This window comes from Arachis hypogaea, chromosome 15, assembly GCF_003086295.3.
Source record: "Arachis hypogaea cultivar Tifrunner chromosome 15, arahy.Tifrunner.gnm2.J5K5, whole genome shotgun sequence".
NCBI lineage: Eukaryota > Viridiplantae > Streptophyta > Magnoliopsida > Fabales > Fabaceae > Arachis > Arachis hypogaea.
The window spans coordinates 64618315-64679262 of NC_092050.1; the positions used below are offsets into that span (position 1 = coordinate 64618315).

At 38.7% G+C, this 60948-nt stretch overlaps 4 non-coding genes across 4 annotated transcripts; all 4 read left to right on the forward strand.

Annotated features, from left to right (window-relative positions):
* The first annotated feature begins 1541 nt into the window (after positions 1-1541).
* On the forward strand, positions 1542-1649 carry LOC112753029 (small nucleolar RNA R71). Its single transcript, XR_003177431.1, has one exon. It is a non-coding gene; the product is annotated as a small nucleolar RNA R71 (small nucleolar RNA).
* Positions 1650-31407: 29758 nt separating this feature from the next.
* Positions 31408-31515, forward strand: LOC112753764 (small nucleolar RNA R71). Its single transcript, XR_003178132.1, has one exon. It is a non-coding gene; the product is annotated as a small nucleolar RNA R71 (small nucleolar RNA).
* Positions 31516-39316: 7801 nt separating this feature from the next.
* Positions 39317-39424, forward strand: LOC112752338 (small nucleolar RNA R71). Its single transcript, XR_003176780.1, has one exon. It is a non-coding gene; the product is annotated as a small nucleolar RNA R71 (small nucleolar RNA).
* An 8377-nt stretch (positions 39425-47801) lies between these two features.
* LOC112753850 (small nucleolar RNA R71) lies at positions 47802-47908 on the forward strand. The gene has a single exon (XR_003178214.1). It is a non-coding gene; the product is annotated as a small nucleolar RNA R71 (small nucleolar RNA).
* Positions 47909-60948: the final 13040 nt, after the last annotated feature.

Genomic DNA, 60948 nt, shown 5'->3' on the forward strand with positions numbered 1-60948 from the left:
AGAGGGGGGAATGGTTCGGCCATTATGGGTGGGTTTGGGTGGGAAAGTGGTTTGAATTTAAATGGTGAGGTAGGTAGGGTTTTGTGAAGGATGGATGTGAGTGGTGAAGAGAATGGTGGGATTTGATAGGTGATGGGTGTTTGGGGAAGAGGTATTGAGGTGATTGGTGAATGGGTGAAGAAGAGAGAGAGAGGTGGGGTAGGTGGGGATCCTGTGGAGTCCACAGATCCTGAGGTGTCAAGGATATCTCATCCCTGCACCAAGTGGCATGCAAAAATGCCCCTTTCTGCCAATCCTGGCATTAAACGCCAGGCTGCTGCCCATTTTTGGCGTTTAATGCCAGCTTCTTGCCCATTCCTGGCGTTAAACGCCCAGAATGGTGCCAGACTGGGCGTTTAACACCCATTCTGCTACCCTTACTAGCGTTTAAATGCCAGTAAGTTTCTCCTCTAGGGTGTTCTATTTTTAATACTATTTTTCCTTTTGTTTTTGCTTTTTCAATTGTTTTTGTGACTTCACATGATCATCAACCTAAGAAAACATGAAATAACAAAAGAAAATAGAAATTTAACATAGAACAGTAAAGATTGGGTTGCCTCCCAACAAGCGCTTCTTTAATGTCAATAGCTTGACAGTGGGCTCTCTTGGAGCCTCACAGATGTTTAGAGCAATGTTGGAACCTCCCAACACCAAACTTAGAGTTTGACTGTGGGGGCTCTGTCTGACTCTGTATTGAGAGAAGCTCTTTATGCTTCCTCTCCAGGTTCGGCCATGTGAGACGTGTTTATGGCCTTGCACTCTCTCTTTGGATTCTCTTCTGTATTGCTTGGGAGAGTATTAGGAGGGAGTTCAGTAATTTTCTTACTCAGCTGACCCACTTGTGCCTCCAAATTTCTAATGGAGGACCTTGTTTCAGTCATGAAACTTTGAGTGGTTTTGATTAGATCAGAGACAATGGTTGCTAAGTCAGAGTGGCTTTGCTTAGAATTCTCTGTCTGTTGCTGAGAAGATGATGAAAAAGGCTTGCTATTGCTAAACCTGTTTCTTCCACCATTATTGTTGTTGAAACCTTGTTGAGGCCTCTGTTGATCCTTCCATGAGAGATTTGGATAATTTCTCTATGAAGGATTGTAGGTGTTTCCATAGGGTTCTCCCATGTAATTCACCTCTTCTATTGCTGGGTTCTCAGGATCATAAGCTTCTTCTTCAGAGGAAGCTTCCTTAGTACTGCCTGTTGCTGCTTGCATTCCAGACAGACTCTGAGAAATTATATTGACTTGTTGGGTCCATATTTTATTCTGAGCCAATATGGCATTCAGAGTATCAATCTCAAGAACTCCCTTCTTCTGAGTTGTCCCATTATTCACAGGATTCCTTTCAGAAGTGTACATGAATTGGTTATTTGCAACCATTTCAATGAGTTCCTGAGCTTCTGCATGCGTCTTCTTCAGATGAAGAGATCCTCCAGCAGAGCTATCCAATGACATCTTGGATAGTTCAGACAGACCATCATAGAATATACCTATGATGCTCCATTCTGAAAGCATGTCAGAAGGGCACCTTCTGATCAATTGCTTGTATCTTTCCCAAGCTTCATAGAGGGATTCACCTTCCTTTTGTCTGAAGGTTTGGACTTCCACTCTAAGCTTACTCAGTTTTTGAGGTGGAAAGAACTTTGCCAAGAAGGCATTGACTAGCTTTTCCCAAGAGTTCAGGCTTTCTTTAGGTTGTGAGTCCAACCATGTCCTAGCTCTGTCTCTTACAGCAAAGGGAAAAAGCATAAGCTTGTAGACCTCGGGATCAACCCCATTGGTCTTGACAGTGTCACAGATTTACAAGAATTCAGCTAAGAACTGATGAGGATCTTCCAATGGAAGTCCATGAAACTTGCAATTCTGTTGCATTAGAGAAACTAATTGAGGCTTAAGCTCAAATTTGTTTGCTCCAATGGTAGGGATTGAGATGCTTCTCCCATAGAAGTCGAGAGTAGGTGCAGTAAAGTCACCAAGCACCTTTCTTGTATTGTTGGCATTGTTGTTTTCGGCTGCCATGGCTTCTTCTTCCTTGAAAAGCTCTGTTAGGCCCTTTAGAGAGAATTGTGCTTTAGCTTCTCTTAGCTTTCTCTTCAAGGTCCTTTCAGGTTTAGGATCAGCTTGAACAAGTATGCCTTTGTCCTTGCTCCTGATCATATGAAAAGAAAGGAGAAGAAAATATGGAATCCTCTATGTCTCACTATAGAGATTCCTTGAGGTGTCAGAGGAAAAGAAGAATAGAAGGAGCAGGTAGAGAAGAGAGAATTCAAACTTATCAAGGGAGATAGAGTTTGAATTGCACCTTGAGGAGGAGTGTTAGTCCCTTAAATAGAAGGATGTGAGAAGAGGGGAAGAATTTTCAAAAATTAATTAAAAAGATTTTGAAATAATAAAAAGAAATTTGAAAATTTGATTGAGATTTTCGAAAATTAAGATTAGGAAAGAAATTAAGTGATTTTTGAAAAAGATTTTGAAATTAGAAATAAAAAAGATATGATTGAGAGTTAATTTTGAAAAAGATGTGATTGAAAAGATATGATTGAGAAGATATGATTGAAAATCAATTTTAAAAGGAAAGTTTTAAAATTAAAGTTGATTACTTGACTAACAAGAAATTAAAAGATATGATTCTTAAAATTTAAAATTTGATCCTTTCTTAATAGGCAAGTAACAACTTGAAAATTTTGAAGTAAATCATTAATAGTAGCAAGGATTTTCGAAAATAATAAAAAATGGAAAGAAATTGATTTTGAAGAGATATGATTGAAAAGATATGATTTGAAAAAGATTTGATTTTGAAAAATTATGAAAATTTGAAAAAGATTTGAATTAAAAACAAAATCTTCCCTCTAGTGTCATCCTGGCATTAAACGCCCAGAATGGTATCCATTCTAGCGTTTAACGCCCAAAGTGCTACCTTTTTGGGCGTTAAACGCCCAGCCAGGTACCCTGGCTGGCGTTTAAACGCCAGTTTTCCTTCTTCACTGGGAGTTTTGAACGCCCAGCTTTTTCTGTTTGATTCCTCTGCTAAATGTTCTGAATCTTCAATTCTCTGTATTATTGACTTGAAAAGACATAGTTTTGAAAATTTTTTTGAATTTTTTCAATGATGAGAAACAATCAAAATACAACTAATCTTAGGAAACTCAAATCAAAGAAACAATGCATGTAGGACACCAAACTTAAAAATTTTCATATAAGAGACACTAACAAATTGAGAATGCATAAGAGAAACAACAAAACACATAAAACAAGAGAATTTAAAGATCAGAGCAATGAAATCATCAAGAACAACTTGAAGATTAATGAAGAACATAATGCATGTAATTTTCGAAAATTATAGGTATGCAATTTACACCAAACTTAAAATTAGATACTAGACTCAAACAAGAAACATAAAATATTTTTGATTTTTATGATTTTATAAATTTTTTTGTGATTTTTTGAAAATTGAGTGGAGAAGAAAATAAAGGGGTTCATAATTTTTAATAAGAGTTTCAGGAATCATTGCAATGCTAGTCTAAGACTCCGGTCCAGGAATTAGACATGGCTTACTAGCCAGCCAAGCTTTCAATGAAAGCTCTGGTCCAAAATACTAGACATGGCCAATGGCCAGCCAAGCTTTAGCAGATCATTGCTAACAACAGCAGAATTGATAGAAATCAACAAGCTCTAGTGATGATAAGTTGAAACCTCGGTCCAATAAGATTAGACATGGCTTCACAGCCAGCCAGACTTCAACAAATCATCATAAAACTCTAGAATTTATTCTTAAAAACTCTGAAGAACAAAATAGAAAATTTTTGTATTTTTTAAAAAAAATTTTCAAAAATAAAAAATAAAAAGTAAAATTACCTAATCTAAGCAACAAGATGAACCGTCAGTTGTCCAAACTCGAACAATCCCCGGCAACGGCGCCAAAAACTTGGTGCACGAAATTGTGATCATCAACAATGGTGCCAAAGACTTGGAGCTCTCAAACGTGAATCACACTTTGTCACAATTCCGCACAACTAACCAGCAAGTACACTGGGTTGTCCAAGTAATACCTTACGTGAGTAAGGGTCGATCCCACGGAGACTGTCGGCTTGAAGCAAGCTATGGTTATCTTGTAAATCTCAGTCAGGCGGATTCAAATGGTTATGGAGGATTAATAATTAAAAGATAAATAAAACATAAAATAAAGATAGAGATACTTATGTAATTCTTTGGTTGGAATTTCAGATAAGCGTATGAAGATGCTTTGTTCCTCCTGAACCTCTGCTTTCCTATTGCCTTCTTCCAATCATTCATACTCCTTTCCATGGCAAGCTTTATGTTGGGCATCACCGTTGTCAATGGCTACTTCCCGTCCTATCAGTGAAAATGTTCCAAATGCGCTGTCACCGCACGGCTAATCATCTGTCGGTTCTCGATCATGTTGGAATAGGATCCATTGATCCTTTTGCGTCTGCCACACGCCCAACACTCGCGAGTTTGAAGCTCATCACAGTCATCCCTTCTCAGATCCTACTCGGAATACCACAGACAAGGTTTAGACTTTTCGGATCTCAGGAATGGCCGCCAATAATTCTATCCTATACCACGAAGGTTCCAATCTTAGACTAGAAACCCAAGAGATACACATTCAAGCTTGTTTGCATGTAGAACGGAAGTGGTTGTCAGTCATGCATTCATAGGTGAGAATGGTGATGAGTGTCACATAATCATCACATTCATCATGTTCTTGGGTACGAATGAATATCTTGGAGAAGAAATAGACTTGAGTTGAATAGAAAAACAATAGTACTTGTATTAATTCATGAAGAACAGCAGAGCTCCACACCTTAATCTATGGTGTGTAGAAACTCCACCGTTGAAAATACAAAAGTGATAATGGAGGTCATTGGCTTCGGCCCCAGGGAGGGAACCAGAAGAACCAAGATGAAAATACAATAGTAAAAGGTCCTATTTATAAAGAACTAGTAGCCTAGGGTTTACAGAAATAAGTAATTAATGCAGAAATCTTCTTCCGGGCCCACTTGGTGTGTGCTTGGGCTGAGCATTGAAGCTTTCATGTGTAGAGACTATTCTTGGAGTTAAACGCCAGCTTTTGTGCCAATTTGGGCGTTTAACTCCAGCTTTTGTGCCAGTTCTGGAGTTAAACGCCAGAATTCTTGAGTTGACATGGAACGCCAGTTTGGGCCATCAAATCTCAGGCAAAGTATGAACTATTATATATTGCTAGAAAGCCCAGGATGTCTACTTTCCAACACAATTGAGAGCGCGCCAATTGGGCTTTTATAGCTCCAGAAAATCCACTTTGAGTGCAGGGAGGTCAGAATCCAACAGCATCTGCAGTCCTTTTTCAGCCTCTGAATCAGATTTTTGCTCAGGTCCCTCAATTTCAGCCAGAAAATACCTGAAATCACATAAAAACACACAAACTCATAGTAAAGTCCAGAAAAGTGAATTTTATTTAAAAACTAATAAAAATATAATAAAAACTGACTAAAATATACTAAAAACATACTAAAAACAGTGCCAAAAAGCGTATAAATTATCCGCTCATCAGTCATATGGTGGTCTGGAGGAGTTGTTCACATAGTTGGCTTGCTCCCATTCACATTCAACTTCTGGGGTGTTCTCTTCTTGCATAGGTGCTTGGGCTTGGATGGCTGAGACTTGATTCTTCTCTATTTGCTTGGTTAGAGCTGCTAGTTAAGCTGTGATCACTTTGTTTTGAGCCAACAGAGCATCCATAGGGTTGAGCTCCATTATTACCCTTCTTGGGTTTCTATCGGAGGCATAGAAATATTCATTGTTGGACACTATTTCTATAACATCTATAGCCTCTTCAGTTGTCTTCTTCTTGTTGAGAGAGACTCCAGAAGAGTGGTCTAAGGCCTTCTTTGACTCTTGTGAAAAACCTTCATAGAAAATGTGTAACTGTACCCATTCATTGAACATGTCAGGAGGGCACTGACGTTGTGATTTTTTGCCAGTAAAGAATTTCGTAAAAATATTCGCATTGTAGATATAGTCTCTAAACCGACAGAAATTCCTTCGTACAAATATTTTGGTTGTCACAAGTAACAAACCCCTTAAAAATTGATAACCGAAGTATTCAAACCTCGGGTTGTCTTCTCAAGGAACTGCAGGAAAGTATGTTCTTATTATTGGTTATGGAGATTGTAGAATTAGGGGTTTTAAGAATGAGGGATAAATATGACAGTTGATTTAAATAGCAATTAAAATAAATAAACAAATACTGTAAAGCAAACTTTTGGCAAGGTATGAGAAATTGGAATTCCAGGCTTAGTTATTCTTATCAACAACAATGAAAGTCGAATCTTAATTCCACTTAATCAACCTTTACTAAAGCAAAGGAAAGTCAAGGGATTAATTGGCTTGATCTTCGAATCCTATTTATTTCCTAAGAAAAGGTTGGGATTATTGAAGTTTAATTCAATTAGCAAAGATAACAGTTATCAATTATGTTGAGATAAGATAACTCCTGAGTTACTGCTTTCTTAACCAAAACCAAAAGAGGAAAAAGTAAAATTGCTGGAATAAAAATGCCTTCAGATGTAAAGCAACAATAACATAAATTAAAGAAACCAATCATGAATTGAAATACCTCAAATAACATTAATAAGTGAAATTGTAATCTAACATGAAGAGTTCATACACTAAATTGGAAGAATAAATAAAAATAAAGAACCTGGGATTGAGAGTTACTCCTAAAACTAAGAGAAGTCCTAAATCCTAATCCTAAGAGAGAGAGAGAGGAGAGAACCTCTCTCAAAACTAGATCTAAAACATGAGAAGTGGAAATTGGTGAGCTCTCCTTGAATGGATGCATTCCTTCACTTCATAACCTCTGGTCTATGCCTTCTGGACTTGGATTTGGGCCAAAAAGGGCTTCAGAATCCGCTATGAGCGTTTTCTGCAATTTCTGGTGTGTAGCCTCTGTCACGCGTCCGCGTGGGTCACGTGGTCGCGTCATTCGGAGCTTTTCCTTGCCACGCGGTCACGTCAGTCATGCGGCCGCGTCGCTGCTGATTCGCGCTTGGCACGCGATCGTGTCGTCCATGCGATCGCGTGGATATCAGTTTCTTCAAGGACTCCATTTTGTGCTTTCCTTCCATTTTTGTATGTTTCCTTTCCATCCTTTGAGTCATTCCTGCCTTAGAAGATCTGAAACTACTCAACACACTAATCACGGCATCGAATGGAAATAAAGGTAATTGAAATAATTAATTTTAAAGCATAGGAAACATGTTTTTCACATACATCACATAATAAGGAAGGAAAAGTAAAACCATGCAATTAACATGAATAAGTGGGTGAAGGATTGAATAAATCACTCAAACTAAGCACAAAATACATCATAAAATATGGGTTTATCAACCTCCCCACACTTAAACAATAGCATGTCCTCATGCTAATTCCAAGGTAATGAGTAAGGTTAAAGTGATGGAATGTCATGCAATGCAATCTAATCTAAATGCAACTACCTAAATGAATGATGCATCATGCAATTCTAATTTATTCACTCATATATAAAGCTTACAGGTAGTTAAATTAATTCACATTCTCAAGGAGTCATATATATATATAGCGAAGCCTTAGATAATCAATAAGCACTTTTACAGTTGAGATAGGAGAGAAAAAGCATTTTATGAACTTGCAAGACAATTAGATAATTCAAACAGAGATAAATGTTAATGAGCTATTGAACCTTCACTGGATTTGTGTTTACTCTCTAGCCACTCAGTGTTTATTGGGTTAATCACTCTATTCCTCTTTTTATTCTTCCTTTCTATAACTTTGTTCTTCATCTAACCAATCAACAATTATAGAATACAGTCATACCAAAAATCATGAGGTCTTTAATTAAGGTTGTAATGGGGCCAAGGTAAAGGTAAGGATATATGTATAAGGCTAAGTGAGCTAAATAGTGAATCCTTAATTAGACTAAGATCTCACCTAACATACATACTTAGTAAGACAAAACTTCTTTACCTATTTTCCCATATTTTCCCACTTGATGTTACATGCTCATGTTTCAATTCTTATTTTTATTTTTATTTTTTTTATCCTATGTGCATTGCTTTTATTTTGCATTTGGGGAATTCTTTTTGTATCCCCTTTATTAAATACTGAAAAATAACTTTTTTTTTAAATGCACATGGTAATTTAATCACTTTGATTTCTCATGAGCATGCATCCCAAAATTTCTTATTTTGAGTTATTTTTATCCTTTTCAATTTTTCTACCTCTTGTTTTTATCATCCATGTTCCCAATAGGTTTCCCACCTTTTAAACTATTCATAATTTTCTATCTTAAGCTAACCAAGGATTCAACTTGGGATTTTATTTTGTTTTTCTGCTTAAGGCTAGTAGTGTGGCTAAATAGAAAAAAAGGGGTTTAAAGGCTCAAGGGGACTAACAAGGGTGATGTGCAAGGTAGGTTATTTTTGGGATAAATAAGGTAAAATCAAATAATGGCCTCAATCATTCTTTTGGTATGTATCTATATTCTATATTCTATAATTGGACATATAGATTAAAACAAAGTAAAGAATACCATAATATAAAAGAAGGGCGGAACACACAGGAATAAAAATTATGGTTTGAATGTAACCATACAATTAAGCTCAAAACTCACAGGCTATGTGTTCTCTAGCTTAAAAATCATTTATCACTTATGTATGTCATGCAGGTTTAGTTAAAAATTCTCATTATTCTCAATGTAAAAATTATATTGAATGGCTTTAAAGTTCTAGTGTTTCTCCTTGATGAAGTGTTGTTAACTTAACTACATGATGTAATGCTATATATACAAGGTTTATGGATTTAAATCTGTTATGTTCAAGTTCCTAGCTTACTTCCTTTTTATATTTTCAATTTAAACTAAGCTATCTTATGAAAAAAAGGGTAAACTATACTGAATAATCCACTAATAAGTTAGAATTGAAAACTAAACTAAATAACTAAGATATGAACTAAAGTGCAAGATGCAGAAATAGAGTAAAAATATATAAAAGTAATGTATAAGTACTCAGAAAATAAAAATAAAAAATAAAAAGAAAAATACAGAAAAATATCTAAAATAAAAGAAAAAGAGTCTGTAGTGGTTCACCAAAATAATACGCTAGAGATGGCGACCTCCCCACACTTAAAATGAAGCATCGTTCCTGATGCTCACTCACGCAGGGTGTGAAGGGGTGTCATCACTGGAAGGGATGGTAGCTGGTGTCTCTGTGGTGGCTGGCTGAATGTCCGGCTGCTGAAGAGGAGGGACTGTCTGAATGGGGATCTCAGGATCTACAGCCTGGATCTGCTGGGGTGCTGCCTGCTGGGTGACAGCCTGCTTCGCCTCTCCCTGGGGATGGGTCTCTGCCTCGGGCGCATCCGCCTCCTCCTCAGATGCCTCAGAAGGTGTGTCAGGCTCGGAGGGGCTGTCGCCGGATCATATCATCAGCTTCAGGTGCTCGTAGCGTCGCTTGTTGTGATGCTCCATCTGGTCAAGTCATCGAAACAAGCGGTGCACCAGATGATAGACAGGCTCTATGGCAGGTGGAGGTGCAGTGGTGGTGGCAGGGGTAGATGGTGCAGCAGTGGAGGAAGAGGGATCGGCAGATGGTGTAGTTGTATCATCAGCAGTAGCAGTCAGGAATGGGGGTCTGTAGCCCAAGGCCAGGAAGTTCCTGCTGTGTGGGATAAGCTTCTTGCACTCTGCAGTAGGTGGCCTCTCATCAGCATCCTCCCATGGCACGTCAGCTCGACGGCCCAGCTGTGTAACCAGATAGGGAAAGGGGAGAGTGCCGCAGACGTGGACCCTGGCCATGTAGTGCCGGATAAAGCGTGGTAGGTACAGGTCCTTGCCCTCCATCACACACAAAAGGTGGGTGATCATAGCGGCTGGTATCTCAGTCTCGTGAGTACTCGGCATAATGTAGCTGCTGAAGATCTGATGCCATAGCCGAGCCTCATCGTTCAGGTAAATCCGCTTGATCCCTTTGGGCATGGTGGTGTTCTGACCCATCATCCAAGGAACGGACGGGTCAAGGGCAATCCGGGCCTTGACTGCATCCCAGTCAAACTTTATGAAGCGCATATCCTCCTCAGCTTTCTGATAGCCATCTGTCTGATCAGTCTTAGGCAGAAGTTTCAGAACCTCTTTTTTTGCCTCCTCAGTAACCAATATCTACTTCTCTCTGAGGTTTACTGCATCAAGGGATGTTTTGAAGTAGTTGCAGTAGAATTCCCTAACCGAAGATGCATTAACTTCAGTCAGAGGTCTCTCCAGAAAGAACCAGCCTCGTTGTTTGATCTGATCAGAGGTGTATTGCTGAAGTTCTTCTGGGATCTTCAAAGTCCGCTCCAGGTATTGGTTCCTGGAGTTTGCAAACACCGGATACTTCAGCTCACAGTATCGGTTTGCAAACTTTACTGGGTCAGTGGCGGGAAGTAGCTAGTCGGCCTTCTCCTGCGGGGTAAAGGCTTTCTCCCACAAGGAGGCGTCGTGCATGAGGTCGATGATAGACACGGAGGCTTCGCCTCATTTCCTTTTGCCAGTAGTGGCCTTGCCTTTGCCCCGTCTCTCGGAATCTGACATCCTGAAAAATAGAAAGCCAGGATAGAATAAAAATAGGAAAGCAAATAGGCAAATAGTCAAAGAAAATACAAAGTGGCAAAGGAGCAATAGGATAATGAATATGAGTTAAGTAGAATGTGCATTTAGGATTGTATATGAGTGAAAAGTCTGAAAAGAAGAAATCACAATCCAAAATATAATTGAATGCAAGTTAAATAGAAAAAATTAACATCATGCCTGGGTTAGAATGTTAAAAGAAAGTGAAAGAAAAGCAAGAAAAGAAGTTTTGAAAAGGTTAGGTTGGTTAGATTTAAAATTAGTGAGTTAGTGAAAAATGGGTTAAAGTAAGAGGCATAATGAAAATAGACCAAGTAACAAGTAATCACAGGTAGAAGCTATAGGTAACTCATATTGAAACAAGTAAAACAGTTTGATGATGATTCAAATAGAGAGGAAGAAAGCAAAAATAGGAATCAAACATCAAAATTGCAGTTTATGAACTAGGAGATCAAAGAAAATAAGAATGCATGCCTAAGCATTCATGAATTGGTTTGGTGAAATTATAGGAAAGCACAGTTGAAAATGCCAAAACCAAGACATGAACAGAAATATTTCACAGAAATTTGGGCAGCATTCCGGCTAAAATAGGACTTTTCTGGAAAATAAACAGCAAACAAGCAGTTCATATGAATCCAAATTAAAGCTTGCAATTACATATACGGAATATAAACATGAAAGTTCAATGTAAAGAGCAGCAAATACAGGAAAGTACAGCATATGAACAAGATCACAGCAGCAACAAATTTGCAAATTTGATAAAATAGAAACAAGAACAGTGCAAATAAACAGACCTAAATCCACTAACCACATCCTAGGTTACCTAACAACCTAAAATCCACTACAACATGCATATCTAACTATCCTAACATGAACAAAAATGGAAAAATAAGAATAAACTATGAACGGATAAAAGGGATTGCGTGTTGCGGAACCTGGAAGGCGAAAGAAGGAGGTTGGGGTACAGAGGTGGCTGGGGTGGTGGCGGTGACGTCCGGTGCGGCGGCTGGCGGTGGTGGGCACGACGGTTGCTGCTGTTAGGGGGGTAGGGGCTTTGGGAAGGGTAATGGGGGAAGTAGGGGAGAGGGTTGGGGGTCGCGAGTGGTGGTGGGAGGCTGCGTGGTTGGGACGGTTGGCGGCGGTGGGTGGTGGCGCGGAGGGGAGCAGTGGCGGAGGAGGAGGGAGAAAGAAGAAAGAGGAAGAAAGAAGAGGGAAGGAGGGAGGGGGGTAGGTGGCAGCGGCGTCTGAGTGGTGGCGCGATGTTGGCGAAGAATAGAGGGAGAAGAGGAAGTTGGGGGGGGCTGCGCGAATGTAGGGTTTCGCGTGACTGGGGGGTTATATTTTTGAATCCACGTGGCCGCGTGGGGCACGCGGTCGCGTGGTTGGGGTGAAAATGGGGTTGACGCGATCGCGTGGGGCGTGCGATCGCATGGAGGGGATAAAAGAAGGGATGACGCGATCGCATGGGGCATGCGATCGCGTCGCTGGAAATTGTGCTAAACGCACGAATCCAACGTCGTTCCAGCGCAACTCTCTGTCTCCTATTGGGAATTGTGCAATCCATGCGACGCGATCGCGTCGCTTACGCGGTCGCGTGGGATTAGTTGTGTGCATGTGACGCGATCGCATGGGGCATGCGATCGCGTGGGCCATTTTGTGTTAGACGCACAACGGCCGCACTATTCCAGCCTAACTTTCTGGATGTTGGATGTTGACGCCGATCTCCGGGTCACGCGGCCGCGTGGATGACGCGGTCGCGTGGGAAGTGTAGTTCGCCATTTGACGCGATCGCATGAGTGATGCGGTCGCGTCGCGCACCCCTTTTTTTTTATGCAGAATGCGGAATGCAATATGCAGAATGCAGTGCTTGATGTAAATGCTGTGCGTGATTCCAGGTTCAATAAAATAAAATAAAATTCAAAAACAAAAAAAACTAAATAAAATTAAAATTGCAAAAGGAACGATCATACCACGGTGGGTTGTCTCCCACCAAGCACTTTTAGTTAAAGTCCTTAAGTTGGACATTTGAAGAGCTTCCTGTTATGGTGGCTTGTGTTTAAATTCATCCAGAAATCTCCACCAGTGCTTGGAATGCCAATAGCCTCTGGGGTCCCAAACTAGGCATGTAAAGCTTCTGAGCAGCTTCAAACAGATTTTCAGGCTTCCGGGGTGACGAATGTCAGAATAGATTCCAGGATCCCAAGCCTTGGATCTAAATTCGCCTCCGTCTTGATCTATATTTTTCCATTCGAGCGATTTAGAAAGTAGATTCTCACCATAGTGACCAAACATTTTCCGAGATCCATTCAATTGAGCTTGATACCAATCCGTGCACTTCAAGTTGAAGCGTGGAACCTTATTGAACCTTGTACACCAGCTCTGAGCACGAGCCATTTCCCTCTTACTCTTAAAGCCGCATAGAGCTCTAAGCTGGCCATCTGTTTCAAGTAAACCATATTCAAGTGAATAAGTAAAGTTAAAGGTTAAGGATTGTACCCATTTGAAGCTTGTATTAGACGGTAATGGCCTTGGGGTAGGTGATTCCAATGGTTCTGTGAGTTCTACTCCCTTGTGTTCTTCTGTGAATTCCTCTACTTCCTTGTAAGGTTCTTCAAATGCATCTGAGTCCTGGTCAAAGTCTTCTATGTCTTCCTCATCACTTGAGTCATAGATGGGAGGTTGAGAGAAATCTACCTCTGCCTCATCTTCGTATTCATTTGGTGAAGATTCTTTGATCTCAGAGAATTCACTTGCGGATGCAAGTTTATTACTAAGAGAGCTTGACTTGCGACTATCATTATCAAGGGAATTTGTGTCCTGGTTATTCCGTCTAGTTCTTCATAAACGACTTGCCTTGGGGATTGTGCAATATCCTCCTTAGCATTAACTGTAAGGTCCTTGACGGAGTTCTCCTCGGCTCTGGATTCCCATGGAGGTTCAGCGTCTCCTAGATCTTCAACCAACTCTTCTTCTTGTACAATGACAGCTTTTTCTACTTGTTCGAGTATGAATTCCTGCTCTGTCTTGTCCACTAGAGTTTCTAATATCTCTTTCATGCTACGCTCTTCATTAGATTATCCACATGGGGCTGTGGTTGGTCCTTGAATGTTCGCGCGTCTAGAAACTAATTGAATTACTGCTTGCTCCAGTTGTCGAATAGTTGCTTGAAGTTTATTTACTGTTGTCTTGAGGCGAACCTCTGATTCTCGGGGTGATGGATTTGGACATGAGACATAGGGAAGTGGTGGTGCTTGGGAGTGATTGGGTTGGAACTGGGGTAGGAAAGGATCATACGGTGACGAATAGTGAAGAGAAGCTTGTGAGTGGGGCGGTTTGAGGTTATGTTGAGAGGTTGGTCTATGGGCACGGGGTGGGGCTTGTTGGTAGTTACAAGGTTGTCTACCATATGTATCAGCTGGGTATGCATTGTAGAATGGTCGTTGTCCATGATATCTTGGAGGGTGTTGTTGCCTAAAGGGTTGATTAGATCCTCTTGGCTCCATCCGTCCTTGATTGGTCTGACCTTGATGCATATTCCTGCTGTAACTTCTATTTCCTTCAACAAAGTTAGAACCAAACTCAAAGCGAGAGGGGTGAGAGTTCATAGTAGCAAATAAAATTAAAAAGGAAAAACAGAAATAAAAAAACAAGTAAAAGAAAAATATGTACAATAACCAATAATAAGGCACACGTTAGCAGTTCCCGGCAACGGCGCCATTTTGACGTTGTGATTTTTTGCCAGTAAAGAATTTCATAAAAATATTCACGTTGTAGATATAGTCTCTAAACCGACAGAAATCCCTTCGTACAAACGTTTTGGTTGTCACAAGTAACAAACCCCTTAAAAATTGATAACCGAAGTATTCAAACCTCGGGTCGTCTTCTCAAGGAACTGTAGGGAAGTATGTTCTTATTATTGGTTATGGAGATTGTAGAATTGGGGGTTTTAAGAATGAGGGACAAATATGACAGTTGATTTAAATAGCAATTAAAATAAATAAACAAATACTGTAAAGCAAACTTTTGGCAACGTATGAGAAATTGGAAGTCCAGGCTTAGTTATTCTTATCAACAACAATGAAAGTCGAATCTTAATTCCACTTAGTTAACCTTTACTAAAGCAAAGGAAAGTCAAGGGATTAATTGGCTTGATCTTCGAATCCTATTTATTTACTAAGAAAAGGTTGGGATTATTGAAGTTCAATTCAATTAGCAAAGATAACAGTTATCAATTATGTTGAGATAAGATAACTCCTGAGTTACTGCTTTCTTAACCAAAACCAAAAGAGGAAAAAGTAAAATTGCTGGAATAAAAATGCCTTCAGATGTAAAGCAACAATAACATAAATTAAAGAAACCAATCATGAATTGAAATACCTCAAATAACATTAATAAGTGAAATTGTAATCTAACATGAAGAGTTCATAAACTAAATTGGAAGAATAAATAAAAATAAAGAACCTGGGATTGAGAGTTACTCCTAAAACTAAGAGAAGTCTTAAATCCTAATCATAAGAGAGAGAGAGGAGAGAACCTCTCTCAAAACTAGATCTAAAACATGAGAAGTGGAAATTGGCGAGCTCTCCTTGAATGGATGCATTCCTTCACTTCATAACCTCTGGTCTATGCCTTCTGGACTTGGATTTGGGCCAAAAAGGGCTTCAGAATTCGCTTTGAGCATTTTCTGCAATTTCTGGTTCGTAGCCTCTGTTACGCGTCCGCGTGGGTCACGCGGTCACGTCATTCGGAGCTTTTCCTTGCCACGCGGTCGCGTCAGTCATGCGGCTGCGTCGCTACTGATTCGCGCTTGGCACGCGATCGCGTCTTCCATGCGATCGCGTGGATATCAGTTTCTTCAAGGACTCCATTTTGCGCTTTCCTTCCATTTTTGTATGTTTCCTTTCCATCCTTTGAGTCATTCCTGCCTTTGAAGATCTGAAACTACTCAACACACTAATCACGGCATCGAATGGAAATAAAGGTAATTGAAATAATTAATTTTAAAGCATAGGAAACATGTTTTTCACATACATCACATAATAAGGAAGGGAAAGTAAAACCATGCAATTAACATGAATAAGTGGGTGAAGGATTGAATAAATCACTCAAACTAAGCACAAAATACATTATAAAATATGGGTTTATCAGGTACTTTCTTGTCAACTCCTTGAATCTCTCCCATGCCTCATAGAGAGTTTCCCCATCTTGTTGTCTAAAGGTTTTCACATCAGCTCTCAATCTGTTAACTCTTTGGGGATGATAGAATCTTGCCAAGAACTTGTTCACTACTTCTTCCCAATTTGTCAAACTTTCCTTAGGAAATGATTCCAACCACTTTGATGCCTTATCCCTGAGAGAGAAAGGGAACAACAACAGCTTATAGGTATCCGGGTGGACACCATTAGCCTTTACTGTATCACAGATCCTCAAGAATGTGGTTAAATATTGATTGGGGTCTTCCTGTGCACTTCCTCCAAATAAACAGTTGTTTTTAACAAGGGTGATGAGTTACGGCTTTAACTCGAAATTGTTAGCATAAATGGTTGGTTTTAGGATGCTACTGCCATAGTTTCCTGGGTTTGGGTTGATGTAAGAGCCTAGAACTCTTCTCTCCTGCCCACATGGTTACCAACACCTTCCCCAACATGATTATGTATTTCCTCCTCCATAGTAACATCCAGATCTTAATCCACTGCTTCTTCTCCGACTACTCCTTTACCTCTTGCTTCCCTCCTTAGTCTAAGGAGGGTCCTCTCAGGTTCACTATCAAAAGAGGATGAAGTTTCTCCTCTTCTACCTGTCATACAATCAGCAAACAAAACAAGCAAGAGACAAGTAAAGAAATCACTCTCGTTAAGACTTATGGTTAGATTGATTAGTGCAATTGATCAATAGTTAGTGGATTAAAATGGAAATATGCACAATGAACAATCTGGAATTCAAATGCTAAAGGAAAAGAAGAAAATAAGAAACTAGAATTAAAGGAATTAGAAAGGTAAACAAAATTGCTTAATCTAACTACCCATCAATTTAGTCATTGTCAAATTCAAACCAATCCCCGGAAACAGTGCCATAAAACTTGATGACTGGAATTCACCCACTATATAATGAATCCGTTCTTTGGCAAGCGCACCAAATATCATCATGTACTAACCCACTAGGAGTGGGGTCGAATCCTACAGAGATTGGTAGATTGAGCAACTTTAATTAATGGGTGGATTAGTCAAGCTAATCAAGAATGATTATGAGTGCAGAATTCTAAATTAGCAAAAATGTAAATGACTTAAAAATAAAAGAAAGCAATAAATTGCAGAAACGTAAAGAGCAAGAAAGTAAATGGCAGAAACGTAAATGACTGAATTGTAAATGGGGAATAGGTTGATAATAGAAATTAAAGTAAGCTATAAAGAATGGGAATGATAAGAATAGGGAAGATTCATTGGAGTTGGGAGATATTGCTCTCTTTGGATTAAATTCAGATCATCTCATCTTCAATCATGGAACTCATTGACCTCTTGGCAATCATGATTGATTGAACCCCAATTCCTTGGTGATTCAATCTCTCAAATCTTGATAATCAGCCAATTCCTTGGTCTAATTGCTCAAGAAGAGAGATAAGATTTGTCCCTGATTTTACCACACATCATCATAGATCCAAATAATTGGGCAGATTTCATGTCACCGTATCCAATCCCAAAACCCAGATCTACTCAATGTGAGAAGGGATTTCAAGCATGGTTTCATATTTTCTTTTCCAAGGCTCCCATGAAACCCAAGTTGCATTCAACCTGTTTTCCAAGATGATTGAACACTAAGAATGAAGAACGAAATTCCTTCTAGCAAATCAAAGAGAAGATGAAGAGAAGAAGAAATTCACTATCAATTAATCCATCAAGTACGATAGAGATGCCTCCCCTAATGAGAGGGAAGTTAGCTACTCATAGCTTCAGGTACAAAACGAAAATTCAAACTCGAAAAATAAAACTAAGTACAAAAGTGAAAGAAAGGTAAAAGTTCTCAAAAGTCTCTAGAAGCTAAAGTACCAAAAAGTTCTTTTTTAATTCAAGGTACCACCTACATATATTAATTTTCTATGAGTCCTCAGGTGTACTTGCATGATCTCAAAGTGGGCCTTTGACGTGTGGCAAACCGTCAGCTTAGAATTTTCCGCAAGTTGAGTTCTGTTGGAAGTATAGTCCAAGCCAACGGATAATGCTCACAATCAAAGTTTGAATTCAAGGATGTCACTATCCAAAACCAATTCAATTCTGGGAGTTTCAATTCCTGGGTCGTCTCCCAAGGACACTTGAGACCAATGAGTGTGCAATTTTGGTTGTGAAGCTCATGGGGTTTTCAATAAAGAGATAAACATATAAAGTAATAAAAGAACATGCAAAATTGTGATAAATGAACTAATAAAGGAATTAATGAAGTAACTATGCAATATAGACAAGTAAGGTGTAAAAGGAATTAATGTAAATTTGTATGAAGGAATTAAAGGATAAAAGATATCTTGGCTTGGAGTGAGCTAAGGGTCCTTTCCTTGTTGAAACTACAACTATGACAACTAGAATGGATCAATGTCACTTGATTAACCCTCACATCGGAGAGTAAGTTAAATGAGCATAAGTGTTCTTAACCCACAAATCCTAAGTTGCTTGCTAATTGCCTTAGCAACAACATAGCGTTAGTGGGAACAAGAACAATTAACAATCCAAAAATTGACACTAAATGTTGGACATTCCAACTCTAGGAACCCAATTTCTCACTTTCCCCAAGCCAAAAGATAGAAAACTAACCCAAAAACATAATTGACATTTTGTCAAACACTTGGTGGGCAAAAGCTCTAAACATGGAAAAAATGAGAAAAAGCTTGAAACCAAAAGCAACAAATGATCTCAATTAACAATAAAAACTCAAGAAAGCATGTAGCAATCATCAGTCATCAAATTCATCAACAAGAAATAGAAATTGCAAAAGAGAAGTAAAATTGAACTATAACTTGAAATACAAGAAAGTGTAAGAACAATGTAGCTATGAAGAGTAGTAACAAAGAGATACTTACAATGGAAGCTAGCAACATCCAAGATCAAAGTGGAAATGGTACTTGAATGTAAAAACCCTAGTATAAACCCTAATAGAGATGATGAAAAACTTAAAGAAAAACTATACCAAAACCTTCTACTACTACTCCTAAGCTACCCTAATGTTATGCTATGGTATGGTCTTCATTTTCCCTTCCTTATGAGCTAAATGGCTTTAGAAATGGGCCTCCAAACCACCAAAATCAAGAGTCACGTGAGATTTTAATGAAGGCATGTGCGACCACTAGGGGTGGAAAAAGGCCAGGCGGCCTTCTAAGGGCCTGTAGCCTGGCCTGTGTTTGGCCTTGCCTGGCTTGGCCTGTTATAAAAGAGGCATAGACTCAGTCTCTTATAAAAGCCTGATTATGTTAATAGGTCAGGCCCAGGCTCACTAATTAGCCTTATAGGCCTGTCAGGACCAGGTGGGCCTGTTAATACATAATTACATATATAAATAATTTTTTATTATTAAAAAAATTATGAATATTTTAAACTTATTATATTTAATTATAAATAGTTTTGTATATTTTAAATACTTTAAAATTTAAAATTTTTTATAAATATTAAATATCACATATTACATATAAATATGTTTATTAAAAAATATTTTTTTAAATAATATTTTTATTTTTGTAAAAAGAAAATTATCATGCCTTTTAACAGGCTTCAGGCCAGGTCAGGCTGAATAATAGGCCAGGCTCAGGCCAATTGACTACATGACAGGCCACCCCTAGCCTAGCCTGGCCTGGCCTGGCCTATTTCCACCCCTAGCGACCACCTGTGCGTACGCACAGACGTGTGTGCACGCACACTCTGTCAAAATCTCTAATCGTGCGTACGCACAGGAGACTGTGCGCACGCACACTAGGCAATGCTTGAATGGACGCGCGACGCGCACGATGCGGCTCATGTGCACGTGTGGCTCCGATATGATGGCTGTGCATACGCACGCAGGTCTGTGCGTACGCACACTTTGCTGAGCTCTCCTCCTTTGATTCTTCATGTTTCCTCCACTTTGAATGCTCTTCTATTCTCTCCAAGCCATTCCTACCTTATACCTCTGAAATCACTCACAAACAATATCAAGGCATCGAATGGAAGGTAAATGGAATAAAATTAATCAAATTAGGTACAAAAGAGCATGTTTTTCATAATCAAGCACAAATTAGGAGGAAAATTCAAACGCATGCTATTTAATGGAATAAGTGCAAGTTTATATAATGAAATCCATTCAATTTCAACCAAAAAATCATCATTAAATATGGATTCATCAATTCTCCCACACTTAAACACTAGCATGTCCTCATGCTAAACACACTCAAAGGAGATAGATGAAAGGAAAATGATCTATTTTAAGTACTACATAAATGCATGCAACTATCCTAAAGATTACTTACTAGTATGTACTATGCTAATAGTTGGTAAAGTAAACCATGAAATCCCAATCCATCATAAGAAGGCTTTGGGGACAATGCAAAGAGTTTATGCACTAAAATCAATGTCCAAAGAATTGAATTGAATTTTTCACACTAATCAACCAACATCTTGCAAGAAGATACAACATAAGATGCAAGAACATAGAATTGAGCGATCGAACCCCTCATCGGATGTGTATTGATAGATAAGATTGCCGTCGGTCTAGATTTTCTCTTATAGGAAAGAATTACTTCGTTGTAAGCATAGATCCAAACCAACAAACAACTCTCACATCAAATTTAAATTGGGTTTGTCACAAGTACAAACTCCAATAAGAATTAACCGAAGTATTTAAACCTCGGGTCGTCTCACAAGAAATTGTAATGAAGTGGTCAATTATTGGCTATGAAGGAACAAGGGGTTTGGTTTATAAAAGGCAAGGGAATAAATGACAAGAAATGTAAATCAAGCAAACAATTAAAGAAGACAAGTAATAAAGAGAAACAACTAATAAAGAGAGACATTCATGGCAAAGATTGAGAATATAAGCTTTCTATCCTAGTCATACAATGATTAATTCATCTTATTTAGTCAACTCCAACAAATGGAAGAAGATATCATGTTATCTTCACATAGGGAGAACGTCAAACAAGACTAGTTAATCAATTCACAATGATAAATAAGAATTTATCTTACTACGTCATCCTCGACGATGGAGGAAGGTATCATATTATCTTCACACTCGAAAAAAGTCTAATAAGACTACCTAATCTTAATCCAAATGTCCTAATCAACTCACTAAGTGAATTAGCAAGAGATTAGAGTTAATGGAAACAATACTAGCTAACAACTCTAGATCACCAATCTAAATTGGGTATTCATGACTATCAAGATTGCCTAATTACTCTTTCCAAGCCAAGAATGCTCAAAGTCTACTCTAAAGTCCAACCAAGTATTTTGTCAAATACTTGATGGGTGTATAAGGAAGGCATAGTAAAAGTACAAGAATAATAAAATCTACCAACAACCCATTGCAAGAAAAGTAAAATTCACAACGCAAATCAACAATAAAAGAGCATCAATCATCAAATTGCATTAAAGTAGATCCAAATCCAACATGAGCATTCATAAACATAAAAGAAAGCATAAAAGGAAAATTAACACTACAAACCATGAGAATGAAAAAGTAGAAGCAAGAAATTATAGAGAAAACAAGATGAAATCAAGAAATTGAACCTAGATCTAGGATGCACAATAACCTAAGAACCCTAATTCTAGAGAGAAGAGGGAGCTTCTCTCTCTAGAAACTAAACTACATGATGCTAAGCTACAACTAAGTGCTCTCCCTTGCTCAATCTTCAATTCTGCATGAAATACCCTCAGAAACGAGTTGGATTTGGGCCTGTGCAGCTCAGAAATTGCCTCCAGCAATTTCACTTTAAGTGAGTCACGTGCCGAGCGTCACGCGTACGCGTGGGTGACACGTGCGTGTCAATGGCCAAAACTCCTACTCACGCGTACACGTGGGTGACACGTGCGCGTGGCTTGAAATCTTCTTCTCACGCGTACAGGTGGATGACGCGTGCGCGTAGCCCTCAATTCTCCAAATGCTCATTTCTTCATGAATTCTCCACTTTGCATGCTTTTCTCCTCACTTCTTCCGTCCAATACTTGCCTTATGAACCTGAAATTACTCAACAAATACATCAAGGCATCGAATAGAATTAAAGTGAATTAAATTTAGCTATTTTAAGGCCTAAAAAGCATGTTTTTACACTTAAGCACAAATTAAGGGAGAATTACAAAATCATGCTATTTCATTGAATAAATGTGAGAAAAGGTGATAAAATCCCCCAAATTAAGCACAAGATAAACCACAAAATTGGGGTTTATCATGTATTCTCTCAATTTGCTCAGTGTTTAGGGCTTAATCACTCAATTTTCCTTTTATCATGCTTTTCAAAGATTTGCACGTCATCTAACAATCAACTAGTATTTGATGCATGAAAAACAAATATCATGAGGTCTTTGGAGGGTTGTAATGGGGCCAGGGTTTAGGTAGGATAAATATGGTTAAGTGGACTTAAAGAATTAGTTCTTTGATTAGCTTAAGTGTCTACCTAATCCTATATCACTTATATACTCATAACAATGCAACCTATCTACCCAATTTTTCTCCTATCTCCCCTTACTCATGCACTTTTTTTTCAAAACATGAACATATGCATCCTTTATTTCAACTTTTTATTTCACATTCTATTATGCACAGGTTTTTTTTTTTTTTAATTCTTGTCTTTGTTAGCACAAGAGATGCATATGACCTAAAACAAAGAACACATGACCATTTCCCAATTGGCAAATTTTCACAATGAATTTCATGGCTCTATCACCAATGCTTTCCAACAATTCCCCCCACATTTAGAATATACACACTAATCCACCCAAGCTAATTAAAGAGTAATTCAGGGACAATGGTTTTTCACTTAAGGGGGAATAATGTGCTAAAATTAGAACAAAAGGAGATTACATGCTCAACAGGGGTTCACAAACGTGAGTGCAAGGGTTGGCCATATAGGTTGGTGCGTTCAACATCAAAGATGGCCTCAATCATGCTAAATGCGTCCAAACAACAAATACAGGATATAAAGAATCATGCAAATCAATGATCACAATAAAAAAGGAGTATAATCACACCAGAACAAACATTATGGTTGAGAAATGGAACCATCTATTATAGCTCAAATCTTACAAGGTATGTTGTTCTAGCTCTTTTCTATGTTCCACAAACAGAATACTTCAAGCAAGTTGGAAAACACAAAATTTTTCTTCAATTCAACCGATGGTATACCCTAAGAAAGATTTTATGGAAATTCCATGGTGTTTCACTAACTTATTCACTCTATCATGCAACATGCAAACATTAACTACTATATAACTATGAAATATAAAGAGATATATACAAACAAACCAACTAAGATGCAATAAAGATAAAGCTACTAAAGTTGAGTAAAAAGAACTAAAAGAGTATTACAAAGTGTTTTGAGACAAGAATTTTACCCCTACGAAGTCATCGATCCTCCCCCACACTTAGTTCGTGCATGGTCCTCCGTGTATGCTTACGATTCGGGAGAAACAAAACAACTTCAAGGGTCCATTGTCAGCTAGTGGTCTCGGAAATGGGTTGGTCACCTTCATCATGCTCTTCCCCAACTAGCTTGGATGAAGCCTCAAGAGTTGGGCCAGGGTCTCTTCCTTCTAGCTTTGTTGCTATTCACTCGAAACGCTTGTGCTCCAATTGCTCCATGTGGTGGATATCGTGTAAGATGTCTTGGAATAATTCCGGAAGAGGCCGGAGAAATAGTAAAGGAGTCGATGAAGTTGGTAGACTTGATGGTGGTGCTGTGGGTGCCTTCATCTTCGAGGGTGTCTTCTTTGATGATCCATCCAATTCTCCCCTCGGAATGAACTTGTTGCCTCTTGGAAACTCGAACATGACGTCCGTTGGTTGCCTCTCTACCCCCGCTGCGTTTGCTAAGCACATCTCCATCGATGGAAATGGAATGTTGATTTTTTTCTTCTCAACCAATTTCCAAATCGACTTGCGCATCAAAGTTATAATGGCTATATGCTTTCCTTCCATAATAGCCCAAAGTAGCAAAGTAGTTCTAAATCTGACATAGGTAGCATAGGTGCTCGGGGTGATGTAGTCTACCACAATCTGATGCCATATACGAGCCTCGGCATTCAAGTCAGAGTAAGCAATACTAGTGGGAACAGAATTCCTCCTATTGCTATACTCCCAAGATGCACTAGGACGGCCTATTCTCTCAAGAATGGGAGCCAGAGATATTCTTCCCTTGAACATATCCGCTTTGATTTTTAAATAATCATCCTTCTCAGGAGGAATGTGGGGGATGTTCAGAATAGCTTCCAGAGCTTGATTGGAAGTATCCAATATCTTTCCCTGGAGGAATACTGACTTCGGTTCCCAAGCTTAGTAGTTCACATAGAATTCCCGCTCCATAGATTCATTGACTTCAATGGGTTCGTGCTCGAGAAATCCCCAATGAAGTAAGGCAATCCTTTCATGGATTGTGTGTTTCTCAATTGCCTCGTATTGGGAGTCGGCTCTTCGGTTAACCAAGGTACTCGGTTTATCACCTTGGTGATTCCACCAAATATCAGGAGGGCGAGATGTAGTTTGCACAACCGGTAAAGTGACCGGTGCTTTACCCTTATTTCGCATCCTGAAAATAAAATAAAAGATTTTTGAGATCATAGGGCAACAATAAAATAAAATTATTGAGGAAGCACTAATAAGGGTTGTCAATTGTTCATTTACAAGAAGTGGTAATCGCATGTACAATGTCTTTGATTTAAAGCCAAAAGATGTTTGATCAAGACATCATCAAAGGTTGAACATTTGTAACGTGATCATCTATTCAACAATTCCGCAATGAACAACGAAATTTCAACTCCACAAATCTTAATGCATTTACACCAAAATCACACATCAACAAACAAGGAAATGCATTGATGAATTCACTCGACTACCATCAAAAGTTATAATTGAAGTTGCACAATTCTTATAATATGCCTAACAAGAGATGGAATGCATATGATGGCCATGTCATATGAATCAAACAAAATATTCATTGAGGCATTACATCAAACATGTGGTATGCAATTATCACAATTAATGCTCAAATTCAATCAAAATCAACCCAATAATCACATATCGATACTTTCAATACAAAGAGACAAAGAAAAGTACTAAATTTAATCTAAGCAACATGAAAAGACAATAAACACTATATCAAAAATATCAACACAAACAGAAAACAAGAACCTGAAAATTGAAGATTGAGAAAACAAGAATTGGGGAAGAAACAATGGCACTTCTTATAGCCACTGCGAAATTGCGGCGGTTGGTTTGCCGGAGAAACACCGAAGGGGAAAAACTCACCGGTGGTGAAGAAAAGAAAAGAGAAAGGAAAGAATGAAAGAAAAGAAAAGAGAAGTGAGAGAGAGAGGGTATGAGAGAGAAAGGCGGTGGCGGGGTGACGGCGGTGGTGGCCGGCGGCAGGATCAACAAAAAGCAGGGATCACGCGCACAGAGGTCACAAGATAGAGGGGTATGTGTGTACGCATAAACTGGTGCGTACACACAAGATGCGAAAAGCAGAGTGATGCGAGCACACAGAGCGTGCGGTTACTCCCACCAGAGGGGTTGCACTAAAGCATGCGGGCGCACAAGTGCGTGTGCGCACACAGAAGCTTCTTTTTTTCTTTTTCTTTTTTGGGGAATTGCTTGAGGTACAGAGTCATGCGTGGGTGCACACACAGGTCCGTGCGCATGCATAGAGCAAACAAGGGGGGGTTCACGCACACAACCCATGCTGACGCTCCCACCAGAAGGGTTGTCAATTGGTGTGCGGATGCACAAGTCTCTGCGGCGCACCGATGGCACAGAAGGAGCAATGCGTGCGTACAAAGAGTGTGCGGGTGCACAAAGGCGTGCGCTCACACAGATGGTGAAAAACACAATTTTGTGCGCGCGCGCACAGGGTGGTGCGCACTGGTATGCGAAATTGTTACTCAGAGGTTGTAAAATTTGTTGTTTGTTCTCTCCCTGGCAATGGCGCCAACAACTGGTGCACAATACTATGGTCCAAACATAACTTCACAACTTCGCACAACTAACCAGCAAGTGCACTGGATCGTCCAAGTAATAAAACCTTACGTGAGTAAGGGTCGATCCCACGGAGATTGTTGGTATGAAGCAAGCTATGGTCACCTTGTAAATCTCAGTCAGGCGGATATCAAATGGTTATAGAGTTTTCGAATAATAATAATAAATAAACAGAAAGTAAAGATAAGAATACTTATGCATATCATTGATGAGAATTTCAGATAAGCTTATAGAGATGCTTTCGTTCCTCTCAATCTCTGCTTTCCCGCTGTCTTCATCCAATCAGTCTTACTCCTTTCCATGGCAAGCTTTCTGTAAGGGCATCACCGTTGTCAATGGCTACATCCCATCCTCTCTGTGAAAATGGTCCAAATGCTTTGTCACGGCATGGCTAATCATCTGGAGGTTCTCGATCATACTGGAATAGGATTTACTATCCTTTTGCGTCTGTCACTACGCCCAGCACTCGCGAGTTTGAAGTTCGTCACAGCCATCCCTTCCCAGATCCTACTCGGAATACCACAGACAATGTTTAGACTTTCCGGATCTCAGGAATGGCCATCCATGGGTTCTAACTTATACCACGAAGATTCTGATTAAGGAATCCAAGAGATACTCATTCAATCTAAGGTAGAATGGAAGTGGTTGTCAGGCACGTGTTCATAGGGAATGATGATGACTGTCACGATCATCACATTCATGTTGAAGTGCGAATGGATATCTTAGAAGTGGAATAAGTTGAATTGAATAGAAAAATAGTGGTACTTTGTATTAATTCATGAGGAACAGCAGAGCTCCACACCTTAATCTATGGAGTGCAGAAACTCTACCGTTTGAAAATACATAAGTGATAATGGTTCAGGCATGGTCGAATGGCCAGCCCCCATGAAGGTCTAAGATAGCATAAAACTGATCAAAGATGATCCCTAGATGAAAATACAATAGTAAAAAGTCCTATTTATACTAAACTAGTTACTAGGGTTTACAGAAGTAAGTAATTGATGCATAAATCCACTTCCGGGGCCCACTTGGTGTGTGCTTGGGCTTAGATTGAAGTTTACACGTGCAGAGGCTTCTTTTGGAGTTGAACGCCAAGTTGTAACGTGTTTTTGGCGTTCAACTCTGGTTCGTGACGTGTTTCTGGCGTTTAACTCCAGACTGCAGCGTAGAACTGGCATTCAACGCCCTTTTGCGTCATCTAAACTCGGCCAAAGTATGGACTAGTATATATTGCTGGAAAGCCCTGGATGTCTACTTTCCAACGCAGTTAGAAGCGCACCATTTTGAGTTCTGTAGCTCCAGAAAATCCACTTTGAGTGCAAGGAGGTCAGAATCCAACAGCATCAGCAGTCCTTCTTCTACCTCTGAATCTGATTTTTGCTCAAGTCCCTCAATTTCAGCCAGAAAATACCTGAAATCACAGAAAAACACACAAACTCATAGTAAAGTCCAGAAATGTGAATTTAACATAAAAACTAATAAAAACATCCCTAAAAGTAACTAGATCCTACTAAAAACATACTAAAAACAATGCCAAAAAGCGTATAAATTATCCGCTCATCACAACACCAAACTTAAATTGTTGCTTGTCACCAAGCAACTAAAAATCAAATAGGATAAAATGAAGAGAATATACTATAAATTCCAAAATATCAATGAAACATAGCTCCAATCAGATGAGCGGGACTTGTAGCTTTTTGCCTCTTGAATAGTTTTGGCATCTCGCTTTATCCTTTAAAGTTCAGAATGATTGGCATCTATAGGAACTCAGAATTCAGATAGTGTTATTGATTCTCCTAGTTCAGTATGTTGATTCTTGAACACAACTACTTTATGAGTCTTGGCCGTGGCCCTAAGCACTTTGTTTTCCAGTATTACCACCGGATACATAAATGCCACAGACACATAATTGGGTGAACCTTTTCAGATTGTGACTCAGCTTTGCTAAAGTCCCCAATTAGAGGTGTCCAGGGTTCTTAAGCACCCTCTTCTTTTGCTTTGGACCTTGACTTTAACTGCTCAGTCTCAAGTTTTCACTTGACACCTTCACGCCACAAGCACATGGTTAGGGACAGCTTGGTTTAGCCGCTTAGGCCAGGATTTTATTCCTTTAGGCCCTTCTATCCACTGATGCTCAAAGCCTTGGGATCCTTTTTATTTACCCTTACCTTTTGGTTTTAAGGGTTATTGGCTTTTTGCTCTTGCCTTTTGGTTTTAAGAGCTTTTGGCTTTTTTTGCTTGCTTTTTCTCTTTATTATTTTTTTCGCCATTTTTTTTCTTTCTTTTTTTTCTGCAAGCTTTTGTATTCACTACTTTTTCTTGCTTCAAGAATCATTTTTATGATTTTTCAAATTATCAAATAACATGTCTCCTGTTCATCATTCTTAAAAGAGCCAACATATTTAACATTCTAAAACATCAACTTCAAAAGACATATGCACTGTTCAAGCATTCATTCAGAAAACAAAAAGTATTGTCTCCACATCAAAATAATTAAACTAAGTTCAAGGATAAATTTGAAACTCATGTACTTCTTGTTCTTTTGTAATTAAAACATTTTTCCATTTAAGAGAGGTGATGGATTCATATTCACTACTTTAAGGCATAGACACTTAGACACTAATGATCATGTAATAAAGACACAAACATAGATAAATATTTGACATAAGAAAACAAAAAATAGAAAGTTTAAGAACAAGGAATGAGTCCACCTTAGTGATGGTGGCGTTTTCTCCTTGAGGAACCAATGATGTCCTTGAGCTCTTCTATGTCTCTTCCTTGTCTTTGTTGCTCCTCCCTCATAGCTTTTTGATCTTCTCTAATTTCATGGAGGATGATTGAGTGCTCTTGATGTTCCATCCTTAATTGCTCCCAATAATTGTGTGGAGGAAAATGTGTCCCCTGAGGTATCTCAGGGATCTCTTGATTTGCAGTCAAATGTTCTACGACTAAGCTATAGACCCTTGAGATAAATCTCTCCATCTCCTATGACTTGGAGGTGGAAGCTTTTTTCTTCTCTTTTCTCTTTCTAGAGGTTTCTCTGGCCTTAGGTGCCATCAATGGTTATGGAAAAACAAAAAAGCTATGCTTTTACCACACCAAACATAGAATATTGCTTGCCCTCGAGCAAAAGAAGAAAGAATAGCATAAGAAGAAGAAGATATGGAGGTGAGTTGATGGTTTGAATTTGAGTGGGTGGGTGTAGGTGGGTTGTATAATGGTTTTAGGGGAGTAATGCATGTGAGTGGTGAAGGGTTCTTGGGAAAGAGTGATATAGGATTATGAGGAGGTAAGGTGAGTGGAGGTATGTGGGGATCCTGTGGGGTCCACAGATCCAGAGGTGTCAAGGATTTACATCCTTGCACCAATTAGGCATGTAAAACACCTTTGAATGCAATTCTGGCGTTTAAACGCCGAACTGATGCTTGTTCTGGGCGTTCAACGCCCAGATGCAGCATGTTTCTGGTGTTGAACGCCAGTTCTATGCTTGTTTCTGGCGTTCAGCGCCAGCTTTCCTCAGTGTGCATTCCTGGCGTCTGAACGCCAGGATGCTACTTGTTTTGGGCGTTCAACGCCAGATCTATGCTCTGTTCTGGCGTTGAATGCCAGCCAGATGCTCCTTACTGGCGTTTAAACGCCAGTAAGCCCTTCCTCCAGGTTGTGATTTTTCTTCTGCTGTTTTTGATTCTATTTTTGATTTTTCTATTTATTTTGTGACCCCACATGATCATGAACCTAATAAAACATGAAAGAACAATAAAAATAAAATTAGATAAATAAAAATTGGGTTGCCTCCCAACAAGCGCTTCTTTAATGTCAATAGCTTGACAGTGGGCTCTCATGGAGCCACACAGGTGATCAGGTCAATTTTATAGACTTCTCAACACCAGACTTAGAGTTTGGATATGGAAGTTCAACACCAAACTTAGAGTTTGGCTGAGGCCTCCCAACACCAAACTTAGAGTTTGACTGTGGGGGCTCTGGTTGACTCTGTTTTGAGAGAAGCTTACTGTGCCTCTTTTCCATGTTTACAGAAAGGTGACCTTGAGTTTTAAACACAAGGGAGTCCTCATTCAATTGAAGGACTAATTCACCTCTGTCAACATCAATCACAGCTCTTGCTGTGGCTAGGAAGGGTCTTCCAAGGATGATGGATTCATTCTCATCCTTCCCAGTATCTAGGATTATGAAATCAGCAGGGATGGAAAGGCCTTCAACCTTTACTAATATGTCCTCTACTTGTCCATAAACCTATTTTCTGGAATTGTCTGCCATCTCTAATGAGATTTTAGCAGCTTGTACCTCAAAAATTCCCAGTTATTCCGTTACAGAGAGTGGCATGAGGTTTATTCCTGACCCAAGGTCACATAGAGCCTTCTCAAAGGTCATGGTGCCTATGGTACAAGGTATTAGGAACTTTCCAGGATCCTGTTTCTTCTGAGGCAGTCTCAGTTGATCCAATGCATTTAGTTCATTGGTGAACAGGGGAGGTTCATATCCCCAAGTCTCACTACCAAATAAATTGGCATTCAGCTTCATGATTGCACCAAGGAACTTGGTAACTTGCTCTTCAGTAATATCCTCATTCTCTTCAGAAGAGGAATACTCATCAGAGCTTATGAAGGGCATAAGGAGGTTTAATGGAATCTCTATGGTCTCTAGATGATCCTCAGATTCCTTTGGTTCCTCAGAGAAAAACTCCTTATTGATCACTGGATGTCCTAGGAGGTCTTCCTCACTGGGATTCACGTCTTCAATCTCCCTTACAGGTTCGGCCATGGTAATTAATTCAATGGCCTTGCACTCTCCTTTTGGATTCTCTTCTGTATTTCTTGGGAGAGTATTAGGAGGGGTTTCAGTGATTCTTTTACTCAGCTGGCCCACTTGTGCTTCTAAATTTCTAATGGAGGACCTTGTTTCATTCATGAAACTCACAGTGGCCTTAGATAGATCAGAGACTAAATTTGCTACGCTAGATAGATTCTGCTCAGAATTCTCTGTCTGTTGCTGAGTGGATGATGGAAAAGGCTTGCTATTGCTAAACTTGTTTCTTCCACCATTATTAAAGCCTTGTTGAGGCTTTTGTTGATCCTTCCATGAGATATTTGGGTGATTTCTCCATGAGGGGTTATAGGTGTTTCCGTAAGGTTCACCCATAGAATTTACCTCTGCTATTGCAGGGTTCTCAGGATCATAAGCTTCTTCTTCAGAAGATGCCTCTTGAGTACTGTTGGATGCAGCTTGCATTCCATTCAGACTCTGAGAAATGATATTGACTTGCTGAGTCAATATTTTGTTCTAAGCCAATATGGCATTCAGAGTATCAATTTCAAGAACTCCCTTCTTCTGAGGCGTCCCATTACTCACAGGATTCCTTTCAGAAGTGTACATGAACTGGTTATTAGCAACCATGTCAATGAGTTCTTGAGCTTCTGCAGGCGTTTTCTTTAGGTGAATGGATCCACCTGCAGAAGTATCCAATGACATCTTAGCTAATTCAGACAGACCATCATAGAATATATCTAGGATGGTCCATTCTGAAAGCATGTCAGAAGGACACTTTTTGGTCAGTTCCTTGTATCTCTCCCAAGCTTCATAGAGGGATTCACCTTCTTTTTGTCTGAAGGTTTGAACATCCACTCTAAGCTTACTCAGCTTTTGAGGAGGAAAGAACTTGGCTAAGAAAGCCTGACCAGCTTATCCCAAGAGTTCAGGCTATCTTTGGGTTGAGAATCCAACCACACTCTAGCTCTGTCTCTTACAGCAAACGGGAAAAGCATGAGCCTGTAGACTTCAGGATCTACTCTATTAGTCTTAACAGTATCACATATCTGCAAGAATTTAGTTAAGAACTGAAAAGGATCTTCAGATGAAAGTCCATGAAACTTGCAGTTTTGTTGCATCAGAGAAACTAATTGAGGCTTAAGCTCAAAATTGTTTGCTCCAATGGTAGGGATGGAGATGCTTCTTCCATGTAAGTTGGAATTTGGTGTAGTAAAGTCACCAAGCATCCTCCTTGCATTATTATTATTTTCGGCTGCCATCTCCTCTTCCTGTTCGAAAATTCCTGTAAGGTTGTCTCTGGATTGTTGTATTTTAGCTTCTCTTATTTTCCTTTTTAGAGTCCTTTCAGGTTCAGGATCTGCTTCAACAAGAATGTTCTTGTCCTTGCTCCTACTCATATGACAAAGAAGGGAATAACAAAGAAAATATGGAATCCTCTATGTCACAGTATAGAAATCCCTTTGTGTCAGTAGAAGAAGAAAAGAATGTAATGTAAGGAAAGAGAAGGGAGGAGAATCCAAACACAAGGGTGAGGAGAGCAGAGATATGAGATGAAGAGAAGTGTTAGTAAGTAATTAAATAAATATAAGAAGATGAGGGAGAGGGAATTTCGAAAATTTATTTTGAAAAAGAATTAATGATTTTTGAAAATTAAGATAAAGTTAAAAATAAAATTCAAAATTGAAATAATTAATTAATTAAAAAGAATTTTTGAAAAAGAGGAAGGTATTTTCAAAAATTAAAGGTAAAAAGTTAGTTGGACAGTTTTACTAAAAATAAAAATTAAATAAGAAGTTAAGTGGTTAGTTGAAAAAGATTTGAAAATCAATTTTGAAAAGATAAGAAGATAAGAAGTTAGAAAAGATATTTTAAAATCAAATTTTTGAAAAAGATATGCTTTAAAAAGATATGATAGAAAGATATGATAAAAAATAGTTTTGAAAAAGATTTGATTTTTAAAAATCAAAATTAATTACTTGACTCACAAGTAATCACAAGATATGATTCTAGAACTTAAAGTTTGAATCTTTCTTAACAAGCAAGTAACAAACTTAAAATTTTTGAATCAAAACATTCATTGTTGATGATATTTTCGAAAATATGATATAAAATTAAGAAAATATTTTTGAAAAATATTTTTAAAATTTTCGAAAATAAATAAGAAAAATGAAAAAGATATTATTTTTGAAAAAGATTTTGAAAAAGATAAGATTTTTAAATTGAAAATTTGATTTGACTCATAAGAAACAACTAAATTTTAAAAAGTTTTGAAAAAGTCAACTCAAATTTTTGAGAATTTATGAGTGAAAAGGGGAAAGATATTTTTTTTTTATTTTTGAATTTTTAATGATGAAAGAGAAAAAATGAAAAAGACTCAATGCATGAAAATTTTGGATTAAAACAATGAATGCATGCAAGAATGCTATGAATGTCAAGATGAACACCAAGAACACTTTGAAGATCATGATGAACATCAAGAACATATTTTTGAAAATTTTTATATGCAAAGAAAACATGCAAGACACCAAACTTAGAAATTTTTCATGTATAGACACTATGAATGCAAGAATGCATATGAAAAACAACATACAACACAAAACAATATAATATGAAGATCAATCAAGAAGGGTTATCAAGAACAACTTGAAGATCATGATGAATGCAATGCATGAATGCATTTTTCGAAAAGTGCAAATGGAGATGAAATTGACACCAAACTTACAATTTGACACAAGATTCAAACAAGAAACACAAAATATTTTTTATTTTTATGATTTCAGAATTTTTTTTTTGTATTTTTCGAAAATTATTTGAAAAAGAAAATAAGGATTTCAAAAAATCATCATGAAACACTAGAATTTATTCTTAAAAATTTTGAATAATTTACGAAAACAAAAGGAAATATTTTTTTTTGAAAAGAAAACGAAAAGAAAGTTACCTAATCTGAGCAACAAGATGAACCGTCAGTTGTCCAAACTCAAACAATCCCCGGCAACGGCGCTAAACACTTGGTATGCGAAATTGTTACTCAGAGGTTGTAAAATTTGTTGTTCGTTCTCTCCCTGGCAATGGCGCCAACAACTGGTGCACAATACCATGGTCCAAACATAACTTCACAACTTCGCACAACTAACCAGCAAGTGCACTGGGTCGTCCAAGTAATAAAACCTTACGTGAGTAAGGGTCTATCCCACGGAGATTGTTGGTATGAAGCAAGCTATGGTCACCTTGTAAATCTCAATCAGGCAGATATCAAATGGTTATAGAGTTTTCGAATAATAATAATAAATAAACAGAAAGTAAAGATAAGAATACTTATGCATATCATTGATGAGAATTTCAGATAAGCGTATAGAGATGCTTTCGTTCCTCTGAATCTCTGCTTTCCTGCTGTCTTCATCCAATCAGTCTTACTCCTTTCCATGGCAAGCTTTCTGTAAGGGCATCACCGTTGTCAATGGCTACATCCCATCCTCTCTGTGAAAATGGTCCAAATGCTTTGTCACGGCATGGCTAATCATCTGGAGGTTCTCGATCATACTGGAATAGGATTTACTATCCTTTTGCGTCTGTCATTACGCCCAGCACTCGCGAGTTTGAAGTTCGTCACAGCCATCCCTTCCCAGATCCTACTCGGAATATCACAGACAATGTTTAGACTTTCCGGATCTCAGGAATGGCCATCCATGAGTTCTAACTTATACCACGAAGATTCTGATTAAGGAATCCAAGAGATACTCATTCAATCTAAGGTAGAACGGAAGTGGTTGTCAGGCACGTGTTCATAGGGAATGATGATGACTGTCACGATCATCACATTCATGTTGAAGTGCGAATGGATATCTTAGAAGTGGAATAAGTTGAATTGAATAGAAAAATAGTGGTACTTTGTATTAATTCATGAGGAACAGCAGAGCTCCACACCTTAATCTATGGAGTGCAGAAACTCTACCGTTTGAAAATACATAAGTGATAATGGTTCAGGCATGGCCGAATGGCCAGCCCCCATGCAGGTCTAAGATAGCATAAAACTGATCAAAGATGATCCCTAGATGAAAATACAATAGTAAAAAGTCCTATTTATACTAAACTAGTTACTAGGGTTTACAGAAGTAAGTAATTGATGCATAAATCCACTTCCGGGGCCCACTTGGTGTGTGCTTGGGCTTAGCTTGAAGTTTACACGTGCAAAGGCTTCTTTTGGAGTTGAACGCCAAGTTGTAACGTGTTTTTGGCGTTCAACTCTGGTTCGTGACGTGTTTCTGGCGTTTAACTCCAGACTGCAGCGTAGAACTGGCTTTCAAAGCTCTTTTGCATCGTCTAAAATCCGCCAAAGTATGGACTAGTATATATTGCTGGAAAGCCCTGGATGTCTACTTTCCAACGCAGTTAGAAGCGCACCATTTTGAGTTCTGTAGCTCCAGAAAATCCACTTTGAGTGCAAGGAGGTCAGAATCCAACAGCATCAGCAGTCCTTCTTCTACCTCTGAATCTGATTTTTGCTCAAGTCCCTCAATTTCAGCCAGAAAATACCTGAAATCACAGAAAAACACACAAACTCATAGTAAATTCCAGAAATGTGAATTTAACATAAAAACTAATAAAAACATCCCTAAAAGTAACTAGATCCTACTAAAAACATACTAAAAACAATGCCAAAAAGCGTATAAATTATCCGCTCATCACAACACCAAACTTAAATTGTTGCTTGTCACCAAGCAACTAAAAATCAAATAGGATAAAATGAAGAGAATATACTATAAATTCCAAAATATCAATGAAACATAGCTCCAATCAGATGAGCGGGACTTGTAGCTCTTTGCCTCTTGAATAGTTTTGGCATCTCACTTTATCCTTTGAAGTTCAGAATGATTGGCATCTATAGGAACTCAGAATTCAGATAGTGTTATTGATTCTCCTAGTTCATTATGTTGATTCTTGAACACAACTACTTTATGAGTCTTGGCCGTGGCCCTAAGCACTTTGTTTTCCAGTATTACCACCGGATACATAAATGCCACAGACACATAATTGGGTGAACCTTTTCAGATTATGACTCAGCTTTGCTAAAGTCCCCAATTAGAGGTGTCCAGAGTTCTTAAGCACCCTCTTCTTTTGCTTTGGACCTTGACTTTAACTGCTCAGTCTCAAGTTTTCACTTGACACCTTCACGCCACAAGCACATGGTTAGGGACAGCTTGGTTTAGCCGCTTAGGCCAGGATTTTATTCCTTTAGGCCCTTCTATCCACTGATGCTCAATGCCTTGGGATCCTTTTTATTTACCCTTACCTTTTGGTTTTAAGGGTTATTGGCTTTTTGCTCTTGCCTTTTGGTTTTAAGAGCTTTTGGCTTTTTCTGCTTGCTTTTTCTCTTTATTATTTTTTTTCGCCATTTTTTTTCTTTCTTTTTTTTCTACAAGCTTTTGTATTCACTGCTTTTTCTTGCTTCAAGAATCATTTTTATGATTTTTCAAATTATCAAATAACATGTCTCCTGTTCATCATTCTTTCAAGAGCCAACATATTTAACATTCTAAAACATCAACTTCAAAAGACATATGCACTGTTCAAGCATTCATTCAGAAAACAAAAAGTATTGTCTCCACATCAAAATAATTAAACTAAGTTCAAGGATAAATTCGAAACTCATGTACTTCTTGTTCTTTTGTAATTAAAACATTTTTCCATTTAAGAGAGGTGATGGATTCATATTCACTACTTTAAGGCATAGACACTTAGACACTAATGATCATGTAATAAAGACACAAACATAGATAAATATTTGACATAAGAAAACAAAAAATAGAAAGTTTAAGAACAAGGAATGAGTCCACCTTAGTGATGGTGGCGTTTTCTCCTTGAGGAACCAATGATGTCCTTAAGCTCTTCTATGTCTCTTCCTTGTCTTTGTTGCTCCTCCCTCATAGCTTTTTGATCTTCTCTAATTTCATGGAGGATGATTGAGTGCTCTTGATGTTCCATCCTTAATTGCTCCCAATAATTGTGTGGAGGAAAATGTGTCCCCTGAGGTATCTCAGGGATCTCTTGATTTGCAGTCAAATGTTCTACCACTAAGCTATAGACCCTTGAGATGAATCTCTCCATCTCCTATGACTTGGAGGTGGAAGCTTTTTTCTTCTCTTTTCTCTTTCTAGAGGTTTCTCTGGCCTTAGGTGCCATCAATGGTTATGGAAAAACAAAAAAGCTATGCTTTTACCACACCAAACTTAGAATATTGCTTGCCCTCGAACAAAAGAAGAAAGAATAGTAGAAGAAGAAGAAGATATGGAGGTGAGTTGATGGTTTGAGTTTGAGTGGGTGGGTGTAGGTGGGTTGTATAATGGTTTTAGGGGAGTAATGCATGTGAGTGGTGAAGGGTTCTTGGGAAAGAGTGATATAGGATTATGAGGAGGTAAGGTGAGTGGAGGTATGTGGGGATCCTGTGGGGTCCACAGATCCTGAGGTGTCAAGGATTTACATCCCTGCACCAATTAGGCATGTAAAACACCTTTGAATGCAATTCTGGCATTTAAACGCCGAACTGATGCTTGTTCTGGGCATTCAACGCCCAGATGTAGCATGTTTCTGATGTTGAACGCCAGTTCTATGCTTGTTTCTGGCGTTCAGCGCCAGCTTTCCTCAGTGTGCATTCCTGGCGTTTGAACGCCAGGATGCTACTTGTTTTGGGCGTTCAACGCCAGATCTATGCTCTGTTCTGGCGTTGAACGCCAGCCAGATGCTCCTTACTGGCGTTTAAACGCCAGTAAGCCCTTCCTCCAGGGTGTGATTTTTCTTCTGCTGTTTTTGATTCTGTTTTTGATTTTTCTATTTATTTTGTGACTCCACATGATCATAAACCTAATAAAACATGAAAGAACAATAAAAATAAAATTAGATAAATAAAAATTGGGTTGCCTCCCAACAAGCGCTTCTTTAATGTCAATAGCTTGACAGTGGGCTCTCATGGAGCCACACAGGTGATCAGGTCAATTTTATAGACTTCCCAACACCAGACGTAGAGTTTGGATATGGGAGTTCAACACCAAACTTAGAGTTTGGCTGAGGCCTCCCAACACCAAACTTAGAGTTTGACTGTGGGGGCTCTGGTTGACTCTGTTTTGAGAGAAGCTTACTGTGCCTCTTTTCCATGTTTACAGAAAGGTGACCTTGAGTTTTAAACACAAGGGAGTCCTCATTCAATTGAAGGACTAATTCACCTCTGTCAACATCAATCACAGCTCTTGCTGTGTCTAGGAAGGGTCTTCCAAGGATGATGGATTCATTCTCATCCTTCCCAGTATCTAGGATTATGAAATCAACAGGGATGGAAAGGCCTTCAACCTTTACTAATATGTCCTCTACTTGTCCATAAGCCTATTTTCTGGAATTGTCTGCCATCTCTAATGAGATTTTAGCAGCTTGTACCTCAAAGATTCCTAGTTTATCCGTTACAGAGAGTGGCATGAGGTTTATTCCTAACCCAAGGTCACATAGAGCCTTCTCAAAGGTCATGGTGCCTATGGTACAAGGTATTAGGAACTTTCCAGGATCGTGTTTCTTCTGGGGCAGTCTCAGTTGATCCAATGCATTTAGTTCATTGGTGAACAGGTGAGGTTCATATCCCCAAGTCTCACTACCAAATAAATTGTGATTTCAGCTTCATGATTGCACCAAGGAACTTGGTAACTTGCTCTTCAGTAATATCCTCATTCTCTTCAGAAGAGGAATACTCATCAGAGCTTATGAAGGGCATAAGGAGGTTTAATGGAATCTCTATGGTCTCTAGATGATCCTCAGATTCCTTTGGTTCCTCAGAGAAAAACTCCTTATTGATCACTGGATGTCCTAGGAGGTCTTCCTCACTGGGATTCACGTCTTCAATCTCCCTTACAGGTTCGGCCATGGTAATTAATTCAATGGCCTTGCACTCTCCTTTTGGATTCTCTTCTGTATTGCTTGGGAGAGTATTAGGAGGGGTTTCAGTGATTCTTTTACTCAGCTGGCCCACTTGTGCTTCTAAATTTCTAATGGAGGACCTTGTTTCATTCATGAAACTCACAGTGACCTTAGATAAATCAGAGACTAAATTTGCTACGCTAGATAGATTCTGCTCAGAATTCTCTGTCTGTTGCTGAGTGGATGATGGAAAAGGCTTGCTATTGCTAAACCTGTTTCTTCCACCATTATTAAAGCCTTGTTGAGGCTTTTGTTGATCCTTCCATGAGATATTTGGGTGATTTCTCCATGAGGGGTTATAGGTGTTTCCGTAAGGTTCACCCATAGAATTTACCTCTGCTATTGCAGGGTTCTCAGGATCATAAGCTTCTTCTTCAGAAGATGCCTCTTGAGTACTGTTGGATGCAGCTTGCATTCCATTCAGACTCTGAGAAATGATATTGACTTGCTGAGTCAATATTTTATTCTAAGCCAATATGGCATTCAGAGTATCAATTTCAAGAACTCCTTTCTTCTGAGGCGTCCCATTACTCACAGGATTCCTTTCAGAAGTGTACATGAACTGGTTATTAGCAACCATGTCAATGAGTTCTTGAGCTTCTGCAGGCGTTTTCTTTAGGTGAATGGATCCACCTGCAGAAGTATCCAATGACATCTTAGCTAATTCAGACAGACCATCATAGAATATATCTAGGATGGTCCATTCTGAAAGCATGTCAGAAGGACACTTTTTGGTCAGTTTCTTGTATCTCTCCCAAGCTTCATAGAGGGATTCACCTTCTTTTTGTCTGAAGGTTTGAACATCCACTCTAAGCTTACTCAGCTTTTGAGGAGGAAAGAACTTGGCTAAGAAAGCCTGACCAGCTTATCCCAAGAGTTCAGGCTATCTTTGGGTTGAGAATCCAACCACACTCTAGCTCTGTCTCTTACAGCAAACGGGAAAAGCATGAGCCTGTAGACTTCAGGATCTACTCTATTAGTCTTAACAGTATCACATATCTGCAAGAATTTAGTTAAGAACTGAAAAGGATCTTCAGATGAAAGTCCATGAAACTTGCAGTTTTGTTGCATCAGAGAAACTAATTGAGGCTTAAGCTCAAAATTGTTTGCTCCAATGGTAGGGATGGAGATGCTTCTTCCATGTAAGTTGGAATTTGGTGTAGTAAAGTCACCAAGCATCCTCCTTGCATTATTATTATTTTCGGCTGCCATCTCCTCTTCCTGTTCGAAAATTCCTGTAAGGTTGTCTCTGGATTGTTGTATTTTAGCTTCTCTTATTTTCCTTTTTAGAGTCCTTTCAGGTTCAGGATCTGCTTCAACAAGAATGTTCTTGTCCTTGCTCCTACTCATATGACAAAGAAGGGAATAACAAAGAAAATATGGAATCCTCTATGTCACAGTATAGAAATCCCTTTGTGTCAGTAGAAGAAGAAAAGAATGTAATGTAAGGAAAGAGAAGGGAGGAGAATCCAAACACAAGGGTGAGGAGAGCAGAGATATGAGAGGAAGAGAAGTGTTAGTAAGTAATTAAATAAATATAAGAAGATGAGGGAGAGGGAATTTCGAAAATTTATTTTGAAAAAGAGTTAATGATTTTTGAAAATTAAGATAAAGTTAAAAATAAAATTCAAAATTGAAATAATTAATTAATTAAAAAGAATTTTTGAAAAAGAGGAAGGTATTTTCAAAAATTAAAGGTAAAAAGTTAGTTGGACAGTTTTACTAAAAATAAAAATTAAATAAGAAGTTAAGTGGTTAGTTGAAAAAGATTTGAAAATCAATTTTGAAAAGATAAGAAGATAAGAAGTTAGAAAAGATATTTTAAAATCAAATTTTTGAAAAAGATATGCTTTAAAAAGATATGATAGAAAGATATGATAAAAAATAGTTTTGAAAAAGATTTGATTTTTAAAAATCAAAATTAATTACTTGACTCACAAGTAATCACAAGATATGATTCTAGAACTTAAAGTTTGAATCTTTCTTAACAAGCAAGTAACAAACTTAAAATTTTTGAATCAAAACATTCATTGTTGATGATATTTTCGAAAATATGATATAAAATTAAGAAAAGATTTTTGAAAAATATTTTTAAAATTTTCGAAAATAAATAAGAAAAACGAAAAAGATATTATTTTTGAAAAGGATTTTGAAAAAGATAAGATTTTTAAATTGAAAATTTGATTTGACTCATAAGAAACAACTAAATTTTAAAAAGTTTTGAAAAAGTCAACTCAAATTTTTGAGAATTTATGAGTGAAAAAGGGAAATATATTTTTTTTTTATTTTTGAATTTTTAATGATGAAAGAGAAAAAATGAAAAAGACTCAATGCATGAAAATTTTGGATTAAAACAATGAATGCATGCAAGAATGCTATGAATGTCAAGATGAACACCAAGAACACTTTGAAGATCATGATGAACATCAAGAACATATTTTTGAAAATTTTTATATGCAAAGAAAACATGCAAGACACCAAACTTAGAAATTTTTCATGTATAGACACTATGAATGCAAGAATGCATATGAAAAACAACATACAACACAAAACAATATAATATGAAGATCAATCAAGAAGGGTTATCAAGAACAACTTGAAGATCATGATGAATGCAATGCATGAATGCATTTTTCGAAAAGTGCAAATGGAGATGAAATTGACACCAAACTTACAATTTGACACAAGATTCAAACAAGAAACACAAAATATTTTTGATTTTTATGATTTTAGAATTTTTTTTTTGAATTTTTCGAAAATTATTTGAAAAAGAAAATAAGGATTTCAAAAAATCATCATGAAACACTAGAATTCATTCTTAAAAATTTTGAATAATTTATGAAAACAAAAGGAAATATTTTTTTTTAAAAAGAAAACGAAAAGAAAGTTACCTAATCTGAGCAACAAGATGAACCGTCAGTTGTCCAAACTCAAACAATCCCCGGCATCGGCGCTAAACACTTGGTATGCGAAATTGTTACTCAGAGGTTGTAAAATTTGTTGTTCGTTCTCTCCCTGGCAATGGCGCCAACAACTGGTGCACAATACCATGGTCCAAACATAACTTCACAACTTCGCACAACTAACCAGCAAGTGCACTGGGTCGTCCAAGTAATAAAACCTTACGTGAGTAAGGGTCTATCCCACGGAGATTGTTGGTATGAAGCAAGCTATGGTCACCTTGTAAATCTCAGTCAGGCAGATATCAAATGGTTATAGAGTTTTCGAATAATAATAATAAATAAACAGAAAGTAAAGATAAGAATACTTATGCATATCATTGATGAGAATTTCAGATAAGCGTACAGAGATGCTTTCGTTCCTCTGAATCTCTGCTTTCCTGCTGTCTTCATCCAATCAGTCTTACTCCTTTCCATGGCAAGCTTTCTGTAAGAGCATCACCGTTGTCAATGGCTACATCACATCCTCTCTGTGAAAATGGTCCAAATGCTCTGTCACGGCATGGCTAATCATCTGGAGGTTCTCGATCATACTGGAATAGGATTTACTATCCTTTTGCGTCTGTCACTACGCCCAGCACTCGCGAGTTTGAAGTTCCTCATAGCCATCCCTTCCCAGATCCTACTCGGTATACCACAGACAAGGTTTAGACTTTCCGGATCTCAGGAATGGCCATCCATGGGTTCTAACTTATACCACGAAGATTCTGATTAAGGAATTCAAGAGATACTCATTCAATCTAAGGTAGAACGGAAGTGATTGTCAGGCACGTGTTCATAGGGAATGATGATGACTGTCACGATAATCACATTCATGTTGAAGTGTGAATGGATATCTTAGAAGCGGAATAAGTTGAATTGAATAGAAAAACAGTGGTACTTTGTATTAATTCATGAGGAACAGTAGAGCTCCACACCTTAATCTATGGAGTGCAGAAACTCTACCATTTGAAAATACATAAGTGATAATGGTTCAGGCATGGCCGAATGGCCAGCCCCCATGAAGGTCTAAGATAGCATAAAACTGATCAAATATGATCCCTAGATGAAAATACAATAGTAAAAAGTCCTATTTATACTAAACTAGTTACTAGGGTTTACAAAAGTAAGTAATTGATGCATAAATCCACTTCCGGGGCTCACTTGGTGTGTTCTTGGGCTGAGCTAGAAGTTTACACGTGCAGAGGCTTCTTTTGGAGTTGAACGCCAAGTTGTAACGTGTTTTTGGCGTTCAACTCTGGTTCGTGACGTGTTTCTGGCGTTTAACTCCAGACTGTAGCGTAGAACTGGCGTTCAACGCCCTTTTGCGCCGTCTAAACTCGGCCAAAGTATAGACTATTATATATTTCTGGAAAGCCCTGGATGTCTACTTTCCAACGCAATTAGAAGCGCGCCATGTTGAGTTCTGTAGCTCCAGAAAATCCACTTTGAGTGCAAGGAGGTCAGAATCCAACAGCATCAGCAGTCCTTCTTCTACCTCTGAATCTGATTTTTGCTCAAGTCCCTCAATTTCAGCCAGAAAATACCTGAAATCACAGAAAAACACACAAACTCATAGTAAAGTCCAAAAATGTGAATTTAACATAAAAACTAATAAAAACATCCCTAAAAGTAACTAGATCCTACTAAAAACATACTAAAAACAATGCCAAAAAGTGTATAAATTATCCGCTCATCACGCACGCATAGGTGCCCTGTTTCACAAAAATTTTTTCCTTTCAAAACTAAGGTCCCCTCCTTTAGCATACCAACATACCAACCCCAAATCATATAAACAAGCATAAATTCATGATCCACAAGTAATTCAACTTATTCAGTTAAAAAATACCAAATCAAAACTAAGCTAATCATCATATCACAAGAAGGTAACTAATTCAAAAAAAGTATAAAGAAAAGATAAAGTTGGAATAATGTTACAACGGTGGGGTGTTTCCCACCAAGCACTTTGGTTTATAGTCCTTAAGTTGGACTTTGCATGGCTTCATTGCTCAATTTGAGACCTCTCCAAGGAGGAAAATCTCCAATTCCTTGGCATTCTTTTGTTGATTGTGATCTCTTGAATTAGACTTCTTAGCAGCCTTCTCTTCTTCTTGTTCCTTGCCAACCTTGATCACTTCATCTTCGATTATATCACAGCCAATGATAGAATAGATTTTGAGGATGGGTTTCTTGGATTCCTCCAACGTGAACCATGCTACCTTGCCATCATCCTCAAAAGAATAAACTCCCGAATGTGCATCTAGCTTGAACCGGGATGTCTTTAAAAATGGCCTTCCAAGTAGAATGGATGATGGCTTTTGTCTGAGTCAATGGGAGGAGTCTCCAAGATATGGAAATCTACCAGGAAGAGTAAACCTTGGATGTCAACTAGGACATTTTCTGCAATCTCCACAACTGATACAATGCTCTTATCGGCCAACACGAATCTCGCCCTGGACCTCTTTAGGGGTGACAAGTTCAATCTCTCATAAATGGGGAGTGGCATAATGCTTACGTACGCTCCTAAGTCAGTCCGTGAACTTTATCCCACCAATCAAGCAAGTAACCAAACATGGGCCGGGATCATTGCATTTTTTAGGAATTAAAGAAGAGATAAAATCATCTACCAGCCTTTTGTTGAGTTTGCCAATTTTTTCCTTGTGTGTACAAATATCTTTGAGGAACTTGGCATACTTGGGCACTTGATAAATGGCTTGAAAGAGAGGGCCGGTGACTTCAATATTCTTAAAAATTTCCACCATGTTGGGGTCAATTTTTTCTTGCTTCTTAGCCTTCTTAGCCAAAGTTGGAAATGGGATTGGCCTAGGCTCTTCAAGCGGATTCTTCCTCTTTGGCTCCTCGGCCTTGAGCGGTTCCTCCTCTTCTTTTTCAACATTTTTCTCTTCATCCTTCATCACTCCCACATCATCTCCCACCTCTTCCTTGTGGGCTTCCTCGCTCAAACTTGTAGGTACAATACTAATTTCATCCAACTTGGTGCCGCTTGATGACATGTCACCATGTCATATTTTTCTATGCTTTTTCCTTTGTTTTCAATAGGTTTTATGCACTTTCTTGAGCCTTAAGTAAGCCAATTGGGTAGAATTTCATATTTCCTTTGATTCAATCAACCATGGATGAATTAATACAAGTTCATGAGATTTTGTGCTATAATTGTCATATATTATGAAAGAAACACAATCTCATGATTTGGAGCATAGCTTTGATTGTTTTGATTGATTGATGATAGGTGAAAAGAGTTTTGAAGAAGGTTGAAGAAAGAAGGAATGGCTAGGAGCAAGAGAGAACAAAAGGTTTGAGCTAAAGTTTGCCTCAAACTTTAGCTCAAACTTTTGAAAGAGTTTAAAACACCCTAGAGGAAAAAAGCTTGAGCCAAAGTTTGCCTCAAACTTTCGCTCAAACTTTTGGAAGAATTGAAAACACCCTGGAGGAGAAAAGCTTGCGCCAACGTTTGCCTCAAGCTTTTTGGTAAACGTTGGCGCCACACTTGCACACCCTGGAGTAAAAAGCTTGCGCCAACGTTTGCCTCAAGCTTTTTGGCAAACGTTGGCGCCACACGCCACAACAGCCTGAAGGGGTATACTTCCAACATGAATAACTTGAGCTACAGATCTCCAAATGAGGTGATTCAAAAAGCAATGGAAAGTAGGAATCGAGAGCTTTCCAAGCATATATGGCACTAAAATTGAGGGAGAAAACTGCCCCGAAATGTGCATAAACGAACATGGTGGCAACTTGCAGTGAGACCAACTGACCTCTGCACCTTCGACAGAGTATAACTCGAGCTGTGGAACTCCAAATGATGCGCTTCCAACGGTATTGGAAAGTAGACATTTAGGGCTTTCCAACAATGTATAATAGTATGGGGTGAACAATGTGTTTGAGTCTCCAAAATCTGGCATTTTCGACCACGTTTGAGGCAAACGTCGCCTCAAACGCTGCACACCAAAGCCAGCGACCTTGTCCTCTTCAAAGGAGCATAACTTGAGTTGTAAATGTCCAATTGGGGTGATTCTAAATGGGTTAGAAAGCTGACATTCAGAGATTTCCAACCATATATAATAGTCTATAGTTGGCATAAAATTGGCAACGTTGACAAGAGGACAAAGTAGCGCCACAAGACATGCAAGGGAGGATCCACGTTTGAGCTAAAGTTTGACCTCAAACTTTAAGCCAAACGTGGATGACAGCAAAAGAGCAAGCTTCTACAAAAAGCTTGAGTCAAAGTTTGCCTCAAACTTTGACTCAAACTTTTTTTGGTTCATGGTCCGGTTCAAAGCTTAAATATTTCCCAAGGTCAAGAGCAATCAACAGAGGCTATTTTCAACCCAATTCCATCAAGGCCAAAAGCCCAATTGACATTACTCAAAGGCACAAGAAATAATTTGATTAGGAATCTCATTTTCTTTGTAATTTGCTTTTCGATTTCATTTTCATTTGTCAAGTTTGTAAAAGCCTATAAAAGGGCATCTTTTTCATTTTAGAAGGAAGGCTCGAATAGGGAGAATAGAGGCTGGCTCCACGAGGGAGCATTAGGAATAGAGAACACTCTCTTTAGTTTTTCTCTTTGTTTTGAATCTTGGGTTGAGAATTGAAGGAATTCTGTTTCATTCTCACTTTGAGATTTCTCTTGTTCTTCTTCTACAAAAATTTCAGTGAATTAAGGATTTGAATTCAACACTCTGTTTACTGCTTTCATCTTCATTTCTTTTGCAAATTGTTCTTTATTGGATCAAGGAAGGACTTGAGATATATAATTTTTTTCTAGTCTCATTGAGCCCATGAGATCTTCAATTTCTCATTGAGATTTTGAAATTGAGCCAAGATGCTCTCTGTTTTGATTTTAAAGTGATTTTCCAAATCTATTGAACTTGCTGCATCTTTTACTTCTCTGTTTGATTGTTATTTACACTTCTGTGTTTGATTTCATGAATCCCAGTACCCAATTTCCTTTATTCTTCTTGCAATTTAACTTTCCAGTTACTTGATCTACTGCTTTCTTTTAATTTCTAGCATCCACTCCCCTTTAATTTCATGCAATTTAAGTTTCAGCTATTTTACTTTCTTACTCTTTAAGTTACTTGCAATTTTACTTTCTGCACTTTATAATTCCTGCAAATTTACATTCTGTTGGCTTCAATTGTCACCCAAATCACTCAATGTTAGCTTGACTAAACTAATCACCCACTAAAGTTGCTTGATCCATCAATCCTCGTGGGATCGACCTCACTCACATGAGTTTTACTACTTGATGTGACCCGGTGCACTTGCCGGTTAGTTTTGTGTGTTTGGGATTCGTTTTTTGTTTTCCGAAAATACACATCACCGCTCCTAAGGGTGATAGCATTGATGCTTCCCTTAGGATTTGGTTGAGGTTGTGAGGGCAAGCCACTAGAAGTTGAGGCTTGTTGGGGATTTTGTGTAGTCGGAGGAGAAAGAGTCAAATGGGAGAGAGCCTCGGCAATAGTAGCCATGTATGTTTCTTGTTTCTTGTGAAACTCCCGTTGCTCTTGCATAAAGGTTTGGAGTGTGTCATTCATGTAGGGTTGATTAGGAGGAGGGCCTTGATTGCCTTGAGAGGGGTTAGGTCTACTATGTGGATGTTGATACCTCTCTTGAGGTTGAGATTGTGGTGGTTGTTGGTAGGATTGTTGGTATTTTGGTTGACCTTGAGGAGCTTGATGATAGTAGGCTTGTTGGCTTGGGTAAGGCTGAGCTTGCGGGGCTTGATTCCATCTTTGATTAGAATTATCCCTCCATCCTTGGTTTTGATTTCCTCCATGTTGATTGTAGTTAGGTCTTTGTGGGTATGGACTGGCTACCGCTAATGTAGTGTACTCTTGGAGTTGAGGGCACTCATCAGTGTAATGGTTGTTACAAGCACAAATACCGCATGATTTTGGTGGTCCTTCAATTCTTAGAGGTTGAGGTAGAGGAGATAGCAAGGCTTAGGGAATTTGTTGCCCTTGGGTGATTTGTCTAAACAAAATTGTCATCTCACCGAGGGTCTTTGTCAAAATGGCATCTACGGAAGGAGAAACTTCACTTAAAGCCTTAGGTTGTGAATTTCTTGCCCTTGAGTGTTGAGTGGAGTCCGCCAAGTCCGCTATAATCTCCCAAGCTTCCTCGGCGGTCTTGTTTTTGGTGAGGGATCCTCCACTAGAGGCATCTAGGAGAAGCTTATCTTGGGGGTTCATCCCTTGACGAAAATAGCTAATAAGCACCAACTCGTCAATACGGTGGTGGGGGCAAGCTTCCAACAACTTCTTGAATCTCTCGCAATACTCAGAAAGAGTCTCCCCATCTCTTTGCATAATGCAAGAGATTTCCTTTCGCAGCTTATCTGTTTTCTGTGGTGGATAGAACTTTTCCAGAAATTTCTTACGCAGCAAGTCCCAATTGGAAATCACATCTCCTGGTTGAGTATAAAACCATTCTTTCGCTTTTTCCTCCAAAGAGAAAGGGAAAGCGAACACCAAAACTGCTACTTTATCTGCACCATGTCTTCTCGCAGTGGAGCATACAACTTAAAAAGAATAGGTGGATGTCTCATATCATATCACATCATATCAGAAGATAGAATGGTCCTCCGATGGATGTCTCATGGCTTCATCAATATTAAAGCTCACTTCTCTTCCATCAATATCAAAAGAATATGTGCCCAAAAAAGTATCTAATTTGAACCGGGAGGTCTTCAAAATGGCCTTCCAAGCAAGATAGATGATGTTCTCCCAGAATCACTAGGGGGCATCTCAAGAATATGAAAATCAATCGGAAAGACCAACCCCTTTATACTCACTAGAACATCCTCTGCAATGCCAACTACAGAAATTATGCTTTTATCCGCCAAAACAAACCGGACAGCCGACCGTTTCAATGGTGAAAGCTTCAAGACCTCATAAACAGACAAAGGCATAATGCTCACACAAGCACCTAGATCACACATGCAATCACCAAATTGTACCCCGTCAATAGTGCAAGTGACTAGGCAAGGACCGGGGTCACCACACTTCTTCGGTATATCACCCATTAAAGCAGAAATTGAGCTTCCCAATGGAATAGTTTCTAAATCATGGATATTCTCTTTGTTCATGCATAAATCCTTTAGAAACTTGGCATATTTAGGGACTTGGTGGATAGCATCAAAGAGAGGAATGGTTACCTCAACTTTCTTGAATATCTCCACCATCTTGGGATCTAGCTCCACTTGCTTCTTGGGCTTCCTTGCCAATGTGGAAAATGGAATTGGAGTAGCTTCTTTCAAGACATTTCCATCCTTAGGAATTCCGTCCCTTGGTTGAGCAATTACTTCTTCAACTATCTCTTGTACCTCATGCTCTTCTTCGACTTCTTCTACCTCAACAACATCCTCGTCTTGAGTGACTTCTATTGAGCTTGGCTCTTCGAGACTCCTCTCTTGCAATTTAGTGCTGGACCTCAAGGTGATGGCATTGATGCCATCCTTGGGGTTGGGTAAAAGTTCAGAAGGTAGTGCACTAGAGCTTGAGGGTTGAACATTAGGGGTAGAGGTTGGTTCCATACGGGAAAGAAGGACTTGGATGGTAGAGGTAAGACCATTGATGCTAGAGTTAAGCGAATCTTGAAACTCTTTTTGTCCTTGAAGAATAGAACGGAGTGTCTCGTCTTGGTTGGAGGAAGAAGAAGGGTAAGTAATTTGGGGGATTGTGGTTGGTTGAGTTGAGGTGCTTGCCTTTGATGAGGTGCTTGGTAGGTTTGATAGGTTTTTCCTTGGTTTTGGTGTTGGTATGGAGGGTTTTGTTGGTACCGGTTTTGTTGGTAGTTGTTATTCCACCTTTGGTTCCCACTATTGTCCCTTCCTCCTTGATTATAGTTATCCCTCCATCCTTGGTTGGAATTGTCTTACCAACCTTGATTCTAGTTACCCCCTTGATTATAGTTGCCTCCTTGTTGGTAATACCCTTGGTTTGGACGATTGTAATAGGCATTATTAGCCACCAAGGTATTATCCTCTTGGAGACTTGGACATTCATCGGTGTAATGGGAGTAACAAGAGCAAATTTCGCACACTCGTTGAGGGACCAAGTATTGACATTGTTGTTGTTGAGGAGGTGGAGGTTGTTGTTGATTGAGTTGAAGTTGCTTGAGGATGTTGGTCATCTCTCCCAAGGTCTTGGTAAGGGCAGCAGTCTCACCACTAGAAGAAACTTCATTTATGGCTCTTGGATGATTGTTTTCTTGTCTAGCATGTTGGGTGGACTCAGTCAAATAGGTGATTAGCTGCCATGCTTCCTCCGCCGTTCTATACTTTGTCAAGGAACCATTACTTGAGGCATCCAAAAGGATATTGTCTTGAGGTTTCATTCCTCGGCAAAAGTAGCTAATAAACACTAGAGTGTCAATCACGTGGTGAGGGCATGAGTCAAGAAGCCTCTGAAAATGTTCCTAATACTCGTAAAGAGTTTCCAATTCACCTTGGACAATGCATGAAATCTCTTTCCTTAACCTATCTGTCACCTCTGTAGGAAAGAATTTATCTCAAAACTCCCTTCTAAGCAAATTCCAATCACTAACAATCTCATCGGGCAAAGTGTAGAACCACTCTTTGGCTCTTCCTTCAAGAGAGAATGGAAAAGCAAATAGCCAAATATCAACCTCATCGGAACCCTCCCGCCTTGTTATTGAGAATACACCTTGAAAGTCTCGAAGGCTTTTAATAGGATCTTGAGTGGAAAGTCCATGAAACTTGGGTAGAAGATTAATTAAGGCGGTTTTGAGCTCAAAATTAGCATTCAACTCCGGATGACGCACTTGAAACGGTTGAAGAACAAAGTCCGGAGCACCGACCTCCTTAAGAGTAACTCTTCTTGGAGCGGCCATAGTATCGGTACCTAAATCAATGGAAGAGGTATTAGTAGTATCAATGGAAGAGTAGATAGTTCCTTCCTCAAATGACGCTTCTGATTCAACCTCGGATACGGTTGGTGAAGTGGTAGAAACCCTTTCACCACCTCCAAAGGCTAACCGATGCCGAGCTTGCCTAATATGGAGTAAGGTCCTCTCAATTTCAGGATCAAATGTAGCTAAGCTTGGATCCGGTAGTGAACAGAATCAAGGAAAATGCACTAAACATATTTACACTAACCAACAACATGGCACACATATGCAACTCCCCGGCAACGACGCCATTTTGATACGTGAAATTTTGTCGGTCTAGAATTTATCAATAAATTCTGTCGTTAGTACAGTCTAAACCAACAAGAAATCCCGCATCAAACTTAGAAAATGTGTCACCATAATTCAAAATCAATAACCAGGAGTAGAATCCCGAGTCGTTCTTCCTAGGAGTTGCCCTAAGATGCACATCATTGGTTAGGAGTTCTCTTGGTATTTTTGAGTTGAATACAAGAAAAGTAGATGAGCATGAATTAGGACAATGAACAATTAACAATTGGACTAAGTAAACCAAGAAATTGGACTAACAAGAGCAAATGATAATCAATCAATATAAAATCCTTGGCTAGGGGCGAGAATTGGAATTCCTATCATCATTGCCTCTGTCAATTAAGACAAGAATTGGTTATTGCTCCACTTAGTTAACCTCTAACTATGAAGGAAAGTCAAGTGGAGATAATCAATTTGAGTTCACAAGTCCTAGTCAAATCCTAAGGAAAGACAGCTTTAGTGACATTCAAATCAACTAGCAACTTCCAATTGTCAATCAACAAAAGACTTTGACAATTCAAGTGCCTCCAATTACCCAACCCCCAAGCCAAGAGTAAAAAGCTACTCCATAACTATAGTTGACAATTTCTCAGACACTTGGTAAGCAATAATGAAAGACATTGTGAAATTGAGAAGAAAATTCAAATCAAAGTTATCTACTACAAATAATTAACCACAATCAAGCAATTAACAATAATAAACATGAAATTTCTCAATGCATTAATAGAAATAAAAGTAAACAAGATCGAAATCCAAGATCTACAATACTAGAGTAACAAGAACACTAAAATGAGAGTAGAAGAATGAGATCTACAAATTAGAACAATGTAGAATTGAATTAAATTCAGATCTAACCAAAGGATCCAAGTGAAATTGAAATTGAGCAAGCCAAAACCTAGAGAGAAGTGAGAGTTTCTCTCTCTAGAAACATAAACTAAAAAACTAGCTAAAAAAGTGTCTAATGTCTGAATCCCCCTTCAATCCTTAGTCCCTTTGGGTCTTTTCCCTCCAGAATTCAGCTCAAATTGGGCCTGGAGCTCCTCAGAAAATGCCAACCACGATTTCACTAATGAAGTCACGTGCCGTGCATCACGCATGCGCGTAGGTCATACGTACGCATCGTCTGGGTATTTGCGAACCACGCGTACGCGTCGATGAGATTTCTGACCAGCCACGCAAATGCGTTAACTTTTGTGCGCCTATCCCAGATCCAAGCTCCTACGCGTGCGCGTCGGCCACGCGTGCCCGTCGATGCCAATGCTCTAAAGCTGCATTTTTCATGCTCCTTCCACTTATGCATGCTTCCTTTCCCTCTTCTAGACTATTCTTGCCCCTATAAACTTCTGAAATCACTTAACAAATAGATCACGACATCGAATGGTGATAGAGGGAGATTAAAATATAGCATAGGGCCTAAAAGGTATGTTTTCAACCATTAAGCGAAATTAAGAAGGAAACACAAAACTATGCATTTTATATGGATAAGTGTGATAGAATGTTGATAAAACCCCCTAAATTCCACACAAGATAAACCCTAAAATTGGGATTTATCACGCGTATGCACAAGGCAAAATTTTGGTGGCCACGTATGCAGCACTCTGCTCACGTAAGCGAGACTCCCAGACAGAGGAGAATGCCTGCGTCGTGTGTTACAAGTCGCGTACGCAAGGGTATAAAGTTGAGCTTCTGTGTACACACGCCAGTACCCAAGTACGCAAGATCACTTGGCAGAGTCCAACATCCACGTCGCATGCACTGTTCCACCTATGCATGCACTCCTAGACTTAGAAAATTTTGTAAAGTTGCAGAAATCAAATTTTTATACTGATGACATGTCATCATGTCATGTTTTTCTATGCTTTTTCATAAAAGAAATTGATAATTAATGCTTAAATGTTGCATTCTTTTGTGCTTAAATGGTATATTTCTTTGATCTTTTGATTTGATAAACTTTGTAGGAAATAAGAAGAAAAAGAAGCAAAAAGCACAAAATAAGCTTAAAAAAAGAGTTTTGGGGCACACTTTGAAGTTGGAGCACACTTTGATGCCTTAGGCCACGCTTTTAAAAGCGTGGCCCATGACCATGAATGCAAGAAACAAAGGCCAGCGTTCATTAAAGTAACAGAGCGCTACTTTAAAACTTAAAGAGGAGCGTTACGTTGGAATTTTTCACTTTTTCGGGCTTTTTCTTAGCCTTGTGACAGCATGACCATGCCTCCTTCAAAGGACCATAACTTGAGCTACAAATGTCTAATTGATGTGCTTCTAGTTGCGTTGGAAATTTCACATTCAGAGCTTTCCAATGATATATAACAATCTATATTTAGAATGAAATTTAAGCACAAATGATAGGCATCTTTAAGGCCCAAAAACCAACCAAATATGCTCTCACCAAGGCTCGAAGAGGGGGTCACCAAGAAAAGCAAGGCGCAGCACTCAAAATGGCTTCACCAGGGATCGAAGGTGGAGGAGTGCACATGCAACAAAAGGTGCTACATGAACTTAGTTCACTGAGCGCTATGCTTAACTGAGGAAATTGGCCAAAGTGAAGCCAGCAAGGTTCGAAGAGGGAACCAAGGGAAGCTAAGTGTAGCGCTACGTTAACTAAGTCATCTTTATCGTGACTTTCAAGCTTGGGGAGTAGCCATACACTAAGGAGCGCTCATCAAACCAAGGAGTAGCGCTCAAATATTGAGCGCAGCGCTCACTTAGTGAGCGCTAGTGTGCAACAAGACACCAAGGAGCATGGTACGCACATAAGGCAAGGAGCGCTACGTTGCCTTACATGACCGAGCGCTCCCCTGGAAGGTGCCCACACACCAAACCAACTAGAACCAAGCAACCTTGACCCATGCCTCCGAACCAATTGAACCAAGGCCAACCGGACTCGTCTCTCTTCAAATCCAAAGCAAGCAAAGCCCACATCGTCACTCAAAGGCACAAGAATAAGCTAGATTAGGAATTTCATTTAATTGTAATTTGTTTTCAATTTCAATTTCATTTTTATTTTGTAAATCCTATATAAAGGCATCAATTCTATTTCATTAAGGAGGATGGCTCTATTAGAGAGCAGTAGGAGTAGAATAGAGAGCTATCTCTTTTAATTTTCCTTTTTGAATTTGAGAATTGAGACTGGATCTGAGTTCTTCATTCTGCATTTTCATTTTCTTCTGCAACTTCTGCTATATATTCTTGGAATTTGAATTGAGATTAAAGAACTTCATTGATTCTAAGTTTGAGAATCATCTTTTACCTCTCTTCTCAGTTGTTCTAAGAATTGGATTTGAGTTTAGTTTTCTATTTTCATTTTCTTGCTTCAGCAACTTCTACTTTCTGTTTTGAGTTTTGGATTAAGATTGAAGAAATTTTGTTTCAATTCTTGATCTGAAATTCATCTTTGTTCTTGGTCCACGAAATTGGGATCATCAATGGCGCCAACATCTTGGTACGCACAATTGTAATCTCAACTCTTTGTCACAACTTCGCACAACTAACCAGCAAGTGCACTGGGTTGTCCAAGTAATAAACCTTACGTGAGTAAGGGTCAATCCCATGGAGATTGTCGGCTTGAAGCAAGCTATGTTCATCTTGTAAATCTCAGTCAGGCGGATTCAAATGGTTATGGAGAATTGATAATTAAAATATGAATAAAATATAAAATAGGATAGAGATACTTATGTAATTCATTGGTGAGAATTTCAGATAAGCGTATGAAGATGCTTTGTTCCTTCTGAACCTCTGCTTTCCTATTGTCTTCATCCAATTATTCATACTCCTTTCCATGGCAAGCTGTATGTTGGGTTTCACCGTTGTCAATGGCTACCTCCCGTCCTCTCAGTGAAAATGTTCCAAATGCGCTGTCACCGCACGGCTAATCAGCTGTTGGTTCTCGATCATGTTGGAATAGGATCCATTGATCCTTTTGCGTCTGTCACTACGCCCAACACTCGCGAGTTTGAAGCTCGTCACAGTCATCCCTTCTCAGATCCTACTCGGAATACCACAGACAAGGTTTAAACTTTTCGGATCTCAGAAATGGCCGCCAATGATTCTAGCCTATACCACGAAGGTTCTAATCTTAGATTAGAAACCCAAGAGATACACATTCAAGCTTGTTTGCATGTAGAACGAAAGTGGTTGTCAGGCACGCGTTCATAGGTGAGAATGATGATGACTGTCACAGATCATCACATTCGTCAGGTTGAAGAACGAGTGTATATCTTAGAGAAGAAGTAGGCGTGAATTGAGTAGAAAAATAATAGTACTTTGCATTAATTCATGAGGAACAGCAGAGCTCCACACCATAATCTATGGTGTGTAGAAACTCCACCGTTGAAAATACAAAAGAACAAAAGGTCCAAGCATGGCCGTGAGGCCAGCCCGCTAAACGTGATCAAGTGTGTAAAAGTATATCAAATACAATAGCAAAAGGTCCTATTTGTAGAAAACTAGTAACCTAGGGTTTACAAAAATGAGTAAATGATGCAGAATCCACTTCCGGGCCCACTTGGTGTGTGCTTGGGCTGAGCATTGAAGCTTTCACGTGTAGAGGCTTTTCTTGGAGTTAAACGCCAGCTTTTGTACCAGTTTGGGCATTTAACTCCAGCTTTTATGCCAGTTCTGGCGTTTTGACGCCAGAATTTCTATGCTGAATTGGAATGCCGGTTTGGGCCATCAAATCTCAGGCAAAATATGAACTATTATATATTGCTGGAAAGCCTAGGATGTCTACTTTCCAACGCAATTGAGAGCGCGCCAATTGGGCTTTTGTAGCTCCAGAAAATCTACTTTGAGTGTAGGGAGGTCAGAATCCAACAACATCTGCAGTCCTTTTTCAGCCTCTGAATCAGATTTTTGCTCAAGTCCCTCAATTTCAGCCAGAAAATACCTGAAATCACAGAAAAACACACAAACTCATAGTAAAGTCCAGAAATGTGATTTTTATTTAAAAACTAATAAAAACATAATAAAAACTAACTAAAATATACTAAAAACATACTAAAAACAACGCCAAAAGCGTATAAATTATCCGCTCATTAGTTCTTCTGCATAATTCTGAGAATTAAGGAATTGGATCTAGTTTCAATTGCTGTGTCATTTACATTTCTTCTGCAATTTATTTTCTGTTTGATCAAGGGTGTATTTGAGATCTAGATCTGTGTTCTAATCTCATTGCTCCTCTTAGATCTTTAATTTCTCTTTTAGATTTCATAATTGAGCTGAGTTTTCTTTCTGTTTATGTCTTTAAGTAATTTCTTGTTTCTGTTTAGTTCTTCTGCAAATCTACTTTATCTTCTACTTCTCTACACTTTACAATTCCAGTTTTATTTTGAATCTCAGTCCCCAAATCCTTTATTCTTCAAGCAATTCAAGATTCCCAGCAATTTAGATTCAGCAATTTAAGTTTCTTGCACTTTAAGTTTCAGTCATTTACTTTTCTTGCAATTTAAGTTTCAGCTATTTTACTTTCTTCTTCTTTAAGTTACTTGCAAATTTACCTTCTGCAACTTTAAATTCCCTGTATTTTACATTCTGTTACTCAAATTCACCCAATTCACCAATGTTAGCTTGACTAAACTAATCACCCACTAAAGTTGCTTGATCCATCAATTCCTGTGGGATCGACCTCACTCTTGTGAGTTATTACTACTTGATGTGACCCGGTACGCTTGCCGGTGAGTTTAGGTATAGAAATCTAATTTCCACCCATCAAGTTTTTGGTGCCGTTGCCGAGGATTGATTTAGATCAACAATGATTAAGTGGGTGAGAAGTCTAGATTAAGCATTTTTTTCTTTGTTTTTGTTCTCTGTTGATAAGCAAGGTGTTTGTGTTATTGCCTCACTAAGAAATTCTCATCTTTGATACGAGCAATTTCAATTTTCATTGGTGTTGTGTTTTACAAAATTCAATTAGAGTTCAACTCATCTTGTGATCAAACAAATTTTATGGGATATTACCCACCATCACAAATCTCTAATGGTGGCTGGGAATATCACCAAGAAATTTCAGATCCTGAGCACTCCAATCCATGGAGATATGCTTTAGAACCACAAGATGAGTAAGAGAATCATATGGGATATTTCTCACCACCATAAAATGATTCAAGTCATTATCCTAATGGTGGCTGGGAGTATCACCAAGAAATTGCAAATTCTGAGCACTCCAATCCATAGAGAATTGCTCCAGAGCCACAAATTGATCAAGCTAATCACGAGATATTGTCCAACCTCACCTTCCATTTCTACATTTGAAAATTCTTTATCACTTGACTATGCCTGATAGGCTAGAGAATTTGTTGGTAAAGAATTTCTCAATAAAGTCGCGTTGCAAGTATAGCTCTACCAACAACAATCCTCGAGTATCAAATTTAGAAAGGGATTTGGTTGTCACAAGTTCAACCCCAATTAGAAATAACCGAAGTATTCAAACCTCGTGTCATTTCACAAGGAATGGGCAAACATGTGCTTCAACATTAGTTAGAAATCTGGGGTTATGAGTTATGAGCAAGAAATTAAATGAGAAATCTTAACAAGCAAGTAATCTTAAAATGCAAGAAACTAATTCAATTAACTAAGCAAGATATGAGCAATTCCAAACTAACAAAGTAACATCCAATATAATTCTATTCTAGACTAAACAAGTAACTATAACTAAGACAAGTAATCAAGAATTTTGGATTTTTAAATATGAGTGATAAAAGCAACTCTTGGCTAGGCATGGGAATTGGGGTCACCATCCTTGTCTAATAACCATATCTTGACAATTATGAGGAACCAAACTCATTAAGTCTACTTCTATACTTGAAGTACGTCAAATGGTTAGGTCAACATCAACCCATAAGGTCTAACCTCACTACTAATTAACCTAGTAGTAGGCTAGTGTCAATGGCTATCAAATTGACTACTAAAGGTTCCCAAATCATCAAATCTATTAGACCCAATTACTCAAGTTTACCCAATTTCCTTAGCCTAGGCCAAGAGTAAGAAGAACTACTCCATAATCAACGTAAACAATTCATCAAACACATGGTAAGCATTACTAAAGGACATGTTCAAAATGTAACTAAATTGAAACTAACAAATACCCACTAACAATTATCAACATACAATCACTCAAACAACACAATTAATCATGAAAATCATCAATGTAACATTAACAAATCAAGATTCACAACATTCATGAAATGGGGTATAAAATGACAATTGACAAGAATTCATAAAACTAACACAAGATCTAAGCAAAGTTATAATAGGGAATTCAAATTGAACAATAAAAACTAGTAATCAACAAGATCCAATTCAGAATTTAACAAGGAAAGATCAAATTAAAGCTAGATCTAGAGAGGAACAAGGGTTTCTCTCTCTAGAAGAACAAAGAACCAAAAACTAGCTAAAAATTGTGTCTAGTGTAAAATGAATGATCCCCCCCTTTCCCCCTAGCATCCTTGGGACTTTTCCATGAAGAAGCAGCTTGAATTTGGGCCAAATGAGCCTCAAAAATCCCAAGGCATGATTTCCTTTAATGAGGTCACGTGCAGCTTCCCGCGCGTGCGCGCCATGCGTGCGCGTGCTCTAGTTGCTTTTGTGATCCACCCGTGCGCGCCAGTGCACGTGCACATCGGTGGAGTTTCTCTGACCCGCGCGGATGGGTCCATCCTTTTGTGCCGCTTCCAGTTATCTTCATCCACGCGTGCGCATGAAGTGCGCGTGCGTGTCGGTGCTGAAGTTCCCAAAATCCAAATCTTTATGTTCCTTCCTCTTGTGCATGCTTTCTTTCTCTCTTCTAAACCATTCTTACCCTATTAATCCTGAAATCACTCAACAAATATATCACGGCATCGAATGGCAATAAAAGAGAATCAAAATATAGCAATTTTAAGGCAAAATAAGCATATTTTTCATCATGGAGCAATATTAGGAAAGGAACACAAAACCATGCATTTCTTGTGAATAAGTGCGGAAAATATTGACAAAACCCCTTAAATTGTACACAATATAAACCACAAAATTGAGATTTATCAAATCTTCCCATACTTAAACCAAGCATGTCCTCATGCTTAAAATAAAAATACCAAAGATCATGGTAAGAAAAGAGTTTATGAAATGCAAACTACCTAAGTGAATGCATGCAACTAATGTAAAATCATCTATCTACTTGGTCAAGGGTAAATCTATCCTCCAAGAACACATAAGAGCATATAGGGTGAAAATGATATGTAGTTCATGAATCCTACCAATTTGAACATCACTATGAAGTGTATACAACTTGCTAAATGAACACTTGTGAAAGCCGGGAACAAGGAGTTGAGCATCGAACCCTCACCGGAAGTGTATCTGCTCTATTCGCTCGAGTGTATAGGGTTCGTCACTCAATCCTCCCCTAATCATGCTTTCCAAGATTTGTCTTTCATCTAACAATCAACAATTACTTAATGCATGCTTACAAGTATCATGAGGTCTTATTCATGGGTTGTAACGTGGCTAGGGTGAAAATAAGGATGTATATGGTCAAGTGAGCTTAAAATTTGAGTCCTTGATTAACCTAGAATCTCACTAGACACATAGAACAACCTATACAACTATAATACATTACCTAGGTACCCTTGAGTTTCACTTTTTGCATACTCATGCATTCTTTTCAGTTCACATCCCATATGCATTGTTTTTATTACTTTGTCTTGGGACATCTTTCTCTTTTTTTTTATATTTTTTTCTTTTTCATACATTCTCATATATACACATATAAATTTCTTCTCTCTCTCTCTCTCTCTCTCTTTTTTTCTTTTTGCTCCCCTCTCTTTTTTTCTTGGGGTTTCATGATAAAAAAGTTTCAATGCATATGGTTCAATCATTCAATACATGAGTATGTTCCCAAATTATAGAATTTTTAATTAAACTACAATACACCTCTTTACATCTACCCAAATTCCCAAGCATACCCTCCCATTTGAATGATACACATCCTAACTTACCTAAGCTAATCAAGGATCCAAATTTAGGGACATTCATGGTTTTTCACTTAGGGTTGTTGATGTGCTCTTTTAAGAACAAAAAGGGTTTATCATAGGCTCAAAATTGGTTAGCAATGGTTGATAAAAGGGTTAAGGCCATTTGGAAAATTGACTATTGAAATGATGGCCTCAATCATGTAAATGCATTCATACACAAGTAATGGACATATAGAATCAGACAAAGTAAGGATTACAATTATAGAGAGAGAATAATGCACACAGGAATGGGAAATAATGGTTAGAAGATGTAACCATACAATATGCTCAAAACTTACATGCTTGTGTTCTTAGCTCAATCACTATGTTCCAAAATACATTCTTAAAGCAAGTTTACTGCAAAAAAATTTTCAAAATTTGGTAGGGTACCCCAAAATCACAGTTTCTTGGGGAAGAAGTCATTATTTTGACCAAGCAACTCTATAGAAACTAACTATCATGCAAGGAGCATTTATAAGGAAGACTAACTACACATGCAATGCACTAACTACTAAGCAAAAGATAAATCCGTGGGTATTGAAAGGAAGAGATTGTTACACATGGAGATCGGTCAAACGACCTCCCCACACTTAGAATTTAGCACGGTCCTCCGTGCTACGAACAACGTGCAAAGGGCGGTCGGGACCGAAATCCTCACTATCCTCTCCTTCAGAGCTCCCATCACTTGGGTTTGAGGTGGATGTGAATATTTCGGGTTCCTCCATGCTAGGGGTAACACAACGCAGAAGCTTCTTGATGTAAGTGTATCGGCGTTGGTTGCGCCGCTCATATCTATCAAGCTTCCGGTGTAGATCTTCTATCCTTTGATGTGTGGATCTTTGCCGTGGTGGTGATGACGAGGTGGAAGGAATAGTAGATGGGAGGGCTATGTCAAGGCTTGGGTTGTTCATGGGAAGATGTAAGTATTTTCCGCTTGGGACCACATCGCCCTTAGCCGGAACTATAATCTTCCTGTCCTTGGCTTCCCATGGAACACCCGCAGTAGCAACTAAGTCAGATACTAATGCTGGAAATGGTAAATTATCTCAGGCATGGACTTGGCTCATCGCTTTCTTGACAAGAAACGGAATGTTCACCGGTCTCTCCGTGAGAACACACCAAACAAGCAAGGCGAGGTCTGCCGTGAAGAACGACTTGTGTGTGCTAGGTAGCACATAGTGATATAGGAT